The sequence below is a fragment of the Amphibalanus amphitrite genome, unplaced genomic scaffold, assembly GCF_019059575.1.
Source record: "Amphibalanus amphitrite isolate SeventyFive unplaced genomic scaffold, NRLGWU_Aamphi_draft 001899F_arrow, whole genome shotgun sequence".
In the NCBI taxonomy this organism is placed as follows: Eukaryota; Metazoa; Arthropoda; class Thecostraca; order Balanomorpha; family Balanidae; genus Amphibalanus; species Amphibalanus amphitrite.
The window spans coordinates 536-71,496 of record NW_024883392.1 but is presented as its reverse complement, the minus strand read 5'-3'; the positions used below and the strand labels follow the sequence as shown (position 1 = coordinate 71,496).

Below are 70,961 nucleotides of genomic sequence, written 5' to 3'. Positions count from 1 at the left end.
GCCAACAAATCCTCCATGGTTCAAAGCTAGGCCAAATTGTATGCCAAGTATTTAAAGTGGACTGTATCAAACAACTTAGACTACAAAACCAATCCAACCGACTGATAACAACACAGCCGACCGGACAGTGTCAAACAAAACTAGACCGGCAAACCAATTCAGCCGACTGATAACAACACAGCCGAATGAACCGTTTCAAAGAATCAGACCGAAACGTCGATCCAACCGACTGATAACAGCACAGCCGATCGAACCGACCATCCGGCCCCAGGAGGACTATGTTACAATTCCAAGTCAAAGAGTGTATAAATACACCAGGAGGATGTATTTTAGCAACCAGAAAACCAGACAAACCAGTTCACTCACCAGAAAACAGCGCCCACTGTCAGAGACTCTAGAGCCACCAATCGCCAGCGGAGCAACGGCCGCAGTGCCGGCTCTACCCTTAACCTATATGACAAATGAATCCCGAGAAGATATGCTCGAGGACTACCCCAAAAATACCGCCCTTCAAGCCGACATGATGTCGGGTACAAAGTGAAATGGTTCAGTTGGTGCGTTGGGTCCAAATCTGTCACAGAGACCGGCAGATCAAACCGATCCCTTAATTTTGCAGACGCATGTATAAACGAGCCTCCTTACCCCGGTAGACAGCCAGGCAGACCGACTACCGATTTCCAGACAGCCGTTTATACATGAATCTGTGGATCTGAGTTTCTGAAACGGCCGGGCAGACCGATCCTTCCACTGCGATCCAGCGACACACCCGGCCGCGTCCAATGCTAGAGCCCAACTCCCCGCGCACCGCCGCGACCTAACTCGACTACAGCTCGAACCACGTGATTCAACCGGCCAATCCCGAGGCACGCGTGCCCCTGAACGCAGGCTGTGCCGCAGAGCGGCGCGGCGGCTCTGCTCGGCGGCCGGCTGGCGAGCCCAGCGCCGGCACGGGGTACACGATGCACACAATACACATAATAAAAGAAAACACTTCTCAGGCTAAAGTAGCAAAACTTAACTATAAATAAACTATGCTATAAAGTATAAAAACCTACAAGCTGAGTGTTCGCTGGTTCATATCACGATTGGCTGGCACGCTTTCAAACAACCGTTTACCTACAACATTTTTGAGCTATTACGCTTTGGTCTGAGATCACTGTTCGGCCATTTTCTAGCTATTGGTTTCTAGTCGGGTGCCGTGTAGTTATAAATAACCTATCCAGTTTTTCTTCCATTTTTTGAATTACGCTTTAGATGTATTGCGGTCTCCCATCAAAAACCCCTCGTATGAATACCTGGCTTAGTGTATGTCACTCATCCTATACATAGCAGAGTCCGTTTCCGCCCGTCTACATCGGCAGGTATACACAGCTCCAAAGCCGTCTCGGCTCACGCATTAATATAAAACGTGATCGACCAGTGGTATGATCCCGAGCTGGTCACCAGCGTTCCCGGGCAGCCAGGCATGGTTGCCATGACGACCCAGTCGCACAGCCATCGCCGTCATCATAACGTCAATACGATTCGGCGAATTATCCAGACCGGCAAACTTTGCATACATGCGATTAGCATCGGGGAATATCCCAGCATGAAAATGAGCATAATGGAAAATGAATCCCTGCTCTCCAAAGTGGGTGTACAATTTGCATGCATCTTCATATCTGATCAATTTAAAACTTTATGCTGGTACCTATAACTTATCTAAATACTAAGTACACAAAATATATGCCAGATTTATGTGCTAACTGCTGTATAATGTAAGAAAAAAAAACTTATTGAGACGGTATGAAAAATATGATAAGCAATCACTATTCACTAATACTCTTTGCGGTGAGACATTCAGCGTTTCGTCTACCTCCCTCGCTCCCACCTATGTAATCCCCGGCCCCCGCCCAAATTCAACTCATTATCTCCCGTTCACCGCGCAGGATGAGGACACGGACGAATCGTCGAGCGGTGGCGACTACAACCAGGGGCTGGCAATTGACCCGTGCGACTACCTCAGCGATTCCGAGGTCTCCACTGGCAGCGTGGACCTATCGGCCGAGCAGGTCAGAGGCTCCTCTGAATCTGAGAGAGCTCAGGACCGTCAGATGTGTGTAGGTACTGCGTATGCACAGTTGGTTTACTGAAATGTTTCCTCCGTACTTAGTACCAGGCGACCATGCATAATTGTTTTCTCTTACCTTCATGTTGACGATGAAATAATATCGCTGGATTGGAGAGCATCCTTTTGACACATCAAAGCTTGCTTGCATCTGCTCTCGCGCAACATTGTTCTTTGTTCAGTCTTAGTAGCCAGAATATTCTTCAAAGGGAATATTATTATTAGTATACCGACTGTAACTACTGCAACATGCACTTATAAGCTGTGACAGCAGGAAGGGAGGTTCTTAATCACATTCACAAAAGCCTCCGTGTGTCTATCATCAAAAGGCCTTTGTGTTCCTTGTTACCGTGTTATTTTTCCATTGTTCGAAAACCCACGCGGTCCAGCCCCTTCCCAAGACCGACCCTCACACTAATGACCAGCTCCTCCCCTCCGCTCCCCGTCGCTCCCCGTCGCTCCCCACCGCTTCCTGTCGCTCCCCGTCGCTCCCCGTCGCTACCTGTCGCTACTCGTCGCTACCTGTCGCTACTCGTCGCTACTCGTCGCTACCTGTCGCTACCCGTCGCTCCCCATCGCTCTCCGTCACTCCTCGTCGCTACCCTCCGCTCCCCGCCATTTTCAGGTGGTCTGGGAGAAGCGCCTGGTGGAGTGTCCGGCAGCGCTGCTCCGAAACCGACTCCGTCACGCCAGCTACAAGAAGAGTAACTCGTCGCACGAGGTGCGGCGGGGCCGTCGCGGCGGCCGTCCGTTGCGCCGGCGAGCGTCTGATAACCTGCTCTGCTCACGGTCGGCCATGGCCACGCCGCGCACACGACTAGTGGCCGGCACCGTGTGCTGGAACAGCGACACAGGTGGGACACAGAGCACAAGGGTCACAGGGGATGCAGGAACACAGGGAACAGGTAGGAAGCAGGGAGCAGCGACACAGGTGGGACACAGAGCACAGGGTTACAACTCACAGGGGACGCAGGGACACGGGGAACAGGTGGGACGCAGGGAGCAGCGACACAGGTGGGACACAGAGCACAGGGTCACAGGCTGGATACACGATATGTAAATACAGGACAAAGATGGGACTCACTATGGGCTTGTGTGCCACAGGGATGCTAATGATGCTGCATAATCAATCCCTATATAGGTATTCTGGATGTTTCAGTGTTTCCTGCAGTCCTTAATGTACCGATATCTATTCTACCAATGTCTGACTGCTGACCGTTCCCCCTTCCGCAGATATTGTGCTGCCGAACGAGTCGGTTGAACTGGAGATCGGAGAGGACTGCGGCAGCGGCAGCAGTCTGGACAGCCAGACGCTGGGCCGAGCCGCCCAGCACCAGTCCAGTAAGTGCGATAGTCACTCGTAGTAGTGATAAACGCAATAAGAAACAAAGAAAGGAGGGAGGTAATGAGACACGAACAATTATAAATCGAAATATGGTAGGGGAATGAGCGAGATGAAGCCTTGTTTTTACTAGTCACAACCTGCAATAGTGATTTATTATTCATAGGGCTGCGGAGTCGATGGAATTTCGGGTCACTCCGACTCCGACTCCGACTCCGACTCCGACACCGCAGCGCAGATTATTCGTGTGTCAGCTGGTTTGTGTTTTTCTGGACTGGTTCATTACGGTCCAATGTGCGCACCGTGACGACCCCGGTCCTGTGTTCGTTGCAGACGCTCTGCCGCCGGTAGTGACTGACTCGGAGAGGCCGGTGCAGTGCGGTGCCGCCGTCCAGGAGCGCTGCCTGCGCCCTCAGCCGTGTCTGACGCACGCTCTGCTGCTGGCCGGCCTGCCGGGCGGCGCGAGGTCCGGGCGCCAGCACCTGTCCACCGCCCACTCGGCACGCGGGCTGCTGCTGCCCGACCTCGTCCCTCCACCGGAGCGGACCAGCGGTAACGGTGCAGGGCCGAAACGGGAGTCCGGTGACCCGCCAAAGGCAGAGGAGGGCGTGCAAGAAGGAGACAGAGACAAACAGAAGACGGAGAGGGACTCACAGAAGGCGGAGACGGACGGACAGAAGGGGGACTCCCAGAAGAACTCAAGCCGGCGTCGGTCGCGTGCCTCCGCCTCTGAACAGCGCCGGGAGGAGGCGGCGGCGGCCGGTCGGGGCGCCGGCCGGGCCGCGGAGCCGGCGGCGGGTCGCAGTCCGCGCCGACCTCCGACAGAGACGGTCAGCAGCGGCAGCCGTGCCAGCTCTGACACCGACCAGTGGCCGTCGTCGCGGCAGCACAGCCACACCTCGAACGCGTCCCTGTCGTCGCTCTCACACTCGGCCGTGCTGGATGTGGTCGACGAGCCACCGCAGATGACCGCGCTGGAGAGGAAACTCATCATGAAGAAACACCCGATGTTGCGCAACGACACGAACGCTCACATTCTGGCACCGCCCGACTTCCGTATCGGGATGAAGTAAGCAGCACCGAGCTTTGCAGAACGGCTCCTAGTAGTACAAACGACTCAACAAGCTCTCTTCCATGTAAATAAACACATCTTCTCTGTTACTTTGCACTGAATGGTTAATCGTGATAAATTATTATGTTAATTGAAATAACATTAGCCGCAAAACACGCAAGATTATTTTCAAGTCGGCCAACATCGTAGAAATATTTGTTCTTTGTGGGAAAACGAACTGGAAGTTTGAGTTTAGCCAACTTCAGGCAAAGTTCAGAATGCCAAGCTGTATCTGCCAATGCGACTCAGAAGTAGCAACAAGAGTGCACACTGTCCAAAACTCTAACATGACAACAGACGGTAGGCTCGTGACAAATATGGATGGATAGTCAGTTGTGTTCTTTGGCACTTCATACCTACCGCCCTATGAAAAGTGGCCTGTGTTCGCTGCTCTCTACATGTCGAATGGCGTAAACACATTCAGGCTTATCTCAGAGCACCCTTTGTTCAAGCTTATCCCCCGGCCGGGACGTATGTAGAAAACAAATAGGTCCGGCGTGGGTAGGTATTCTAAAGAGCTTGACAAAATCACTTTAACGACACGTTGATTTTGTCATTTGATTTTGTTACTCTTCGAGGTTTCTCGATACACCAATGATTTGGATGATTGGTTAGTCGTAAAAAGCCTATTTTTCTTTTCCTTTGTAGTGTGCTATCATTCCTTGTGATGCAATGCGTGTACTTGAACAACTTTTCGTCATCACAGCATATGCTTTTGAAAATAAATGTTAGCTTTATCGGATATAGGTATACCTACGACGTTTAGGTTGATTGATATACATGTGAATGTCTGTTTAGTGTTTAATGTCATTGATGCGTCTTCGCTGCTTCTGTTTTTAGCACACGCTTGTATTTTGTCTTCGTATGAATGGAAGCGTCACATGCTCCGTTGTCGCCGCTGAGAGGATGGGCGTAATAAATAACACGATGAAACGGTCTCCCTCGCGTGAGAACATGCAGAAACAATTGGAGAGTTGGAGCTGCAACTATAAGAAAAAAAAATGTTTTGCTTATTGAGCACGATAAACAGTGATGCAAAGTCACGGAAAACAAAACACTTAACGGTATATTTTCCTTTTGTCAGATCAGATATGAAAGGAAATTTCCCATATCTCCCAGCTTAGGACCAAAGTGAACAAGTAATATGAAAACTGCCAAAGAAGGTGATGTGGATTGTGCATGAATGGATCCTTTTTCCTCGATAACATGATATTCAGCTCAACCATAATATCCAAAGATACAACACAACCCTTGTGGCGCAGTTGGCAAGTGCGTTCACGTTTGGTGTGGGAGGTCCTTGGATCAAAGCTGACCTCTGGCAGCGTTTTCCTCGGCCGGCTCCTACCCAGGAGATGGCAGTAACTGGGGAGTGTTCGCTCGGTCGTGGGATTACCGCTGTGCCAGCCAGCGCCCCCGGCCGCAGGTACACGGGCCTGATCCGCCTTTAAACAGATCCTTCGGTCCGGTGACATGTCCCGAGGGTACGGCCTCGCTTCATGTCCCGGAGCAGCCCTCTGACCTGCCGGGCCCGAGAAATCGGGATAGCCCCAGCGTGCGCACCAGTGCGGTGCCACCTGGGGTGCGTGACAGGAAGCGTGCGGTCAAGGCTGTCCCGCGTAGCGGGTGCCGAAAACGATTCGTACACTCGGGGGCAGATTGATGTTCCACAACTCTTTATCCACCGGGTTCCTATGGCTCAGCATTGGCAGCAGCCGCCTGGTACCGGTAGACTGTGCCGCTTCACTTACTTGTCAAGCGGCACAGCCTACCCACCCGTATGACACCGGTCTGGGTCGGTGGCTGGAAGGTGATGTGGGCCGCCTGTGACGTCAGCGTAGCGGTGAGGGCCGAGCCCGGAGGCATGGCTCGGGTCGGCGCGGCGCGGCGGCTGGCGAGGGCTGGGGAGTGAGGTGGGGTGGGAGCACGGACATCACGCGGCTGAGCGAGTGTAGTTAACTTTCGCGTCTCAAGGCGCCAATTATTCTACCTAACAATTGTGCTAAAACAGTTGTTAAAATGTCCTATCCCCAAGACAGCGCCTATCATCATACTTGCAATGCACATTACGACACACTTAAGCGTGGCAATAGGACAGCCGATAGAACTTATGTCACTCGTGCATCGAGGTGCGGAGCTATATTTTGTATAGCATATTAGTATTAAGACCTTGATTGAGCAAATTGGTGTCTATTGTTTCGTACGGCAATCGTCCAGAGACGTGGGAACTGAGGGTTATGAGTAGCGCCGCAGTCAACGCCCCAATTTAAAGCGATTATTACTGTTGCTCTTATATGTGGTCGCAGCCCCCAATAGCAAACCTAACTAGGAGCCAAAAAGTCGGCCACTCAGGGGGGTTCGAACCGGGCTTCTCCCACCGGCCAATTCCCGAAACGAGCTTTCATCCACTGAGCTACCGAGAATGGTCCTCGTCTGCACAAAACAAAATGACATTCACCCGCTGACCGCCAATGACAGTATTGTGACATTTGATCGCGTTTGACCGCGGCACGTGGTCGCTGGTTTCGGCAGCTCAGTGGATACACGCTAGCGTCGTAGGGTGACCGGTTGGAGAAACCCGGTTCGAACCGTCCCAGGTGCGTGACTTATTTGTTTTTAGATGGAACGGCTATTGGTGGCTGCGACCACACATTAGAGGAACAGTAAGAGTTGCTTAAAGTTGGGACGCCGCGCTATCCAAAAACCCCAGTTCCCACGTGTCTGGACGATTGCTGTGCGAAATAATAGACACCAAATAGCTCAATCAAGGCCTTAATACTTATCTGTTAAAAAACAATGTAGCTCCGCAACTCGATGCACGTGTGATATAAATTTTATCGGCTGTCCCAATGCTACGTTTAAGTGTGCCGTAATGTGCATGGCAAGTATGATGATAGGCGCTGTCTTGGGGATAGGACATTTTAACAACTGCTTTAGCACAATTGTTAGTTAGAATAATTAGCGCCTTGAGACGCGAAAGTTAGCTACACTCGCTCAGCCGCGCGATGGTCCGTGCTCCCACCCTGCACCTCACTCCCCAGCCCTCGCCAGCCGCCACGCCGCGCCGACCCGAGCCATGCCTCCGGGCTCAGCCCTCACCGCTGCGCTGACGTCACAGGCGGCCCACATCGCCTTCCAGCCACCGACCCAGACCGGTGGCATACGGTGTGGGTAGGCTGTGCCGCTTGACAAGTTAGTGAAGCGGCACAGTCTACCGGTACCAGGCGGCTGCTGCCAATGCTGAGCCATAGGAACCCGGTGGATAAAGAGTTGTAGAACATCAATCTGCCCCCGAGTGTACCACTGCCGTGTATAAAGTGTACTAACCAGGGTTACCGCTGCAAGGGAAATTTCCCTTTTCTATGGAAGTCAGCGAAGATCTAGGGATATATGGATTTCACACGAAATCTAGGGAAATGCCACAAACCCGAAAAATTGTTGTTTTTTCAACAATCGAAATCATTATTGTCATAAATTATTCTTCCGCATGCCATATCAAAAAATATGAGAACATTTTTCACAAAATTAACGTTTGATGCTCTAGTTTTAAAGATATAAAGTGAATTACATATGCATGCATGTAGTTATATATAATTCTTGCTATTATTTCAAAACGAACTGCTGCTTTGTACCATTTCGGGTGCGGCTAATTTTTTACATCAAAGTTTTTGTTTTGGCGTGATTTTTACAATGTCTAGCGCATATCACTTCCTTTCCCGCGCAGTGGCGCGGGAACTTCTTCCAGACTGGGGGGGGGGGGGGGCTGAACCATCATAGAGATCAAGCTAGGGTACCCCCAAATCTAGTTTTCTCATCGGTTTTAGGCCACTTATTTTTCAGACTTTGGCCTTTTCAACGAAAAAAAAGAAGAAAATATTTGCAAAAAAGTGAGGTATTCCGTCTCAGCTGAGTGAAGAAACTACCGTTTTGGCAACCTGGAATAAAGGTTTTAAGCTGCCAAATGAGTTGCCGAGTCAGTAAAATAGGTAGATTTTTCACTCACATGCTTTCTTCCTTTGTGACTCACAACCCCTAATTTGGGGAGGACAAGCTGCCCCAACGGTTCCTGGCCTCATGAAAAGTTGTGAGGCACCGTTCCCACGGCCCCAGAGTTGTGAGGGCAAGCTTCCCTCACTGCCCTCTCCCCCGGTTCCCGCGCCTATGTATGAATCTATGAAATTGTGTTGGTAGATTTCCGATTTCGATTTTTCCAGCTGGGGGGGCTCAAATACATTACGAGCCCCCCCAGCCGAAAAGTTGGAGGGGCTCAGCCCCCCTAGCCCCCCCCGGTTCCCGCGCCACTGAGAATCCCGCGTCTCGAGTCGCAACACACCACAATTTGCGATATACCACTCAATTATATTATACCACGTACAATAATTTGCGTGTGACCAAAAAGAAACGAGTCTGTGTCCGCTAGGGACACGGTTCAATATCTACACACCGATTACCTATACCATAGTGATGCGGAGCATTTCAGCACCATATGAGCGAAGTTTCAATTTTTCTGGCCCATTGTCCTTCCTTCCACGGTCGTTTCTCTAAACTCCTGCAGTGCCCCGTGTCATGTGCTCTTGCATGTCCTCAATCTCTTCAAAAAGTGATCCCTTGAGGACGCCCTTGGTGTTCGGGGATAGCCAGAAGTCACATAGTGTTCAATCTGGCGAGGACGGGTGATGTTTCACTCTGGGTTCCACTGTGGGCTGCCCTCCGGCTGCTCAAAGACTACCGTGTCACTTCCACACAGCGAGCCTTTTGATCATTGGAGAACACTGGGCACCCCCTTCACGCGAATCCTTCCTCGTGCCCAAATCCACCGTCAGGATGGTACTCACCGACTCTGTTCCCATTCATAGCCCCTCAGCCAGCATCCTTACTGTCCATCTGCGATCGCTGTGCGTCAGGCTCGTGGATGTTTTCTTCATTTCTGGATGTTGTGGGGCGTCATGGCTCCGGGACCCGGGTCATCCTCCACATCATCTCGTTCACTCTCAAACCTTTTGTGCCACTCGAACACTCGTGCAGGAGACATTGCTTCGTCTCCATACACATAATTTGACATCGGAAGTGTTTCTGTAGCAGTTTTCCCCAGTTTCACTGAGAACTTGATGTTTGTCCCGTCTGTTCAGAACCCATATTGTGACATGGGGTATTGCAGGGGTTTAGAGAAACGACCGTGGAAAGAAGGACAATGGGCCAGAATAATTGAAACTTCGCTCATATGGTGCTGAAATGCTCCGCATCACTATGGTATAGGTAATCGGTGTGTGCTGAACCGTGTCCTCAGCGGACACAGTCTCGTTTCTTTTTGGTCACACCTCGTATGCCAGCAATTTCATTAGAATCTCTTACGTTAACGTCACAGAATGTAGTAAATTGCTGTTTTGGGAAGCAGCGACTATAACACGAATGGTTAGAATGAGGATCAAGTACAGTACGTCAAATTCCATGAAAATAACCGTATCTAGGGAAATGATTTTTAAAATAGGGAAATTTTCGTGAGAATCTGGGGAAACCGGCGAGACGCCAGCGGTAACGCTGGTACTAACCCAGTATGAATGTGTGCTACTAACGACAAAAGCCCGGGTCGGGCAACAAAAATATTTTTAAAAAATCCAAAGATACAACACTACGAAAGGCTATCAAACACTATTTTCGTATTTTCGTATGTCGTTCGAAAACGTATGTCGTCAGCACAACATACGTTTTTGAAAATAAATGTTAGCTTTATCGAATATAGGTACATACCAATGTCGTTTAGGCTGATTGATATACCTGTGAATGCCTGTAATGTCATTGATGCGTCTGAGTTGCTTCTGTTTTTGGCACCAGCTTGTATTTTGTCTTCGTATGAATGGAAGCATCACGTGCTCCGTTGTCGCCACTGTGAGGATAAGCGTAATAAATAACACGATGAAACGGTCTCCCTCGCGTGAGAACATGCAGAAACAATTGGAGAGTTGGAGCTGCAACTATAAGAAAAAAATGTTTGCTTATTGTACACGGTAAACAGTTACCTACAATAATGCAAAGTCACGGAAAACAAAACACTTAACGGGATATTTTCCTTTTGTCAGATCAGATAGGTATGAAAGGAAATTTCCCATATCTTCCAGCTCAGGACCAAAGTGAACAAGTAATATGAAAATTGCCAAAGAAGGTTAATTGTGGATTGTGGAAGGATGGATCCTTTTTCCTCGATAACATGATATTCAGCTCAACCATAATATCCAAAGTCACAACACTATGAAAGGCTATCAAACACTATTTTGTAACTATTAACTTCAAGTAAATCAAGCACGAACTACGAAAGGGTGACGAATCAAGGGATGATAGAGTTGAAAACGTTCGGTAGCACAAAGTGCAAATAAAGTTCTCAAAAGGAGGTTTTTGCAGTTTGATAAAAAGCACAGGTACCTATATGCAGTAAAGGTACTTATGTAGTTACTAAAAAGTGGATTTAACGCGGCTAACGCGGAAATGCTTGGTGCAAGAAAATTGTCTTACGCCGTTTGACTTTGTACGCCAGCTACGACCTTGTACTTTTACCTATAATGCCCCATTTAGTGCGTTTTTTTTTTTTTTGTAGGTATAAGCTTTCAGCGATTTTTCTCACCCGATGACCACACAAACTGTAAGTTCATTTTTGTTTTGAATGGTCTCTGCTTCTTAGCCACTAGGCTACCACCACCATAGCATAGATAGGCATAGCTTTACGCTATTCTACCCTGTCATGCAGGTGAATTAGGATGCATTGCTCAGGTGGCACCACAGTCGCCGGAGTCCGTAGGTAGGTGGCAAGATGGACCTCGAATGTTGCAAGTACAGTGTTAAAAATATTCTGCCTATATAGGAACTTGTAATTCTGCCACATAAAATGTCATAATATTGGCACAAAGTTGGAAGTATTTAATGGTGTATGTAGGTCATATAGTTAATAGTTAGTTAGGAAACGGGAGATGTTCAAATCGTGGCACTTGTTTGAAGCACCCCGTATTGCCTCCAATCTCCATAATATATCCGATGATATTTCTCCCACAGCTTTCCAGGCAAGTCTTCTCCGAACCACAAATTTGCAATGATCAAAAAAGCGCAAAGTGATTCAAGCTATTAAACTCTATTCTTTTATAGGTTTGCCAGACTATAGGAATCGTTAGTCACCTACCACCGCAAATGACCGAACTCAAACTCAGAAGCATTATCGTGAGCTATGAAGGTCAGCAGCATGTCGCCCATATACTGCAGCCACTTAACCGACCACACTCAGTTCCAACTAATTAGAGCATGACTAACTAATAGAGGTGGCAAAAGATGAAAATTTTGGGAACCAGACTCGAACCAGACCCGGCTGGACATTTCTGGAACCAGTCGGACCCGGTCTTAGTTGGAATCGGAACCAGTTGGACCCGTTACCCAAAAGTCAATTAATACAAACTTCTTGTAGGCATCATTAGTTGCATCATGTAATGCCGGGTTCACACCGGATTCCGGACCGGCAAAATTCCGTCTGCCGGGCCGGAAAAATGGCCAATTCCGTGCCGGAAAATTGAAAACTGGTGTGAACCGGCAAATCTGGCAACTTCTTTTGACCGGTCCGGCAGGCCGGAGAGCCAGATTTTCCGGTCCGGCAAAAAGTTGAAATCATCTCAACTTTTGCCTTGCCGGATAGCCACCGTTTGTGATATGAAATTAAGGCACGAGGGAAATAATGTTATGTTTCAGCGCTACAGGACCAATTTAACCAACGGTGCCCTAATAGTCTCGCGATTTTTCACGAGAATATAAAATTCAAGCGTAAATTTGACGGCGTTTCATTTTTATTTCAAAACATTTGCATCTCAAACGGAGTGATAGCTACATTTCTGTTTTTGTATTTCACATGTCTCATGGCCTTTTCAAATTATAAATTAATTTCATTGGTTGGAAAATATCCATGACTTTATAATAAAAAAGATAAATATTATAAGGAAGCGGTGAAAAGGGCGAATTTGTGGAACAACATTGCGGACGCGCTGGTTGTGGAAGGAGCGGAGCCAGTATCTGCAGAAGAGATTATCAAGCGCTGGAGCCGGCCGCAGGACAGGTAGCACAATTTACGTATTGCTAACTTCCGTCGTCTACGAAGTGGAGCCAGCCGAGCAGATTCTGAAATCTACATTCTACAAGACGCGCTGACAACACTTCTCTGCCCTCGATGCCCTCCTACACAAGCACATAGCAGCTCGGGAGGGTGGAGGCAGTTTTGCCATTCAATCGCAAGTAGAAGATTCAGGAAATACGATGGTACCTACTGAATGCCAAGGATATTATCCCGCGCCCTGCTGGGGGTGGGGGTGGGGGGAATATTTGAACCCTCCCTGTGGTTTTTCGCGAACATCTAAAAAACGGCGGCTGTTTTTGGCACACCTTATCATGCATCTTTTCTGCACATGTAAAAATTGTAGACCAAGGTCACTTAAGGTCAGGTCATCAGGTCACATCAAGTGACCTCACCTCATACAAAGTTTCAACGTCTTCCATATGCTACATCGAGCGACCGACCTCTTTGAAACTCTCAGCGATTGATAAGGGCAACAATATGTACATAATTTAAATAAATAACTATCTCGGAATTTTGATATCGGTGACCTAAGGTCAGGTCAATTTTGTGACCCCCCCCCATTATAAGTCAATGGGAGAAAATTGATGCCAAGTTATGCGTTGGCTTGTTGTAAATCGTCGCCTGTTGTTGTAAAACAGCCTGTTTCCCACTGGGAATACTCATGAGCTACTGTGTGCAAAGAAACTTTCACTTCATTCACTTCATATTTTGGAATAATGTGTATGTAGTGTGCAAGATGTATAGTTTATGGTAGGACCCGGTTGGACCCGTCAGAAAATTTCCAGGAACCGGTCTGGACCCATATGGGTCCAGACTGGTTCTTTGGACCGGGTCCCCGGGTCCACATTTTGCCACCTCTACTAACTAACCGGCGTGACCGCAAACAGCCGGCACCTTCGACTAGTTGTCCGTCTGACCGCTAGGGGCGCCACCTTCTCCGGTGAGCGGTTGAAGGTTCTCTCCGGCTGCGGCGAGATCATACGAGCCGACAGACGGGACGCGTGCGGAGCCGACCGGAGAGTCGGAGTCAGCACCCACCGAGTCAGAGTCAGGCTCACACCAGCGAGCACAGTCCGAGTCAGCAGAGTCGGCAATCACACCGGCAGTATGCAGTACAACATATTCCAGGTGAGAGTTTTAATCGTGTGTGATGAAGGATGTATTGAACACTGTACCGAGTATTTTACCGGTGCCGAGTATTAACCCTCGCCCCCCGTATAGGGGTGGGGGGGGGGGTCGAACGGACCCCCCCCCCTCGGTTTTTCGCGAATAACTCGCGTAAAAAGCGGCCGATCGCGACGAAACTTTCAGTACCCTCGCGTTATTCAATTTTACACCTACCCTGAAATGTTCATGACCCTGACCCTAATGACCTTTGACCTGTGACCTACTTTTCGAGACCATGTTTGGCCGGAATCGCGATTCGGCGTATGTCGGCTCGCATTACCCGCGCGTTTGCAAGCTTTTCGTGGTTTCAAACGCTCAAACATGTGATTTGATGTTGCTCCCATGCATTAGGGTGAATGCCAAGGTCACCTGAAGGTCAGGTCAGGTCATTGACCTTTGGTGACCTCGGTTCACTTTTTCGAGTTTTACATGTTTCTAGGCTAGTTTTTTAGCTGAATTCGAATTTGGCAACCATTTGAACATTTACGAAGTAGTTTTGGTGCCTTCGTAACATGTTACGAAGCTGTCAGAGGCGGATGACAGGTATTACGAATACCCGTCACGACCCCTACCGGTTGACCTGACCTGACCTGACTCGACCTGGTCTAAATGCTTAAAGACATCATCTCTGATCAAAACTAACACGATATTCGTGATCAGCACCCCGGAAAACCCCTTAGCAGCCACGCTTTGCGACTTTCTAACAGGTCCCGACTTTCCCGATTTTCGGGTCATTGACCTGACCTGGAAGGTCACCCGATGACCTAGGACCTTAACCCTATTAGTGGCAGGGGGGTTGTTTTTATCCAAGATTACTTTACTACTCATGTAGTAAAGTTTTTATCCACCCCTCAGGTTTTTCGGGAATATCTCCGAAACCGCTGAAGCTACGATGCTGAAATTTTCTGACTTTTCCTAAAACTAAATTGGACACATTCCCTGAAAATTTCAAGTTCATAACTTTACCAGGGGCGGCTCCAGAGCACTGGGAATTGGGGGGTCCTATTCGTGAAGCGAGTCATTTGGGCGAAGATCACGATGCTGCACCAGTTTTACGAACAGTGAATGAAAGGCATGTGATAACATATACAAAGTTATTGTGCATCCTCTTTTGACACGTTTTTGCTATAATAGGCGGATCCAGACGTCCAAAAAGGGGGGTTATTTTTTTACCTCCCAACATAGGTGCCCTGACACCGCCTATGCATGACCAATACAATTTTAGTCGTTCTCTCATAAGAAAATTGTAACATAACAAGACCATTGCCACCCTTTTTAGAAACAGTACCAACATAAACCTTATTTACTATACTTTTTGTGTACCCCCAATCTCAATGATCTGTATCCGCCTATGATTTTTGAAAATGCATATTTTTAGGATCCATGTGAATTCCTGGTTCATTCTCTATCGATCGGCAAAAGTTGCGTTAAGATTGGTTCAGAAACCTGGCCGTGATAAACAGTCTAAAATGTATCTGCAATTTGCCCGTTTTTACCCCCCTCTACCCCCTATTGACATTTTTTTTTTAGAAATGTAGATCTCGTTGAGCGAAATCGAATACCGTTTGAATTTTGAAAATCGGCCCGTTAGATCTCGAGATATCAAGGGGGGGGCCGTAAACAGCCCCCCCGCCCCCTGCCACTAATAGGGGTAGCCAGGAGCCTGCCACTAATAGGGTTAAAATTGGATATCATCGGCTTCCTCTCGTGACGGGCAACATGCTCGTTTTTCCGCGAAGCTCTAGCTCGATCAGGGGCCAAACGCGAGGGGGGGTTGTACTAGCCCCCCCCCCCTTGTGCCGTCGCCGACGCAAAATGTTCTGTGCCGGCGAGGGTTAATGTGACTTATATGGCGGCGGGCATTACCCGAAGTGTGATCATGCCTAAGTATTGATAGTTTTTACTTAAACATGACCTTTGCATTAATATCATAAAAGCTACGATACCTGCCGCCTGCACTTTTACTTAAATATAGACGCGCTGTTGCCCAAACTGAGTGAAACTATGGAATGGCTTACCGGACGAATCAGCGATGTTTCCGACGAGTCTCGCGACACTTGTATTAACGTGTCACGGTCAATCATCCTTATAGTTAGTTTTTTGATATGAGAGGTAGCGGAGACAACCAACAACAAAGTAACAAGTATATTTTTAAAAATATGTTATTTATATTAACAATTTGGTGAATCGATTCCTTACGATCCAGAGAATCAAAAACAAAAAAAAAGGAACGATTCACGTTTGATTCGGCCAAAAAGTTCTTGAGTGATTCTTTTTTCAATTTCATTAAAAAACTTTAACCATTAACCAATATTTTGGCCATTATTTTTACACAATGCATTTTTACATCTGAAATGCATTTTTACATCTGAATTGTTGCATTGCATAGGTGTATTGTTGATAGTGAACTATAGCCATTTTCACGATGGCCATCTGGTACACATTTGGTGCACATCTGGTGCAGATCAGGTGCAGATTTGGTTAAATCAGGTTCAGTATGTCTCTTAGTAGCTATCAGCTAGGGTTGCACTATTTGCTTATATGCCTGCTTTGTCATATTATCAGAGAGTATCATCGATTAACCCTCGCCGGCCGAGGGGGGGGGGGGGGCGGGTGCCGCCCCCCCCCATAGGGTTTTTTCGCGATAGCTCCGAACACGCTGGCAATAGAGAGCTGAAACTTGACATACCTCACCTTTGATCCAAGCCGGATCTTTTGACACCAACCGCATTTTTGGGTCAGGTCAGGTCACTGACCTATGACGTCATAAGTGAACCTCTGCACGGTCTTCAGATGTCGCAACTTCGCAACGCCCTCACTGCCAGAGGAGATGTCACAGGGAAATGAAACTTGCAGGATCTAGTATCCATTATGAGTCCCACAACTTGTATATCTCGGATTTTTCCTAAAGGTCATATGAGGTCAGGTCATTTTCGTGACCTCACCATTATAAGTCAATGGGGAAAAATGAAAACTGCTATTTTGGCGCCGGGAACGATCTCCAACTATCTCGAGCACACAGAATCGTGATTTGATGCACTCCTTGCAAGGTTAAATGTGCCACTTTTGCAATGTTGACCTTGCGTGACGTCATTTATGACGTCATCAAGGTCATATTAGTTTTTCGTCAATAACTCTTGATCAAATTGAGCTAGCGAGTCGGGAAAGCCACCGTTGGACTCAGGAAGGCCTGCCGAATCGAATGATATGCGACTTGACCTCTTTCGACCAGCTTCGTGACCTGGGGGTGCTGACCTGACCTTGACCTGAGGTCAACACCCAAAGTTGACCTGACCCGGACAAAAAGTATATCATTCGACGCGCCTGGGCGAGGCGAACACGATGCTGCCAAAATCGGCGCTCTGCGGCCGTTTGTTGCGAAGTTATTCACCAAAAACTGAACCGTACCTTGGGGCACTTGACCTGACCTCAGAGGTCACCGGTTGACCTAGGACCTTAAAATCGGGTACCAATCTCTGCGTCTCGTAACGGCGCACACGCTCGTTTTTTCTGCGACGCGCTAGCTCCACCAGGGGCGAAACGGCGAGGGGGGTCGTACCCGCCCCCCCCCCCCTCGGCCGGCGCGTATGTAGAAAACCAATAGGTCCGGCGAGGGTTAAAACACTGAAATAAATTCATAAAATAAAGATGTTTGCTGTAAAAAGATTAGGTTTAGATTTGGTTAATTCGGGTGCACTCGCCGGATAGCCCGTCGTGAAAACGTCTTATGTTCACTATGTTTTATTTTATTTTTCTAAGTTCATGAATCGTTATTTTTTTTATTCAATCAACCCTGGGGTTGATTGAATAAAAGGGATTCGATTCAATCATTGCTTGTGAATCGAACAATCCTGACTGTGAATCAAACGTTTTTAATTCAAGAAATTTTGTTTGATTCCATCTAATCGATTCAATCACGGGTGAATCGAACACCAGTCTGATGAGGTGGCTATAGCTTGAGCAGTGAACACATATACCAAGGCAGACATGTGCATGGATCCGAGCAAATTGGTCTGGGATCTGATCCCACGGATCCTGATCTCGGATCCGAAGGGATCATAGATCTAGCTCTCTACTTTATGGAGAGATCCGTAGGGATAATATATTCGAGTCTAATTCCTTGCTTGAGATCCAGTGAGATAATAAATTCTCACGTATTTTTTTTTTTGTCAACACAGAAATACAAAAAATTGTTGCAACTCACAAACGTTCTGTCTCAATGATATTTTACGTGATTGCACGTCATAATCCATAGTTTTGTGTCACTTATTAACATAGAAACATTTGGAAACCTGGTTTCAAAATTCAAATGCTGTGCAGGTGGGATCCACTCAGGTCATAGATCCATGTTCTTGGTTTATCGTTAGATCCTAGGAGATCATAGATCCAGGAAATTTACGCCAGGTCCAGTGGAATCATAGATCCTAATCTGCAGTTTGCTTTGAGATCCACTGAGATCATAGATCCATCACTCGGATCCATGCACATGTCTGTACCTAAGGCGCTTTGAACCACGCATATTGGTCCCACTTGGCGCAGTGATCAGCGCCGATACACATGTGACCTTATTATGCATGGGTGTGGCCCTATGGCGTTTGCTCAGGGTCGCTGCGGCCATGGCCTGTGCGGACTGGCTCGGACCGCTATTAGGCCCTGTTGTGCCTTATATCGTAAACACTCAAAGTCCAAATAGGAAAACATGATTGATGTGTTATCACAACACAACCATGACCACACCACCATATTCTGCAGGAAGTATTTCTTTGGCGACTTGTGTGTTTAAGTAAAAAAGCAATGTATGTAAATTTAATAATTTTATGAAATGCAGTTACCGGAATCCAGAGCCTATTTTAAGGGAATTTGACTGGGGGGGGGGGGCAACCTGGAAAATTGTCTTTAATAATCCATTAACCCTCGCCCGTATTGGTGTTTCCAGTAGCGAGCGTATAGGGGGGGGGTCCGTTGGACCCTCCCCCTTGCCCTTTCGCCCCTGATCGAGCTAGAGCTTCGCGGAAAAAACGACCGTGTTGCCCGTGATGAAAGGAAGCCGATTATACCCAATTTTAAGGTCCTAGGTCATCGGTTGACCTTCCAGGTCAGGTCATTGACCCAAAAGTCGGGAAAATCGGGACCTGTTAGAGCGTCGTAAAGAGTGGCTGCTATGGTTTTTCGGGGTGCTGATCACGAATATTATGTTAGTTATGATCATAGATGATGTCTTCATGCATTTAGGCCAGGTCAGGTCAGGTCAGGTCAACCAGTAAGGGTTTTGCCGGGTATTCGTAGTAGGTGGCAACCGCCTCTGACAGCTTCGTAACATGTTACGAAGGCACCAAAACTACTTCGTAAATGGTCAAATGGTTGCTTAATTCGAATTCAGCTCCAAAAACTAGCCTAGAAACATATAAAACTCGAAAATGTGAACCGAGGTCATCATAGGTAAATGATCTGACCTGACCTTCCGGTGATCTTGACACCCACCATAATGCATGGGAGCAACATCATATCCCATGTTTGAACGTTTGAAACCACGAAAAGACTGCAAACGCGCGGCTAATGCGAGGCGACATACGCCGAATCGCGACCTCGGCCAAAAATGGTGCCATGTTGCTAGGCCGCCGGTGCATCTGGAAGAACTGTGGTGCCCCTGACAAGCCTGAAGTTCCAACGACAGGCCCGTGGTGCCCCTGACAGGCCCATGATGCCTTTGCGAGGCCGGTGGTGTCCACGTGAGGCCGGTGGTGCCCCTGGGCCCTGACAGGACTGTGGTGCTCCTGACAAGCCTGGAGTGTCCCCGACAGGCACGTGGTGCCACTAACAGGCCCAAGGTGTCCCAGTCCCTGCGAGGCCGGTGGTGTCCCTGCCCGGCATGTGGTGTCCATACTAGGCCTCTGGTGCCCCTGACAGGTCCGTGGCGCCCTTGCTAGGCCTATGGTGCCTCTGGCAGGCCTATGGTGCCCCTGGCGGGCCTGTGGTGGTACCCCTGACAGGCCCAAGGTGGTGCCCCTGCGAGGCCGGTGGGGCCCCTGGCAGGTCTGTGGTGCTCCCAACAGGCCTGTGGTGCCCCTGACAGGCCGGTGGTGCCCCTGGCAGGCCTGTGGTGTCCCCGGGCCCCAAGAGGGTGGGGGGTCATGACCCATATGACCCACCCTTAGATACACCACTGGTCATTACTTACAGACTGACTCATTTGACATCCATTGCAAAACAAGTCACAGTAGTTACGTAGTATGTTTGTTACCCTGTGCCTTTATGCCTATTTTTATAGTGGGCAAATCTCGACGACTAGGGGGGCAATTCTGTTGAGTGCGGGGGCATTTGCCCCCCCAGTTAACATGTTAAAATAGGCCCTGCCGGAATCATAAAGGTTAAGCCTGTGTGTGACAATGTCCAACCTGCACACACACACACACACACACACGTCAGGACCGTTGCATGACTCCCTCGTGTAGCTTCGCAATGGCGTCGAATGCTGGACGTCACGCTACTCCAACATTTCTCAGAAATCGTTCCAGTGCTCAATGCGCTTGTGCATATGCATATGAGAAACATAGAGACTGTTTCTGATTAGCGTAGGTGCGTTGGCCGACTGAACGTGGGACTGTGACACTGTGTACACTGCACAATTCACAGTGGTCTGTGAATTGTGCAAATAATTTCTGCAGCATTGCAGCTATGACGATATGTCAAGTACCGATTTAAAAAGGATTCATTATTAGAGCAAAGTTTTTCAAACATGTAGGACGTAGGTATTTTTATGGCTGCCATAAAAGGCAGTGCTAAAATCTTGCTAATTGAATGTCTCGTCTCTTTTATGGATATTGCTTTTATACACAATGGCGAAACGTACCCCTAAATCATCGAATTACTCAAGTTAAATGCGAGACAAGTACCGTCGCATGTGTTGAGCTACTGTGTGTAAAGACCATGCACAAAGGCATAGAATGACTCATTACATGCAAGACCATTCACTACTATCGGTGCAGTGTGCAATTGCATGCTGAGTTTTATACTTCTGTTATACGAAAGGACCAAATGCCACTGAGGATAATAAGCGATAGACTGTTGTTACGTGTCATTTGACGCCCATGCAATATGTATGCTTTGACCTATAGTTGATGGATGCGGAGGGTAAGAGGAGGCACAAAGGAGGCTGCCATTGCGGCCAGGTGCGGTACGAGGTCATCGCGCCGGCCCAGGTCACTGCCGTCGAGTGTAGGTGAGGTCACCAGTCACAGTCATTTAGCCGAAAATAAACTCATAACTCGTGGACTTGATTGTTCATAATGAAACATCCTGCAACATTATTGCGGAAAAGTCATTTGTTAGCCCTCGTATGTATAGCTTTCTTGTCCTAATTGACCGTAGGCCCACAGCCTCTCATCCATGAGGGTAAAAACCTGCAGAATAGGCGTGCTTTGTGCGAGATCAGTTCTTCCACATAAATTTTAGGATATTCTACAAAATATATTCTCCAGTACAGCTTTTTTATTTCATAGTAGACAAGCAAATTGAGCTTGTACTGCACATGTGTCACCATTCGCCAAAGATTTCCCTTCGAAGTTCAACAAATCCAGCTCGGCTACCAATGCTGCGTATGTCGTTCCCTTCCCTCGGCTCTGCAGCGCCCCCCCCCCCCCTCTGACCTCCCTCCCCCGCCCTGTCGGCAGCTGCGAGTCGTGCTCCAAGCGGCAGGCTCGCTACTTCCCCGTGCCGGCCGATCAGTTTCGGCTGGTGCAGGGTCACGGTCACCTGAGTACATTCGGCGCCGGCACCGCGCGGCACAGCTTCTGCAGCACGTGCGGCGTCCAGAGCTTCTTCATACCGGCCGGAGGAGACAACAACGTGGTCGGTGAGTGGTCCGTTGTCTGTTCGTGGTCCTTGGTCTGTTAGTGACCCGTGGTCGGTCAGTGATCCAATGGGCGCGGTCCGTGGTCTGTCAGTGGTCCGTGACTGGTCTGTGGTCCGTGCTCCGTGGTCGGTGGTCTGTCCGTAGCCTCTCAGTGGTCCGTGAGTGATCCGTGGTCTGTTAGTGATCCGTGGCCAGTCCGTGGTCTGTCAGTGACCCGTGGTCGGTCAGTGGTCCCATGAGCTGTCTAGTTTGAATATCCGTTGGTCCGGTGAGTGTATTTATGTAGTCGTCTGGTGAGCGATGTTGTCTGCAGAAAAAACGCCAACAATGCATTTTCGAATAGAAAGCAATACCACAATGTAAGTTTTATGGAACAGCAGAGCCCCGATGTCGGGTCGGGCTTGTGAGACAGTGGTGGTTGTGACGTCAGGGTTGCGCACGTACCGTGTCCCAATGTCGGGTTAGTGGCACACGTCTCAGCGGCCAGCGCGGTTGGTGAGCGCGGCTTTAGCAAGACGTTATACCTCAAACACGGAGTCCATGCGTTTCCTCATATGCAGGGTCAAGGAGAGTCAGTCAAGCATTTCATGGCCAATCAGGCGAATACCATCGAAACAATAGTCCCATTTGTCATGCCTGCTGGCATTTCGAAGCATTGTTATGCAGTTTAAAAGCGCTAAATAGTATTTCCATTGACCTGTACTTCAATGGTGTTCAAGGCGAGGCCACTGAGTGCAGCTCTGGCCTTCGTGCACTATTCACGTGATATTTATCATGCAATTAACATTGCTGAAAGCGGCACGGATTGATAGTTCTCCCGGTGAAGTGTTGGCTATAGTCCGAGTTTATAACTGAGTGCACTTTTGCTCCCCAGTAACCTTGATTTGCATTGTTAAATGCTGCTGAAGGGCGGAGCCCATCACTCGCCAGCTATTCCATGCAGTTGCTCGAGGGACTGGGGGCAGTGGGTAATCGGCCTGGTGGTCCGCGGGTCACCGACTCGTTAATTGAACTGCATTGCGTCAGGAATCGTGACTGTAAAGGAATGCAAAACTCCGTTCACATTACTGCATAGCGCGAACGGCTTGCGCCGATGCAGACCGGCCTCACGATAACCGCCGCGCGCCGTGCAATATGAAACCATTTGTTCCTGCTTCAAACGACTTTGTTCATGAAAGCGTTTGCGGATACGCGACCGTACAGACGATAATTCGCAACTACGACACCAACGCACGCCATTGCCACGCTACCGGACAAACATTGGCTAGGGCGTTCGGTATGACTCAAACAAAATGTGAAGCCCACTTTCTGAGGCCGTGTCACGCTCAACTTCCAGCCGCCGGGCACGCCCCCTCCCCCCTCCCCTCGGACGACAGACGTGTCACCTCCCGGCTCCAAGGTTTTCTTCCCTGTGACGGGCGTCCCTGTGCTCGGCAGGAGTCATGCCCCACTGCCTCGACCCCGGAACTATGAAGAAGGTGAAAACGGAACGCCGGGACGCCAGCAAGTCGCCGCCGCTGTCCCGCGCCGCCAAATGAAGGCTGCCAGCGAGCTGACTCACGCCCTCGTGCTTTCCGCGCCCTGCTGACCTCTGATGTATCGTAAATCGGGAGCTGGAGTGTATTGTAATGTAATATATTGATATTCGACGAAGGAGCAGTGTTTCTGGATAACCGTCTGTTTACGAACGATGTAGATACGCATGTAAATCAATACTGTTGCACGGCCACGCACGTATAATACCTGGTGAACGACATAAACAAGGCACATTAGATTATATCGCCAAAGGAGGAAACTAAAGTGTTTGCTTTGCATTTCACCGGGTGTATGTACTTAGGGAGGCGGCGAGCCGATCATCGGGCTATGATTATCCGGCCAACTGAGACAGAGTAATGGCCGCCCCACACCGGACCTCGCATGCGGGTTGCGGGTTTGCGGGTTTTGAGTTTGCGGGCATAATACTAATTCATAGAGTGATTAGACCGTTCCCTTATGGTAACTTCATGAATGCAGTGAAGCCGGTACACCTTCAGAAAATTACATATAGTCGCAAAACCAGCGCAACGAACCTAAATTCGACTTCAACGAAAAACCCGCAAACCTCGCAGAGCTCGCAGACCTCGCAGCGAGGAAAATCGAAAGTTGACTCAAAATTAACTTTTGAAATGCGATGCAAGGTGGCTTGCAAGCTAAAAACATGCAGACTCGCTTGTTTGATGGTAGTGTGCGTCACTAAGCTTAGTTTGCATTATTTTATTTTGAGGAAACCCGAAAACCCAAAAACTCGCAGCCCGCATGCGAGGTCCGGTGTGGGGCGGCCTTTACCGAACAGACGTAAGGGTATATGCTCACCACATCAACATATATAGACATCTCGATTTTCAAACAGGGTGACATTCCCTACTAGTTTGTTAATTCTTGCTAGAGGGAATCAATAATTTCAGTTTACCAGTCCTACTCCTAAGCCACTGTCTGGGAAGTGGGGTGGCGCGAGATATCCATGCCAGCCTTTGTAAGCTCCTCAGAAGACCTGGATAAATGCATGCTGAATTTTAAGTCAACATTGTCAAAGACCGTTTACGCCCTCCGCAAGCAGAATACAAATACACCTACACAACTTAAAGCAGACATGTGCATGGATCCGAGAAAATGGATCTGGGATCTAATCCCACGGATCCTGATCTCGGATCCGACGGGATCATAGATCCAGCTCTGTAATTTATCGAGAGATCCGTAGGGATCACAGATCCGAGTCTCATTTTTTGCTTGAGATCCAGTGAGATCATAGATCCTCACTTATTTTTTGTCAACACATATATAAAAAAACACTTGTTTCAACTCACAAACGTTCTGTTTTAGCGATTTTATGTGATCGCACGTCATAATCCATAGGTTTGTGTCACTTACTGGCATAAAAACCCTTTAAAACATGGTTTCAGATGTGGTGCATGGTGGGATCCACTCAGATCATAGATCCATGTTCTTAATTTATCGTCAGATCATATGGGATCATAGATCCAAGCTGTATTTTTCACGCCGGATCCGGTGGGATCATAGATCCTAACTTGTATTTTGCTTCGAGATCCACTGAGATCATAGATCCATCACTCGGATCCATGCACATGTCTGATTTAAAGTGCACATTAATAACGGATGACTTCCAATTTCGTTTTATGTTTACAGCAGGCTGATTTTGAACTGTGACTTTTATCTTAACCCGCGCCCTGGTGAGTGGTGTGGTCTGTTTATAAGGTGGGGGGGGGGGGTTATTTTTTGCCCCCCTCGTATCTCCGAAACTACTGGACGGATCCGGAAAATTCAAACGGCGTTCGAAAGGCCTGTCAAATTTGTCGAGGGATCCAAATTTCATTGACCTCGGGGTCACCGATGACGTCACAGGTCAGGTCAAAGATGAAATGTTTCACCTTTCACGGGTCTCCTAGGGAATGCGCTATAACACCGAAGAAAACGCATTTTGTCGAGAATCAGCGATAGGGCGTCAGTTGCCTAGTACATATATGTCGCTATAAGAGGTCACTGACAATACCAGGTCAGGTCACAGGTCAGGTCACCAAGGGTCACAGGTCAGGTCACATGAACCTAACTTTAGGTACTAATATTGTGCGATGCATGTTTTATGGCCAATTTTTCATTTCCAACTCAATGGTGTTGGTTATAAGACTCAGGTACGGCCTAGGTCATTTTCTGGTGACGGTCAGGTCAAGGTCAGGTCAAAAAAGGTCATATTTTAAAGTTGGTAGTTTTGCATAAAATGGGTAGGTATTGATTCGATGCAGCTCGTCACGGGGAGTCTAATGGTGGTCTTTGTTTTGCGCTACGGGGTCTAGAATTGCTAAAAATTGAGTTTGAAAATTTGACGTCATCAATTTTGAACAGTTTTTCGCTATAATTTCGCCAAAAAAGAGGTATCAATCTCAAATTTGGTATGTGGATAGGAGGCGGTAAGGACTATCACATATGTTCCGGTTTTTGCGAAATTCAAAAAACTTTTTGGATTTTTCGGCTATTATATTCAAAAAATCTATTTTTTATTTTTGGGGGTCAAAATCCGAAAATTTCAAAAATCCGAGATAGCAGTTTTGTAGCCCTGTCAATTCTACAGCTTTCTTGTTTTAACGTTTTTCTGTATTTGCAAAGCTATAGGCCTGACAGCTCGTCCCGCGAAACCCTTTTTTGGGTCGAAAACGGCAGAACATGACGTCACTCTGACGTCATTTCCGGCCAACCTATAATAGCCTTTGGAAAAAATTTTGGTCACAATGTGTAAAATTGATATCCGGGAGGGTACTGAAAGTTTGGTGACGATCGGCACAGCGGTTCTGGAGATATATTGAAAAGTCTGGAGGGGGGCAAAAAATAGCCCCCCCCCCCTCCACCAGGGCGCGGGTTAAATGCAACTAAGATGAGAAATATATACTTTTTCTTAGAAAAGCGCCAATCACAAAACGTGGCGTTCAGGTTCACGTTCAGTGCGATTCTGATCAACCCGCGCCCCGCTGGGGGGGGGGGGCAGAGTCTGCCCCCCTCCCGTTTTTCGCCAATAACTTCTAAACGCGTTACGCCAGCGACGTCAAACTTTAAGTACCCTATCATACATTAATTTGACACGTTCCCTGAAAATTTGAGTGAAATCCGTCGGAAAATGTTTGAGAAATTGATGTTTTAGTGACGTCATGTTCGCCATTTTCGCCTCAAAAACGGCAAAATTTCAAACGCCGCTAACATCTTCATTTCTTAAGGAATCAAGACGTCACAAAAAAAGGTTATACGTGATTCTACTTTGTCTATCAAATGGCTATCTCGGTTTTTTGAAAATGTTGGATTTTGGTCATTTTTTTCTTCAAAAACTGATTTTTTTTGGGAAAATAGATATAAAATCCAAAATTTTGAGTGTATCGAAAAAACCGGAATATATGTCAGAGAAGTGGTCTATGTGCACCTACATACCAATTTGTAGAAGAATCGGTTCAAAAATGTGGGAGTTATTCAAAATTTTATGACGTCACGACACACAAAAAATTTGAAAAATGATTTTTTTTGGAAGTTCTAGACCTCGTACGGAAATAAAAATAAAACTATTCGATTCGCCGTGAAAAACTGCATCAGATAGACACCTTTTTAGGCCTTAACAACCAACTTCAAAATTTGACCTCACTTGACCTGACCTTGACCTGACCTCGACCTGAAATTCATCCAGAGGTGGTCCATATCACTTATTGAGTGTGCCTATTGAATTCTATGAGTAAAATGACCCATAAAACATGTGTCGCACATGCCCTTTTCTATATTTTGTTTTTGGTGACCTGACCTGACCTGACCTGACCTTGACCTTGACCTTTGAATGACATTGTATGCAACGAATATTGTCTTGGTAGTCTAAGAACACGTTTTGGGCAATCAGCCTCAGTCCATTCTTCGGCAACTACGGTGCAAGGCCGATACTGTAGAAACTTGCATTTTGTACCTTTGACCTGACCTCTGACCTACTTAAGCAAAAAAATTTGGGCTTTTGAGATCCGCCTTGTTGAGAGCTTTCGATCGCCGTTTTCCCCGTCTTTCTACGACCATCGGTTCGGAAGTTAGACAGGGGGGGGGCAGAATCTGCCCCCCCCCAGCAGGGCGCGTATGCTGGGTTAAGGTAGTTTCTTTATTTACGGAGTAAGCGAAATACTCATGTTGATGACCTAGCCCAAGACCCCCAAGACTTGTTGATGACCCAGCACTGGCGGATCCGGGGGTGGGGGAATATTTGGGGAAATCCCCCCTCCCCCCACAGAGCCCGAAATCGACCAAGAGTTGCTGTTTTCGAAAACAAAACGAAAACCAAACAACTTTCATGAGAAAAGATTTGGTTTAATCCGCATAGCAGTGCATAAGGAATCGAAATCTGATTATTACTTTTGAAGTTGGGGAAACTTGTTTGGGGGTATGCCCTCCGCAGCGTCCAAGACAGATTTTCTGGATCCACCAGGGCGACCCAGCCAGGTCATGGAAGCACATAACTATCCTTTTATGCTTGCTCGTATTCAACAGACAGAAAAACGGCTTTCATGTGAAATCGAATCTGAACATTTTTAAAAACTTCATAAAATGTCCCATTATAATGAAGTAGGTTATTGCAATTCACGATCACTATCTAGTCCATCCTATAAATATGGCGGACGGCTTGCGTTTTACTTGTGCATGTATTGTGCGCCGTCAAGGCTGACTCACGTCCAAAGCGCCCAAAGCGACAGCTCACCCAGCTTCTCAAGCCTTCTAAGTGAAGAGGTCAACAATTGCTGCTACATGGGAGCTGGTCTTACCGATCGCTGGGTGGGAGTGACCGTCAGACCAGAACAGGGGTTGCAAATCACTAATCAAGGATGAGGATGGCTTGGTAAGTCCTGACTTAAGAAAATGACGGAAGTTGTTGTTGACACACATACACGCGCACACACACACACACCCGTAGTTGACACTGACACAATATAGGTACCATCGGGCAAATATCCTTTTCCGGAATGTGAATCTCTTGAAGTTAGGTATTTATATCATTGATTTTTTTGTTTATTCCTCCGAAAACAACCATAGGCCCAGGTACGGCTACAATCATACCACATACAGCACATACAAATTATGTCCAATGGCTTTGCATGATGCCTGCCATTCCGACTTTGCAGCGTGCTCATTACTCCCTAGGATATGAGACTGCTTCCCTGCAGTTTAGAGCCTCTGCTAAAAAGAATAGTCGCATATTGTCGGCAATCATAAAACAAATCATAAATACAGCAATTCTGACAAGCATAAAAATGTCGTTAACTTAATATTAATAGATCCGTGCGACATATGGCCAGTTTGGGCTAATCATAAGCATGACATATAGCTTTGTTCTGTAGCGGGGCGACGGTGCTGTTTGACCGCGCTGCTGGTTGCTCGGCGACGGTTCGGCGCTGCCTGTGATGCGAGGTCACGCGATATAGCCGCACAGTGTTTGTGTGTCGTGCGGTCGTCCAGTGACTCGGTGGAGGCCAGCTCCAACGTCACCGACGTCTGGCAGTCGGCACCGTCGAGCCAGGCCGCTGGCTGGCTCTGAGTTCGTGACAGGCGGAGGCCGCGGTCCTCAGAGGACAGCTTGCCGTTCACCGAGGGCGGCTTGAGGTTCTCAGACGATGGCTCCGGCGGTAATCAAATCACTCCTTGTCGCCGTATTTCTCTTGGTGGCGTCTCAGGGCGGTGCTGAAGCCAAGTACGCCAGCAATTTGCACCGCACCGGTCGTCGACTCACCAGCGACTCCTCGCCACCACTGGAACAACATCAGGTGACTTCCGTCAACCACTGTCTGCATCTCTGTCAGGGAGCCACCAATTGCGTGGCAATCAACTTCGGCACCATCTCCGCCACCGCCAACTGCCAGCTGCTCGGTCAGCGCGCCTGCGACGGCCTGCCGCTGGTCGCCGACGCCGCCGTCGACTACTATGACGTGTACGACGGGCCTCAGAACCTGACCGCCGAGGCGAAGACGCCGTTCTGGAACGACCCTGGGTGCGAACAGGGCGGGTACTGCGCGGCGGAGTGTGCAGCCGAGGCGGTGGGGCAGTTCTGCACTGTGGACGCGCATTGTACCGCGAAACTGAAGCCCCCAAGTGGACATCAGTGCGTGGAGGGTACTTGCCAGCCCTCTGCCGACTTCTGGGAGCTGCGAACCGGTCTGGCACTCCCCCGCTGGCAGCTCTGGAGAATAGACTGGCACGTCTGGACATGGAAGAAGCTGAAACCGGGCACTTGCACACTTGATTTCACAATCAAACTTGGCGTTGGGGCGAGGGTGCTGATTTCTCCGACTTGGATTGACGAGCACGTCGCCACACGACTGGTTTTTAGTTTCACCACCACTCATATGACTTTGTACTACCACGACGCAACGGGAGCTGCACATACGCTGGTCGATAACGCCAGCTTCCTGAATCTGGTCAGCACCGACACCTTCAATCGACTGAAGATATCCTGGTGTGGAGGAACGCTGGCGGTTGGACCCGAAGACAACCCCACCATGATCACAGGTCAAGCAACAGTTACGCAGCCAATCGACTTCGTCATGGTTCACAGCACCAACAATGTCCCCTCCTGGATGTACGTCGACTCTGGTGTGGCAGACAGGTGGCTGTTTGAGGACTCGGGGGTAGCCGAAGATGCCGTCCTTGAAGTTGGGCCTTCCACCTATGCCTTCCGCAACATCACACCCTCAAATGATGTTACCGTGAAGTACGACTGTATGGCTGAGACAGACTGCCTTGTAATGCTACAGGGGTCCACCGCGGCGGGTCCACGATATGTTGGCGTCTGTGTTGGCTGCTATGGCAATCAAGAATCCTGTCTGGCTTATTTTGGCGATGTGACCGGAAACGTGTTACGTTTTGTCACTGGTCCCGTGCTGAGCACCACGCAGTACAACACCTTCACCGTCCGCTTCAACAACGGTCATGTTACCATCCACCGGAACAGCAATGCCATCCCGATCTACGAGGTGGACGCACCGCATCCTGTACAGAATATCGACGCCGTCGGCATCGGCGGCTGCTGCGGGCGCAAGTACATCCGCGCCGCCCGCTACGACCCGACCTGGAGGACCGATACCTGGCTGACCGAGGGACGTGGCTTCAGCGCCAGTGGCGCGCTGCCCTAAACACAGTGCGGACAAATCGAGCAGCGGTTTGGGAACAGAGAAAAACAAAAGGGGACGACATCAGCCTGGAAAATATAAAAAGGTGTCCCTTTATTTTGAAGAAGGAAATTTGTGTTGCACGGTGACGCAAGCATCTTTGAAGATGCGCAATGGTTAAGGCACACAAGCGTCGTCACGGCTCCATAGATAAAATGATTCAGTGTCACTCCTTTCAATGATTTTGCTCATCTCGGCATTTTTTTAAATTAGTTCGTCTGTAATCAATAAAAACGTGCATTGATCATGAAATGAATTATGCGCTGTACACCATTTCTAAACCACCACTGTGCTCCTAACGCGTCTGGTGCCCGGCTACGTAAGTGCATATGTACAGCCCTCTGCAAACTGCGTGGTAGGTATTCTTTTCTCGACAAAACCGATAATAACGCGGATACTATGCTATCGGCCACTCGAAAATCGTAACAGAAAGACGCGCGAGACTGCGCACCTTAGATTGGCATTACCATCGTATTTATTTTCCATCCAATTTGGCAATAAAACCCAAAAGTTTATTATTGCCCCCAAAACAAACTATTGCATTTTGTTGCAACACAAGGCATATACTTATAATTAGTGATAGACCCAATCGAAGGAGTGGAGCATGGCACCTCTATTTGCAGTGAGTTCCGACCGACTGATAACATAGTCTTTGAGTTATTGCCGGTTTTGTCGAAAATAGAATACCTACCACGCAGTCCCAGTAAACATGACGACGTCGGCCTAACGTCGGTTCAACCTCGGCCCGACATCGGCTGGACGTCGGATATGCCCGCATGTTCCGACGTCCAGCCGAAGTCCAGCCGACGTCGAGCCGACGTCGGGCCGAGATCGTTTGCCGAGGTTGACGAGATCGTTTGTCGTTCGACCGACGGGGCCGACGTCGGCATGTTTATTGGGACAACGCGCCAAAAATATCAACCGGCGGCGGGATTCGAGCCCCCCAGTCGCCGACGTCGGCATGTTTACTGGGACAACACGCCAAAAGCATCACCCGGCGATGGGATTCGAACCCCGTGTCATTCGAACGCGAGGTTAGTGGGCTAACCACTACACCACGCAGCCAGCTAACGAATTTGGTTTGTTTTGTTGGTTTATGCCTTTTCGGTCTGACAAGACCATTTCAGAGCCGGAAGGATCATAGGATGGAGACATTGCACAGTGATGCAAATGGGGTTCACGAGTGGCCATAAATACCCAAAAGTCAAGTTTACCAAATTGAGTTAATTGCGATATGGCCGAGTAGACAAATGTTTGGGGCATCTGAAATCACATGGTTTTCATGTTTTTGTCAAAACCTGCCTCGTGTACCTATAATCGTCAGAAGTTGTGACATTTTCTAGGTCGTAAAATGACGGTCAGACACTCACAAGTTCAAACGCCGCTGGTTTGCGTTCATTTCGTACAAATTGAAAAAATTATGCATGAGAATGATCCCCAAAGCCTTCTGCTTCTAATGCCGGGTCACAAAAAGCCGTATCTCATTCGCTTTGGCGGTAATCTGACTATTTATCATCATGTTGCAATCGCAGTTTTTTACTAAGAAAAAAATGCTTTCGTTTCACCTACAACACTTAACACAGTGTGTGCCCGTTAGTCCACCATAACATAGCCTTCCCTAATCATTTCTGAGTCGCATCGTGAAAGAATTAAGGTGCTAGCACAGGGCTGACCGGCGCTACAGAGGTTTTTATCCGGGCGGTCGGGCGCCGCAGTGGGCGCGCAGTGGGCGGGTGGGTGCCGCCGCGCGGCGTCCGGGCGGCGCGGCGGCGCGGCCGATCGGGCTGCCCGCTGCGCCGCGGCACCCGACTGTGCCGGACGAAAACTTCTGTAGCGCCGGTCAGCCCTGTGCTAGCGCCTTAATTCTTTCACGATGCGACTCAGAAATGATTAGGGAATGCTATGATATGGTGCACTAACGGGCACACACTGTGTGAAGTGCTGTAGGTGAATTGAAAGCAAATATTTTTGGTAAAAAACTGCGGTTGCAACATGATTACAAATAGTTAGCTCACCGTCTAACCAAAATAGATACGGCTTTTCATGACGTGGCATTAGAAGCAGCAGGTTTCGGGGATCATTTTCATGTATAATTTTTGCAGTTTGTATGACATGCACGCACGCTAGCGGCACTTGAATTTCAAGTACCTGACAGTCATTTTTACGACATCGAAAATGTCTCGACTTCTGACAATCCTACACGAGGCCGGTTTTGACAAAAACATTAAAATCATACTTTTTCAGACACCCCAAACATTTGCCTGACTAACCATATTACGATTTATTCGATTAAGTGAACCTGAATTTTGGGCCTTTTTCGTATTTATGGCCACTCGTGAACCCCATTTGCATCACTGTGCATTGGTCTTCTTGGCGAGCACCCTGGGTCCAGTTCATATAGAGTCCCTGGTCCCATTGCTGTTACGTGACACTTATTGGAAAGGGCGACCCCACATGGATTCATATAGCCACTCTTACACACCTGCACCAACGTTTCCCAAAGTGTCCCTTTGATAAGTGGCACTTTGGCAAAGTGACACTTGCCGACTGGAATTTCTATATGAACTGGGCCCGGCCCTGGCGAGTTGCCGGGGCTGAGCCTGACCAAAGGATAGGCCGAGCAGCCCCCAAGCACTCACCGCACCCGGCTACGGGCGAGCTCGGCTTACGGGCAATCCCAAATGGGATAAAGTTTCCCGTCCAGTCCGGATCAGGGGGTTGCGGCGTGGAGGAAGATTTGAGTTTCCTGATGATATTTTGAATACAGAAGCTCTTTATGAAACATGAAACATGTATTTTATATTATTTTAACGGTCAAAACAGCGGCCGATGTCGGTCCGACGTCGCCCCGACGTCGGACCGACGTCGGCTGGACCTCAGCAATTGATCTCGGTCCGACGTCGGCCCGACGTCGGCTGGACCTCGGCTGGACGTCGGAACATGCGGGCATATCCGACATCCAGCCGACGTCGTGCCGAGGTTGGACCGACGTCGGGCCGACGTCAGCATGCCGATGCCGAGTTGCCGACGTCACCCCGACGTCGGCCGACGTCGGGCCGACGTCGGCATGTTTACTGGGGTCTGCTGAGGGCTGTACTTACCAAACAGCAGCCACCTTCCGATTTATGGCACAATCAAATGCATTGTTTGGTCCACCGACTGCATTGCCTTATATGTAGGTTATTATACTTTGATGCGATACTTCTGCATGCATTTCTTGGCTCCCCGACTTGATCTCTACCTGCGTCACCGGAATGAAAATAAATTAACTCTATGTTCGACAGTACCTTTGCGTGCTTTTGTCTAACCCGCGACCCTCGGGGAACGGAACACCCAAACGTGGTCCATAATTGAGTATGCCCATTGAGTTTATTCAGTAAAATTACCCATTAGACGCGTCGCGCACACATCCTACTATGAACGTCAAACCCCTTGAGACCCCACTTTTTTGCGATAATTTTTAAATGCGTCAACTTTCGTTGACAATATTCTGGCAATGTATGTTTCAGAACCTGCCGAAACTTTTATTACTAAGGTATTTTGACGCCAAACGATTGTGGAAGGTACTTCTCATTCACTCGTAATGCTAAGGTCAATTCAGGCCCGGGCAGAGGCTTGCGCTCGGCCACACTCGAGCACCGCCACCAGCGCCATCTGCTCTAAATGCCATCTACCAGCGCCCGCTACCGCTACCAACTACCGCCCACCATCAAGCCTGAATGGAGCGAGAGACGCGAGTGACCGGTCGCCGGGCAAGGAGCGCCGGAGGGGTAGGGCGGAGCTTAGCGCTGACGTCATTACGTGGCTCCGCCCCGTGAGCGCGTAGCCTCTACCCAAACAGCAGATTCGTTCCGTGAAATTTAACATTACGAGTGAATGAGAAGTGCCTTTCATAATCGTTTGGCGTCAAAATACCTTAGTAATAAAAGTTTCGGCAGGTTCTGAAACACACATTGCCAGAATATTGTCAACGAGAGTTGACGCATTTAAAAATTATCGCAAAAAAGTGGGGTCTCAAGGGGTTTGACGTCCATAGTAGGTACTCTTGATACCTATACTCAGACAAGTCTAACGGTCTGTTCCAGTCGCACTTCCTAACACCTCTAAACTCCTCCAAGATTGCTGTCCTGTTCCAGTGGCAGCTCTAGCCCGGGAGCCCATACAAAGCCAAGGAGGGCCCTGCTCTAACCTCCTCTATTCTAGCTCTTGGAGGAGTTTAGAGGTGTTAGGAAGTGCGACTGGAACAGATCCTGGACCTATGTTTTCAAGAAATGAGTGTTAGGTACCTGCTGATAATTTCGAGTCGAAATTCTCAGCCATTTCTGAGCTATCAGCGAAAAACAACAGGGGACCTTTGCCCCCCCCCCCCCAAGGTCGCGGCTTTAATCCAGTGAGGACTCGTCCTCACCACCGATTGTCTGGTGAGGGCTGACCGCCAGCCCGGGAAGGGAAGTGTGAGGAGGATGCGGAGGGGTTTGTTCTGAGGAATAAAGACAGACGTGATGACGAGCGAGTGGCGACTCATAATGACCGAAATGAGGACGACAGGGCCAGGGATTGAGACAGTAAATGTCTTTGTTTTGAAATAACCAAACGCAGGAAAGTGCTCCGAAGCCTATGGTCTGTGTGACGGAGTCCGGGATCGTACATACCTTCCACCCGAGTGCAAACCAGGAACCACCAAACTCTCAGACACCAGCCAGCCAAAAAGCGCCACCTATGTATGTGGCTCCTCCGATACCGGCCGCCGGCCGGTCATCAGCGTCATCACAGACGTTCAGATGTGCAGAGGCTAAGGTCGCAAATTTCAGTCTTAGAGAGGAGATCTGAATCACATAGGAGACTTTTTTTAGCTTACGAGTGCTTTAATGCCGGCATGTTTCTGCACATTTTCATTGCTGCATAAATTCCTGCTATTTTCTGTGAGTTTGCCTCTACAGTAATGCCCTAAAAGTCGATCAAATCTTGGTTTAACCCGCGCGGGGCTGGGGTCTCCAGCCGAACGCGCGGGGCTGGGGGGGGGGGGGTAAATTTTACCCCCTGTTATCTCCCGAACTAATGGTCCGATTTGGAAAATTCAAACGCCAATCGAAAGCTCTCATCACGAACTACTAAAAACATGTACTTAATTTAAAGTTTGAGGTCAAGGTCAAGGTCAGGTCAAGGGTACAAATTGCAAGTTTCTACAGTATCGGCCTTGCACCGTAGTTGCCGAAGAATGGAGTCATGGACTGAGACTGATCGCCCAAAACGTGTTCTTAGGCTACCAAGACAATATTCGTTGCATACAATATCATTCAGAGGTCAAGGTCAAGGTCAGGTCAGGTCAGGTCAGGTCACCAAAAAACAAAATATAGAAAAGGGCATGTGCGACACATGTTTTATGGGTCATTTTACTCATAGAATTCAATAGGCACACTCAATAAGTGATATGGAACACCTCTGGATGAATTTCAGGTCGAGGTCAGGTCAAGGTCAGGTCAAGTGAGGTCAAATTTTGAAGTTGGTTGTTAAGGCCTAAAAAGGTGTCTATCTGATGCAGTTTTTCACGGCGAATCGAATGGTGCTATTTTTGTTTCCATACGAGGTCTAGAACTTCCAAAAAAGTCATTTTTCAAAAATTTTGTGTGTCGTGACGTCATAAAATTTTGAATAACTCCCACATTTTTGAACCGATTCTTCTAAAATTTGGTATGTAGGTGCACATAGACCACTTCTCTGACATATATTCCGGTTTTTTCGATAGACTCAAAATTATTAGAAGGATGAATAACCTGTTGCTCATTTCTATCAGAAATAGAAAAAATAAACCATTATTGGTTTATTGGTTTATTTGTTCTATTTCTGATAGAAATGAGCAACAGGTTATTCATCCTTCTAATAATCTTATTAACAATGCTCAGCTCAACGTTCAAATACCTGAAATCATAGACTCAAAATTTTGGATTTTATGATTTTCCCAAAAAAATCAGTTTTTTGAAAAAATTTAGGCCAAAATCCAAAATTTTCAAAAAACCGAGATAGCCATTTGATAGACAAAGTAAAATTACGTATAACCTTTTTTTGTTACGTCTTGATTCCTTTAAAAATGAAGATGTTAGCGGCGTTTAAACTTTTGCCGTTTTTGAGGCGAAAATGGCGAACATGACGTCATTAAAACGTCAATTTCTCAAAAATTTTCCGACGGATTTCGCTCAAATTTTCAGGGAACGTGTCAAATTGATATAAGAAAAGGTACTGAAAGTTTGGCGGCGCTGCGCGCCGCCGTTTTTGAGATATCGCAAAAATTCGCGAGGGGGGGTAAAATTTACCCCCCCCAGCCCCGCGCGGGTTAAATTGTTGCACTGCTGTCGTTCCGCCAAACACCACCAAACATAACAATGGGATAAAAACACCGCGTTGTACAATGAACGTTGGGATGTAGTTTGGCAGCGAGCCGTCCCATTACCGACTGTCACAGAGTCTCAGAGACGTGACAACACATCCGCCGCACACCAAAACTGAGTGCGATGTGACCAACGACCATGCTTTAAATCGGCGCAGTGCGGTACCAAGACTGAACACTGGGCGCTCTGGACAATACATACACACATCTGGGGTTCTCGCTCGCCGCAGAGTCGTAAATACCGTCCCAGACCAGCGTAACATCACTAAAACACCGCCGCACCATCGCCACGAGTCCGCCCAAAATGCCTCAACAGGGTGCAGCTCTCAACACGGAGCGCTGGCACGTCTCCTTCGCAAGATGTCGTCCGAACAAATATCGCATAACAAGATACACAACCATACACTGAGCTCGAGCCACGCAGCAGCACGCCTGCTCTCTCACAGATCCGATCAACAGCCACAACCGCGAATACACAATCCGTCATATTCGTTAACATCTAAACGGTACAATTCACAACCAGCGAATTTGTGTGTGCTCGTTTTACGGAGCACCGAATGGACGGTTGACAGGAAAGACACACGTTATGGTGTATACGACGAGCTGCCCTATATGGCACAGCTCGGCACATGAAAACATTGTGACAGGGCCACGTCCTGTAAAGCAACAGCGGCCAGGACGGCTGACAGCACATCACGAAACAATCCATTCAGAAGCAACGTACAAAATCGGGTCGTGGTCCGTACGACATCGTGACGTGAGCGGCTACAGTCTGCTAGACATCGCGAAAACCGGCATCGACCCAGCCGGCCGACCGTCCACAATACCTAGCTGCCAGGCTCCACTTCGCCCAACTCCCGTCAGGTGGCACTGGTGTAGCGCCGCTCACAGCGATATAACACAACGGCAGCGATGTGCGACAGGCACGACCACGAAACACTGTGTTCGGCCAGACAGCTACGCATCGACAGCTGGGTGACAAACATAGCAGCTCACGCCGGTGAGGCGTCTCAGTCCACAGGACGATGCATTCAACAACGAATGTCACCGTCCTCGAAATATTGCTCCATTCGCTGTTGGCGGCATACTGTTTTCACCAATCGTGGCTGTAAAACCCCACAAAACCTACAAAGTTTCCGACAATACTCGTTATTCGTTACAACAAGTATTGCTCGGATTCATCAATATCACGAGCCCACTCACGTGCTGTGATTGAAGCTCACAGCACGGGTGGTCGAGGATAACATGGAATGTTGAACGACCTCGATGGGTGTTAGTTGTGCCGTATTAAGCTGCACAAACTGGATCGAACACACCGGTTATGCGCTAAGAATGCCGTCTCAAAAGACCTCAGCTGCCCTTAGTTTGACCAGCTAGCTGCCATCAGTGGACCTGTCAAGTTTCAACAGCCTTCAGGGTTCGACCACATCAGCCTCACCAGCTACAGAAGACCTCAGGTTGCAAAAAGATCAAAGATCTCATTTGAGCCTGCTGACGTGGTCTTTTTCATCACCCCTCCCTCTGAGATGGCGGTGTCTCACATCACCCCTCTGAGCTCGTTGGTTGACTTCACATCCCTATTTACCCCAACTCGTCTCTCAGAAGGCCTCGACTGTGGTCGCCGGTGACATATCTGTGATGTCCACCTCCCGCGGCCGGCGGCCACTCTCCGTTCGTCCCGAGCTGGGCACAGAGCCGGGTGGACGGAACGAGTCTCGCGACTGGAGCGAGGTGCCGCCGACCGACAGCGGGCGGCCCCCGGCGGCGGCGGCGGCGGCGGCGCCCCCCGTCGGCGGCGGTGTGGCCACCAGCGCGGGGTTGTCGTAGACGGCGCTGTAGTCGCCCGGACACGTGTCCTCGGAGGGGTGGCGGCTGCGGCGCTTCACCTCCTCGCCGGGCTTTGCCGAGAAGCTGAGACTGGGCCGGCCGCCGACGGCGTACTGCGGCACTGTACTCGACTTGGGGCTGATGACGGGAGGGCCGGCCGGCGCCTGCAGACGGAGATAGACACAGGTGAGTTAGAGGTGCACATCAGGTGACTGGTAAGAGGTGACCAGTGATCAAAGGCTACAATAATGCAGGCCACCAGGCCACAAGGCACAAGGCCACCACTGACCACAGGTCACCGCACATCACAACTCACAAGTCAACAGCTCACAATTCATAAGTCGCCAAAAGTCGCCTCAAGTTTTATAAGCGTCATACATAGGGCATATCAGTGATCGTAAGTCGGGCCGGCGCCAGCAACCACAACCACAACCACAGCGTCTGAGCAAAACCACATGCTCAGCAAAAGTCGAAGTTATACCAAAGCTAAATTATGGGGCAGTTTTATATTAACGCAAAAGTTGGTGAAAAATGAACATAAACGCTAGAAAATACCATGATTTGTTGACGGATTTATGTATGAACAGGAGCGCGCATAACATGCCTTCTGAATCGTCGAGATCAGGAAAGAAACATTTCTTACGGCCAGGCCGTTGGCGAGCTTGGCGCCGACCTTCTTGAGCTCGATGCTGTTGCTCTCGATGTCTGCCGTCTTCCTGCGGCGGCAGGCCTTGCGGTAGCTGGAGCAGGCGTAGAAGGCCAGGCCGACGAAGCAGACGATGAAGAGGACGAACATGACGGACACCATGATGGTGAGCCGGTGAACGTCGCCCTCCACCCGGGCCATCACTGAAGGAAGGGAGGACGGCAATGTCAAAGTTGAGTCATGAAGGACTGATAACAATTATATAAAAAAGAAATAGGCATCTATCGGAAAATGCGATAGGTATACGCCGAATGGTAGGTACGCTCCAAGCATATGTATATGTTCCAAGCTTGCTTACCATCTGTGACGTCTATGGAGTCGTTCTTCCCCTGATACTTGAGGTCGTGCAGGTAGTCTGGAAAAGAAGACGCGAATTATGTTAGAGCACGATGAGCCATGCACGCCTGGAACGTCATAGTTACAAGTTTATACCTACATTTCGGACACTAGAAGTTCAACCTTTTTCATTGGCGATGCACTGTAGTCTGCACGCTCATTTATCAAACATAAGAAGCCGACAATAAACACTCACAAGACCAAGGAAACTTGAAACGAGCAGTGTGGAAACAAAGATAAATACCTACTCGAAGGATTTAGTCAGATAAATTTTCACACCAGTTTTGAAAGAAGACAGGCATCCTTGTGGCGACTCAGTCATGCTTAGTAACGACGCTGACCCTCAACAGTGACCAACAATAGTTCCGTGTCACCACTCAGTTCGTGGCAGCCAGCCCGACCTGATATGGACTAATACTCCATTATGATGATTCACACGTAGTCCTGCCGGTGGCTCCTTTAGAAACAACGAACACATGCAACTTGGCCGTCGCCGATTTGATCAAACAAACAGCTCCCCACATATTCCTAAATCGTCGGCATTTTCCGAGTAAATAAGATTCACTTGCCGCCCACTGCGGGGTAATTCGCCGTCTTCTACACCATCTAAGGGGCCCATTTTTCAGCATGTGATCCAGCCTCGGCTATCACGGCCACCATCCCACCCGGCTGGTAGATGTGACTGATTGAGCCGTGCCCAGCACTCTGACCGGACGTGCGGCGCTCCGGGCCGACCGCGGCGGCGGCGCTCGCGGCCAGTGCCGCCTGCCATCCGCGGCGGCGGCGGCGCGGTGACCGTCTGACTCATCCCCCCGCGGCGGCGGGCAACGGGCGACGGAGCGGCACGGTACCGAGCGGGGTTGGGGCGGGCGCAGCGGGCCAACAGGTGCGAGGTGGCTCAAACGGCACCGCGGCCTGACGAGCGGGAGAGAACTGGTTTGGGATGGGAGGCGGCAGGGACACTAGCCAAACCAGCCCGCTGGAGAGACTCCTGCATGGAAGAGCTTGGTTGAGATTAGCTGTCTAGCCACCGTAATCGGGCATTACGAGGTGTTTTAGCTCATAATACTGAAATAAATAACTCTTCTGTACCTGCTTATACCGCTACTTTGTCAGCTTTCTTCATGGCATGAGCGTCGGTTTACCTTTCATGCAGCGCTAGAACTCATGTAAGCGACGTCGTGTGCCACTTTTTCGTCACGAGTTTTACGTCTCGTCATGAGGTGGATGACTCATGAGCGGGCTCCTGAATCGGGGCTCATATCGCTCTGCGTGCCTCCACGCGGCAGAAGGCCCGCCGCACGCCAAGCAGGGCACAGAGGGCTCGGCACAGTGTTTGGGGCGTGTATCGGACTGTCCCCCTCCTGACCCTCCCGGACACAGCGTGATTCATAAACCATGGTCAGCGGTAGCGACTGGTGGCAGGTACGGCGGCCGTGCCCGTGTCGGGTAGATGGAAGCAAGTGGATGGCGGTCGCGGACATGCAGATCGATCTCATGACTCGCGTCTCGCCCGGAACTCGAGAATAGCACCCAACCTCTCCGGTCGGTAACGCAGCGGCACGAGCAGAATAGTCCCCAGCCCGGCCTTGACGGCTGTCGTGGTCGGTCCAACGGTGAAGCAGGAAACTCGGTCGGCCCATGGAACGCCGCGTCGTGCCGACTTTACGAACCATAGTCGGACGTCGTCTGAGCAGAGACGTGCTGAGCGCTGAGGCGGTCTCTCCCCTCCCCCTCTAGCCAATGGCCATTAACTATAGGTTAAAGGTTCCAATGCCTACCTAATCGTTATGCATAAACCATTTGCTTGACACGTAGGTACGGATGCTATCCGCCGCCATGGCTGATCGGCATTTCCAACACAATGTTCATTCAGTGTCACGTTTCTGAATAAGGTCATGCACCACAGGCAAGGGTTTGCACATGTGCAGACCGTTTGCATTCATGTGCACCGTGTAGGTGTGTCACCGATCTGCATCCGTTCGACTCTCGAGGGAGGCTGGGGAGGCCGGCAGGTATCCCGGCATGACACCAAAGGGATGAGCAGGCGTGAGGATTGTCAACGTCGCTCGTCGCACTGCATGGAGGGAACGCGATGTAAAGGAGACGCACAGATAGCCCATGGGAAGAGAAACCAGCAGGCAGTGCCCAGTGCCCACCCCTCGCGTCCATCACACAGGAAGGGTGGACACGGAAAGGGAGTCCATCGCCCGTGCGGTGGGCGGCCCGCCCCCGTCCCCATCCGGAAATTCCAGCGCATCGCTCAACCACGGCGGTGTAGCTGTAGACAAGCTCCAATCACACCGCACCTTTTCTGCACTCGGGCGAGCGGGTTCCATGAGGGGTAGTTTGTAACATTCGGATCGTTGCTAAGCCTTGCACCACAATCAGATACCATAACCGCGATTGTACGGACGGTTGAATTCGTCTCACTTTCCCGAATCGGTGATCGCGAACATCTAGATCTCTATCACAGAAGGACAGCTACACAACCAAAGTGCCCGCTATATCCGAAGATAACGACTCAGGCGGTGCAGAAAACAACGTAACAGCTACCCACAGATAACAGGAACACTTATTACACAGATAACATAGCACAGAGGTTCGTGAGAAGGGAGCGGAACATCAACAGAGTAACAGACGGCTCATGGATCTGACAGTGGCGGCGCCACGAATTTTCGCCAGTGGGGGCAAGCTTGAGACTGACCCGACTGTTGTCTGATAACGCCGATCTGCAAAATCCATGAGCACCTTGTCCCTAGATGTTGTCATTCAAAATTATTTTGGTTTCAGGTTTCAAGGTTTCATGCATAGGCGTATTGAGTTTAACCATTAACCCTCGCGGGCCCGGAGGGGGGCGTTTTTCGCCTCCCCCTGGCGAATATTTGCGATACCTCACAAACGCTTAGGGATAGAAAGACGAAACTTGCTGTACCTTATCCCCCATTAATTTGACATCTTTTGAAGCATAAAATTTGGACCTAGCCTCCTTGATAATGTCTCAGGGCCGATCTTTCTAGACTCCTGCACGGCAAACTTCGCCGTCACAGACGTGAACTTCAACCAGCTGCCAAAAATTGAGTTTTAGAGATAAAGACAAATTACGAGCACGGTTGTGTAGCATTTGACTAGAAAAAAATACTTAAGTAACTTTGGTGACCTGAGGTCAGAGGTCAGGGCAACGACCCCGAGCTGGGGCTTTAGTTTCTTTTTTTTTCGCAAATAACTTCAACAAAAATGGTCCTGGAGCTACGGCAGTGGTACCTTCGCATTAGTCTTGTCGAGACGCGTCGAATGACATATATATTGTTTGGAAAAGGTTAAGTTTTATGTTGACCTCATGCGACCTCGAATGACATTTGGTTGATTTTTTACACATGGAAGGTCATTTGTCATGATTTCGTAGCCGCTGATCACGATTCTGGGCCTCTGGCATCCATTTTGCTGTAAGCATTCATTTAGAGCCTCAGTATGGAGCATTCATTTAGAGCCTCAGTATGGCAAAACATGTCTTAATTATTATGCCTGACTTGAATAGTGAAATAGCCTCTAGCAAGGATACTCTCTTGTGACTTTGACCTTGTAGCAGCCTTGAATCGTAAGCTAAAGCACAAATAAGGGTCCGCTAAGCTTGAAAACATATCAAAATATCTCGGAATTTAGTATACAAGATATAAGAAAAAGTGCAAAGTTTGTGGTCAATTTTGAGCATGATCGTGACCTTGAATTTGAATGTTATGCACATCATCGGAATCCACGGATTCTCTTCTTTTGTTCAACATCCCTTTTAGCCGATTTTATGCACCATGCCGTCCTCTGGAACACGTACTTTGAGACCACTACATAAATGCCGGTTTTTGCCTTTGACCTTGAATTCTGACCTTGAAAACTCACTTGTGGTCAAAAAGTTTAGGAGCTTTAGAATCTTCTCATAGATACTTTTCGTTTGGTACCATTTTTGTTTCCGTAGTTGCCTTATTAACGGAGTTAAACAGGGGGAGGGCTACCCCGGGCTGCGGCGGTTAGGATTACCCACGGGCCCGGCCGAAATAAAACTATAAAACTAGATTGCGAGACCCAAACCTGTGAAAACGTTATGTTGTTCGTTGAGATGTAATGATGTTGAGATGAGATGAGATGTGTGTTCCTCAAAACTATAGTCAGTACCTATTTCTCCTTTTCCCCGTAGTACGTACCTATATATGTGAGATTCTCTCACATACGATTGATATAGGTACGAGAATAAGCTCCATTAGGGCGATTCAATTCCAATAAAATATTTAATTTTCCAACATTCGACATTTCAACAATTCCAGATAACCCGGGATATACATACCTATCACATTTTGTCATACCTCTCTGAGCTCAGTCTCAGTCTAAGGGTTCCCAAAAGAGGGTGATCTCTTCTCTGGCCGACTTTTGATAAATTGCTTCTCAACCTCCTCGAGATCAAGCTCGAGGGCAGCCTTCTGGTGAATGAAAATGATTAGGAGAATGAGTGGGAGTAGGAGATATGCGACAGACGGTCCGAGAACGAACGTTCTGCTGACGCACTTGATACGAGGACCGTCAAAAACAGGCGTACAATTATAACCGCCTATAATGAATGTTCCACCGGTCTTCTGTTCTCCTACATCAGCCAAATTTTGTGGGGGCAAAACATAGTCTTGCCCCCACGGCCTCCTGCCAGTGGGGTCAGTCTGCCCCCACTGCCCCCACGGTGGCGCCGCCCTTGGGATCTGACCGGGGGAGAAGTCCGAGCCAGCTTGGGCTCTCCACACAATAAAAGTTTTCACCCATGCCCTCGCTGGGAGAGCTTGAAAAATCTCTGGACGGTGCATGCGTCTTAAATTTCACACCGGTTCCCCTGGCGACTGCCTCTGTCCTTCCCATGTCTGTCCTCATTCTTGGTAGATACTACATGGCTAACAAATGCAATCGCTGTTCCCTGGCACCAGGGTTGTGCTCGACTCAAAAAAAATTTGCCGACTCGACTCATCATTCAACTTCAGAAAGCCCTGACTCAACTCTGACTCAAACAAGGAGCTGATTTTTTCCCTTGACTCGACTCATGACTCAAGCGGCTCAATGAAAATATGAGTCGACTCAAACTTGACTCAAATTTTTTGTTGAGTCAAGTGAGTTGACTCAAAATTGACTCAGATAAAAAAGTTGTTGAGCGGGGCGGGGGTGAAAAAAAAATCCGGCAACAGGGCCAGGACAAAGTTGTTAAGCGGGGGGGGGGGATGAAAAGCTTGTTTCTAGAAAGTTGAGTCAGCTGACTCATGTTCCTAAATGTTTGACTCAACTCAATGTCAAAATTATTTTACTGACTCAACTCTGACTCAACTCGACAGCTCAACATTTTATCCGACTCGACTCAAATCTGACTCATTTGAGTCAGAGTTGAGTCAAATTTCTGACTCGACTCATGAGTCAAGCACAACCCTGCCTGGCACCGCATGGACTGATCCACGCACCCCCTGGTCAGCGCGCAGTGCCCCGGTCACGTGCTGTCCCGCGCGCAGTGCCAAAATCACAATCCCTGTGGGGCTGTGTTGAGTGTGTATTACGACAGCGACTAATCGTTTATGCGCACTCGACCATGGCCCATGCCATGCCGTTTTCCGACCTGTAGCGCTCGACCTAAACTGCTGACTGCTGTCGGTTCACCGTAATCGGTTGAGCTCAGTGCGCCCATCCATGCAGTCGATTCTCACAGTCGGTGCACTGGTCTGCCTTCACGTCCGTCCACCCCTATCCCGGACCGTGACGCTGGCACAAAGGCAGCGGTCGTGAACGCGTGCACAACCCCAGCTGTGCCTCACATGTGAGTTGTGGTCGTGGCGGACCCCAATAGCGCCCAGTAGGTACCAGTCAGTTACGTGATAGGTTGGCTGGCAGAGACAGGCATTGATCTGTTCGAGTAAAATCGTGTGGTGCGATGCGTTCACTCACGGAGCCACGGGACGTGGGTGTCGCCCGCCCGGCGCTGGCCACCAGGCTGCATTAGAACACGTCATATGCAGGGTTATTATCGAGTGAGAGGGGCGGCCGCTGGCCAGTCACGCCCCGTGGCGGCAGGTGCACTGAACCGCCCTCCCTCACATCATACGGACAGGGCCACCCACTCCGCCCTGATGACCTCCGTGCCTGACCTCCGGCCCGCAGAGCGTGCTGAACCCACACAGACAGCAGAGGCCCAGCTACAGTCCTAAATAGGAAAGGGCCAAGCACCGTGCCCACAAGAGACAGAACAATCGCCTACAAAATAGGGAGCGATGGCCACCATCATTCCACAGACGGCTCAAGTACCGACACACGAACGTGTCATAACTATGTCGGCAATTCCGGAATTATCGTCCCTTTCAACAAGCGTTAGGCATAGCAACAAGTGCAGAAGCCTCACAGCAGCCCACCGATTCCCATCGATTCGCTACCCACCGTGCAGGCTCAGCCCGTTTCAGCTGCCCTGGCTAGAGTAGGCAGCTGATCGGCACGTCCGCAGACCGTATAAAACTGCCGAACGGGATCCCCGCAGCCTCTGTCATCGAAACACGAATATTTATGGCACAACGTCAGTCATTGTTTCTTCGTGTCCGGTTTGTAACTCGGGTAAATTAGAACGAAACCAGCTTTATTCAGGCAATATCCGGGACAAACGCAATTTCAAACAGCATTGTATTATCAGTAACAACTGCGATCATATACAGGGTGTTCCAAAAAAGTGAGCCCCCTAACTTATATTGCTTTTATCTCCGAAACCGTATTTCCTACGATAATGAGAGACCCCTTGTTGGAAAGAACGGTCAATTTCGGTTCTAGTAGGCTACCTAGTGTGGTTCTGAATGATCACGTATTACACCGAGAACGACCAGAACAAAATGTGTTGCGAGATCGAGTGAAACTTGGCGACGGCGGTATGCCCCCTAACTATTATTGCTTTTATCTCCAAAACCGTATGTCCTACGATAATGAAAGACCCCTTGTTGGAAAGAACGGTCAATTTCGGTTCTAGTAGGCTACCTACTACCTAGTGTGGCTCTGAATGATTACGTATTACACCGAGAACGACCAGAACAAAATGTGTTGCGAGATCGGGTGAAACACGGCGACGGCGGTAAACGTGTATTGCTGACGGCAACGCACGACCGATATTGGAGTGGTCAAAATACTGGTTGAACTAGGTCATCCATTCCGTCTTCATTTTTTATGATAAAAGTTCACGCGCGAAGAATGAATAAAAGCACGTGAACTGAAATATGCAGATGTGAAGAAATTTTAACCATATCCATTACCGCTAAATATTTCACTAAGAATTTGGCATTGAATTGTGCTTTTCACAATGCTGGTCGTGTTGTGCAAGCTATGTAACAGAATTAGGGGAGAGCGGGGTCAAATGTAACACGGGGCAATTGTAACAGTGTTAATAATTCATAAACTTACCAATAGAATGCGCTAATGTCAAGACCGAAAATGCGTAATTCTATACTGCCTTTCCCAACGGAGTTTGAAGCGAAAGTGCCGGGTATGTCGATGGCTGTGCACAGTAATGTGTTTTAGAGTGCATTTTATAAATTTTTATTTGATTAGCTCATTCCCGCCATTGAAAAGATATCGACTTCAGACTTTGTGTAAGCGTTGGCAGGCTTGTTGTCCATAAATTGAAAGAATTAAATGCTGTACATGCAACATCTTTGTGCGCCAGTTTCGTCTAAAATATGTCAAGGCGCGACGGGGACAATTGTAACATTTTTGCAGGGGTCAAATGTAACAGGTTATCGGCCAGTGGCCATTATGTCAAAGTCGTCAAATTTTCAAGGGAGATGAAACATTGCTAGAATTAAGAGAGCTGTAAGTTTTGTCGCAATCGGCAGCTTTTTACGCGATTTATTTGCGAAAAACCGAGGGAGAGGAGGTCCATCCAACCCCTGTATAGGTGCGAGGTTTTAAGCCTTTTTTCCTGAGAAGAACCGTCTCTACCAAGTCTGGGAAGATGAACAAGTGTTCAATACTTTTGTTAAATCAAAGTTTTGGGGAAAATTGTGTTGCTGTAGCCTGTAAATTAGCATGTTACAATTGTCCCCGGGTGGTGTTACTTTTGACCCCGTATCTGGGGTGAATTGTAACAGATGAATTGACTTTTTCGGACTACAATTTTGACCCAAAAAATAAGTTATTTCGGAAATGTTTTAACAGCATTTTAAAGACAAAACATCATAGTTTCTGAAAATAAAAGAAAGAGTTTTATAACTGCAAATGTGTTTGCACCAGATGATAAAATGCAAAAAATGTTACAATTAACCCCGTTCTCCCCTACGACCTATCTGGATGGAATTCGATTGCTCTTTCTAATGAGCGGCTTTCCAAAGCTGTAGGATACACGGTTGCGGAGATACAGTCGATCTTAGTTAGGGGGCTCACTTTTTTAAAAACACCCTGTATAAGGTAGATATATCATAAAGACTTAAATTACGCCTCAATTCCCGGTGTGGGTATGCTTTAATAGGCAACTTTAAAGCATAGTCAATGCAACGGTTGTAGCAGGGCACGCATTCGATGATGCAGGAGCCTAACATATTTGATGATATTTCGAGCTGATGAGGAAGTGCGTGGCTTCGGCATGATCACATATGACTGAACAGAATCTAAATTGACGGCGAATTACCAGAACAACGAAGGCGGTGCACACGTTCACCCCTGCCCTGATGACTTCCGAGGCTGATCCATCACCGGCTGTCAGATGTCACCTAGCTGTCACACTGTCACCGTTCACACGGGCTGTCACTAACGTCAGCTGTGCAGCAGGGGACCGTCTGTCACGCTGTCATTCGTCAGCCCCCTGGGCGGACCCTCCTAAGCGGCTTCACTAGCCACCCAGCATATGCACTTTTCCTTTTTGCGACCCTCCTGTGGGTCTTGCCCAGCCCCGCCCCTCCAGTTCCCTTCCGCCCCGCCCACGCGCCTAACACCTCCGGAGACTCGATCTCACCACAGGCCACTAACACCAGACCTCTCCGCTCCCCCAGCCCCTCCCCTCCCCCTCCGACGGCCCTGCTGCAGCCACCACGCGCGAACATGTGTTCAATCGCACAGTGCACACCGGGTGCTGATGATTCACGCCAAGGGAATCCGCGGCACAGGCCGTCCGCAGGTAAATTGGCAGGCTGCTGGCGACCGGTCGCGGCGGTGTTAGAGGGCTGAGAGGCCCGACGGGAGCCTCGCAAATATGTGGACGAGTAGCGAGGTTAGAAGAGTGGTCAGACAAGTAGCGTTGTCCAGGAGACGGGATATTGACAAGAGCAGAGTCTTATTCTCGGCTTATAGGTAGGTATCGATTCGACGTATCGATCCGACTCCTTAGTGTGTATGTGTTTGTGTGTGTGGGGGGGGGGAGAGGGGGAAACAGGGCATCGCTGATGGCCAGTGCCCGGTTCGTCTGGACAGTTGGTGTTGTTGGTGGTGGTGGCTGGTGCCCGCTGCTGGTATCGGTGATCGGCGCCCGTTTGTCGGGGACTGCGCAGAGTGCCGCCACCGGCCTCCATCGACCGGTTCGTCCGGCGCTGAGTCATCCGATGGTGGCCGCGGACACATCGATAAAACACAGCGCCGCGGCCACATTCCGCCCCCGCAGTCCATAATGCAGTCCACAGCGCACTCCGCCGGACTGACCAAATTCTGTTCCCGTAGTCCGCATGGCGTAGTCCGCCGGACTGGTCACATTCTGCCCCTGCAGTCCACAGCGCAGTCCCGCCGGACTGGTCACCAGTCGCGTAACCACGAGTCTGAAGTTACTGGGGACCACATGGAAGGCCGCGAAGACCAAATATAATATTTCAGGATCAGCCTTCGCCCGAGTGTGTGGGGGGAGATGGTGGGGGGGGGGGCGTTTTTGGCCACACCTGCCATTTTTTTTTGCGCGTGTAAGCACAACCGCGGCGCGCACCGACACAGGTAAACATGACACACTGAACCGGAAAATTGCACCTGTGACCCCTTCTATGCCTCTGAGATCATCTCAGGTCATGAAACATCTCCAACAGTTTTTTTACCATTACTTTAGGTAGAAACATGTTAGAGCGCAAACACCATGGATGTGTTCAACTCAACAATACCAATCGCATGACATGCAACATGACCTTTTCCTTCCATGCGTCTCGACGAGACCAACGCGATGCCGGTAAAATCAGCGCCATGCTATTTTTGAGTCAAAAGTTATGATACAAAAACCTTTCCCGCAAAACGCCAACCTGGAAGCTAAGTCATTGACCTTAGGTCAAAACTGAGAACATTGCTCAGAAAGGTCTTTGAAAAAGCTATCGAATGCGCTTTCCCGCAGCACTGCAGCTCTATTGGTTCCTGACGTATGCGCCAATTTGTGAAAAGTTGTCAAAATTGGGAATAAAAGTTTGTGAAAATTTTACCTTTGGTGACCTCCAGTGACCTGAGCGATGACGTGATCAAAAATGACATAGGGGAAAGTGGGTGTATTGCGCCCTCCTAACCAATTGCGCCCACCAACATTCCCACGGATTCAATGGCATGTTTAGAATTTTGTGTTCGAAAACATTATTTTCCCCACTGGATAGTTCCTTTTATGGCCCAAGCTCCCCGATGAAGCCAATCAGCACGGCTCATTACGTCATCAAAGATGTTACGACGTTTTCTTAGCTTTTTTGCAGTATTTTGAACCGTTGGCTATAAAAATGTGTGATATTTGTGTGATTTTCAGAGTGATATTTAGAACGAAAAACCCTTTTTTCATTATATTTCACTAAAACAGTTAACTTCCTTCAACATCTTTATGATAACTTCCACGCTTTTATTAAAAAGTACCTCAATTTTAATTGCGCCCATGGCAATTGCGCCAGGGGGCGCAAATAGAATAATGGTGTAGCTATTGTATCACGACAGCATGAATGCATCATAAACCCGCGCCCCGCTGGGGGGGGGGGGCAGAATCTGCCCCCCCCCCCTCCCGTTTTTCGCCAATAACTTCTAAACGCGTTACGCCAGCGGCGTCAAACTTTCAGTACCTTATCATACATCAATTTGACACGTTCCCTGAAAATTTGAGCGAAACCCGTCGGAAAATTTTTGAGAAATTGACGTTTTAGTGACGTCATGTTCGCCATTTTCGCCTCAAAAACGGCAAAATTTCAAACGCCGCTAACATCTTCATTTTTAAAGGAATCAAGACGTAACAAAAAAGGTTATACGTGATTCTACTTTGTCTATCAAATGGCTATCTCGGTTTTTTGAAAATTTTGGATTTTGGCCAAAATTTTTCCAAAAAACTGACTTTTTTGGGAAAATATTTATAAAATCCAAAATTTTGAGTTTGTCGAAAAAACCGAAATATATGTCAAAGAAGTGGTCTATGTGCACCTACATACCAATTTTTAGAAGAATCGGTTCAAAAATGTGGGAGTTATTCAAAATTGTATGACGTCACGACACACAAATTTTTTGAAAATTGATTTTTTTTTTGGAAGTTCTAGACCTCGTACGGAAACAAAAATAGCACCATTCGATTCGCCGTGAAAACTGCATCGGATAGACACCTTTTTAGGCCTTAACAACCAACTTCAAAATTTGACCTCACTTGACCTGACCTTGACCTGACCTCGACCTGAAACTCATGCAGAGGTGGTCCATATCACTAATTGAGTGTGCCTATTGAATTCCATGAGTAAAATGACCCATAAAACATGTGTCGCACATGCCCTTTTCTATATTTTGTTTTTGGTGACCTGACCTGACCTGACCTGACCTTGACCTTGACCTTTGAATGACATTGTGTGCAACGAATATTGTCTTGGTAGTCTAAGAACACGTTTTGGGCAATCAGTCTCAGTCCATTCTTCGGCAACTACGGTGCAAGGCCGATACTGTAGAAACTTGCATTTTGTACCCTTGACCTGACCTTGACCTGACCTCTGACCTACTTAACCCGCGCCGTGCTGGGGGGGGGGCGTTTTTACGCCCCCCCCCCCTCAGGTTTTTCGCGAATATCTCAAAAACGGCGGCGCGCAGCGCCGCCGTTTTTGGTACACGTGTTCCTACATCATTTCCGCACATGTTCTGAAAATTTCAGACCTAGGCCGTTCAAGGTCAGGTCACCAGGTCACGTCAAGTGACCTTACCTCAGAAAAAGTTCAAAGGCTCGCTATAGCTACACCGACTGAACGATCACTTTGAAACTTTCAGCGATTGATATGAGTAACAGTATGTATAAAATGTATATCTCGGATTTTTGATATCTGTGACCTAAGGTCAGGTCAATTTTGCGACCTCTCCATTATAAGTCAATGGGAGAAAATTGAAATGCGCCTCTTTTGGACGAATATCGTTCAAAACGCTCTCAAACATCGGTTCATAGGTAAACATGACACACTGAATAGGAAAAATGCACCTGTGACCCCTCTGTGTGCCCCTGAGGTCATCTCAGGTCATGAACGGTCGCCAGCAGTTTTTTGGCTATAACTTTTGATAGAGACGTGCTAGAGCGGTGAAAACACGTCAGATGTGTTCAGCTCGACGATACGGATCGACTGATATGCAACATGACCCTTTTCGGTCAGGTCATGACCTTGACCTGAGGTCAAATTTTCAAAATGACCTTTCAAGGTCAACAAATAGTTCATTCGACGCGTCTCGACGAGAGGAACACGATGCTGGCAAAAGTAATGTCATGGCGCTTATGAGTCAAAAGTTATTGACGAAAAAACGTTTTTCGTAAAAACGGCTATTTTTGGAGTTTTTGCCCTCTGGAGGCTAAACCGTTGACCTGAGGTCAAATCTGAGAACATTACTCAGAAAGGTCTGTAAAAGGGCTATCGAATGCGCTTTTCCGCGGCGCTGTAGCTCTATCGGTTCCCGAGATAGCCGTTGGCAGTTTCCAAAATGTTGAAATAGTCAACATTTTACCTTTGGTGACCTCTGGTGACCTGACCTTTGACCTGACCCAAAAAATGACCGAAGTGTTTTCGTCCTTATTTTTGACGCTCTTTCGATTGCCGCTTACCGCGTGTCGCTACGTGGCCCAGGAGCCGAGTTAGACGGGGGGGCGTGAAAACGCCCCCCCCCCCCAGCACTCGGCGGAAAGTTCAGGCCACCAGCACGGCGCGGGTTAAGCAAAAAAATTTGGGCTCTTAAGATCCGCCTTGTTGAGAGCTTTCGATTGCCGTTTTCCCCGTCTTTCTACGACCATCGGTTCGGAAGTTAGACAGGGGGGGGGGCAGAATCTGCCCCCCCCCCCCAGCAGGGCGCGTATGGCTGAATAGCCCAGCGGGGCGCGGGTTAACTGATTGCAATAAAGAAGGAGTTTAATGTCAGGCAGGGGAGCAACCCGCTGTCGTCAGTCCGCAAATTATTTCTCTCGTCAAACTTATAATGCAGCCAGCTGCCATTTAGGCTACGAACTTGTGGTGTAATTGACAAAATACGACATTTTCAACATGGACTCAGGCGTGAGAGGTGACAGCTATGATAAAAAAGTAGAAACTGATGTCATAAAGCTGTCGAAACAATAGAAATTATTAATTTTGAGAGAAACGATTGAAAATATAACCGTATAGGCGCATACGTTCACATATATCTCGTCGGTTACAGTAAACGTTTTCGTTGCACTTTTACTAGTGTACGAACAGATGTAAAGTTATCTACCTGGGCAAAAAAAACATCGCGATTTACACCTGCATTTATTATTTAACCAGCGTGAATAACATTATGAATGTTAAAGTGAGCCGCAATGACATTAGACTGCCGGGGTGTATGCATTCCGTCTCATTCGCTTAGCCATGTTAAAGTATAGGGCGCAATTGGCCGTTCTAATTGCGCCATCCCCCTGGCGCAATTTACAGCAGTTGTTGGCAAATGCGCCCTTTTACATGTTTCTGAAAAAGCAGCTGTCAGAAGCAAACGAAACATTCTTAATTGATCGGGAGGCTCTTAAATCGTAGCCAATGAGTTCCTCTTTGAAATGGTCACCAATGCATGCTTATATCTCTAGCGGTTTTCTTACAATTAGCGTTTTTCCTTAAGGTGGCGCAATTCACCCTCCTTCCCCTAGGTAATTCTGAAAGATACTGTAGCGAGCTATCTGCTGCTTCTTGCCGCGTCTTTCTAGCTTGCTTAGGTAATCTGGTGTGGCCAAAAAGCCCCCTCCCCCACCATGGCTAAGTTGGTTGAGAGGCCCACCCGGGCGTTGGCTAAACAAAACATCCAGTTTTGTTTTCCGTTGACTACATATTACTCTTCACGTCGATTTAGAGACAATATTTGGCTATTCAAGCAAATTGAGGTCGTCGGTTTTACTGGGGACGGTCCCCAGTAACCCAAAAGTTACTGGGGACCGGTCCCCAGTGTCCCCAGTGGTGGTTACGCGCCTGCTGGTCACTTCACATCTTGAACTGAGGCCGCACTTCCCCTGCCCTGAACAGCGCGCTTCTCCCCTCGTACTGCGCCGGTGACTGGTCGATGAGGTGGTGGCTCAGTGACAGTTGTCAGTGACCCCTGACTCTTGAGTTGATCAATCACTTCTAGCGATCTTATCATACGGTCATTTCCCCCTCCTCGCCACCCAACAAACTTGCTTGGAGCGTCCACCCATCGAAACGCTCCTACAGGCTCGCCAGCGACTGCGGTCTCTGACCAGTGACCAGTGCCCAGCAGACAGTCCCGAATTCGTCTGCAGTCACTGAGGGCTGCAGACCAGTCTGTCAAACTACCCATTTACAGCGCCGCCCCAGCTGGGTAAATACCATAGCCCACTCTATGTTTGAACATGATGTAAGCTTGGGTAATCCTATTTCACTCGAAATGGCTCGCTTTAAACAGAATAAGAGCAGCGGCTTAGCTGGTTTTTAACCAGAGCGATATCAGTACAAACCTACCAGGACAGCTGATTTATGTAATTTGTAAGGAAACAACACGACGAGACCTAAACCGTCCTTAGTTTTTAACGCGTAATATGCAAAATTGATGCATAACATGTTGCTTCACACAATTTTTACGACCTTTTTCTTACATCAACAAATCATTTTTTATCTTCGCAGCGTCAGTCAAGCAAAAGTAGTTGTAAGCTGGTTGTAACAGTGTGAATGTCGCGCCTTTTCAGGGTCTCATACAAAATTTAAATTTATGCAAGTGATGTCCATGAAGCTATAAATCCAGGATGGAACTTGAAGGTGCGCCTCGCATTACATCGCCAATTCCGCGTGGGCGATAGTTGAGAAGCGGGCGATATAAACACTTAGCATCCATGTCCCAGGACCATGTAAGCCTTCGACATAAACACGCAGGAATCAGTATGACTCACAGACGGAAGGCGTCTGTATAGCCCTACTTTCCTACGTTTTTGCAAGCCGTTTAGTACAGGTAAGTAGATGCCGACATATAAGTCGGGAGCTGAGCCGCGGAGGTCGGGAGTCGCGGGGCAGCACGGAGCGATAACTGTATATGTGTGGCGGCATGTCGGGTGAGTCATAATACCCGCTGACGGCTCCCTTCTAAAGCCGCGACAGCACGTGATGGCTGACCTTTGGCCTCGGCCGGGCCGGGAGCGCCACAGGTGGCATGTGACCGTGCCGGCAGAGCTGACCATGACAGCGGCAGTGACACCATGCGATAAACATGGAATGGACCATGTCCAACGAATGACATTTACCACCTTCTATTCTTACTCTTTCATGGGATCTGCAACGTATATTGGTCCTACGACCTCTGAGACTCCCATGGGCATTGACACATATGACCCTTTGGGGTCGTGCATGGAAGTTTCACCGTCCATCTGGGCATGGCCGACTGAGGACTCCGAGAGTCGTGAAAATGCACGTGCTGGGTCGAGAGAATAGCCAGCGCACTGCTCGTATACCCGTCATATATGTACTAACCGTCACGTGTGCGCACATGCTGAACAGGACACTGACCAAACGTTCATCAGTCCCGTATGCGTCAGCAATCGTCGAGAAAATCGCACGTGACCCGACCGCTGTCCACCGACCAGACAAAATGGACGAGAAAGAGCGGTTGCAGAGAAAAGGGGCTGGGTCACCATGAACTTCAACCGTAAACGTGCCAGGTGCCTTACATTGCAGGGGTCTGCAGGGTCACAGAGTTCAGCACCCCTGACCCGGACCCACCTCAGGGGTCACAGCCCTACGTCCCCGCAGGCTCTCAGGCGCTCGAAAATGGCGGACAACAAACGAGGTAGGTGGACCGTTGCAGGATGAGACGTTGTAAACGGGGCATGCAACATTATTGCAGCAAAACGTCATTCCCCCTCACAAGTCTAACAAAATTCTTGCTTACAAAGTAGGCTACACTGTAAAAAATATTGACTAGCCCCTCGTCAAATGATTCTCAACGCTAAATGTCGGGGGTACAGACTAGTTTTGCATCCTACTTTTGACACACGCTGCGAGCCCCTGGCTTGTTTTGTGTTCGTCAGATGACAGTTACCAGGTGTCGGTTAGTTTTTACCACGTCCCAAAAATAGCTGGAGCGTTTCTGCCTTGTTTTGGAAGCAGGTCCTCGTTAATGCTGTGTATGATAACAAAGTACCTAGTAACAATAATAACGAAAAACAATGTCAAAACGAGGGTGGCTTGTTTAGTGACGATGCTCAAAAGAGGCATCGTCTTGTTCCTACTTAACGAATGCAGCTCAAACTAGGTCAAAACTAACGTATTGCTCAACCCATAGTCAGATGACCAGCAGATCCTACGCCGCCCAATCCAGTCATCGAATTTGCCAGCGAATTCGTTTGAAGACCATCATATTATTAAATATCGGTGGTCTTCAAACGAAATCCCTTACCAGTTTGATGACGAATTCATCCGGCCCATTCCAAAAACGCTCAAGATAAAATGAAAGTGTATTTCTGAAATAATGTGCTTTCTTGCAATGCACCTTTCGTATATCAAGCGAACCTTTCACTTCCAGCGCCCGTTTACAGTTATCAATCGAATCAGAAGCATGCACATACCTATCGATACATCTGAACCTAAGAACACAGAAGACATTTTGTAGAGTACCTGTCTGAGCCTATGCAGTGGAGCCCGTGAGCCGCCCAACCGCAGCTGCCTCATGAACTTGATGATAGGTCTGAACCTCAGATTGGCCAGAGCTTGGCCGTCAATAACCAGCTTATTTATATCCACAGTTGTAGTGACTTAGGGTTTGGAATTTGCCAAACCTAAGTTTTGATTACCAAGAGAAGTTTTGCTTCTTGCACTTGCCTTTTCTTCATAACTTTGGCGGAAATCGTCGTAGTGAAACTTCAGTGTTCCGTTAGCTGTCGGTTCTTGAGAGAGTTGGCCAGGCCGGACACCGCGGGGGCGGCTCCACAACTTTCGAAAAATTAAACCTAAGTCCTATTGCACTGCATGGAGAGCAATTCATTTAAAATCGCTCTTGTTCCCCCCCCCCCTCGACAACTTTGCAAACGTCTCTGCGCAATTTGGTTGAGAATAATGGCTTATGGCAAGTTATTGAACCAGAACGTCGATCACTGCAGGTCATATATCGGCAAGCAATTCTTCATAACTAGACACTGCTCAAATGGAAACGATACAGGTTTGCCCAGTGATAAACACTCGCACTGCACAGACGCGCACACCCCCGACCGAACGCGGCACGGCACAGCGCAACTGGCGCCGGGAAGCCGGGAACGCATTAAGTGAAGGATTCACAGGTGCGCAACTTTATTGCGAACAATAAAAAACCTACCGCAAACGATTAAAAAAAAGCTTTAGGGCAATCGGAAATACAAATGTATTGACTTATAGAAATAAAATTGTCATTCACCTTCCAAATAGCCTAACAATTTATTTGCCGTAAAAAGTGTCTGGAAATGGAAAGGTGCAAACATGATTCAGCAAGTAGGGAAACGCAGCAGCTACCTGGCGAATAATCTCAGGCTGGTTTAGTGACGAGTGCATTGCTACGGCTTGTTCCTCACCCTTCACAGATTACTATGACAAAACTACCCCTAGTATTTTGATCATCCTGAGCCTGGCTTTCACCTAATAATTTGATGAGGGTCTTCCTCGTTTCGGATTGAGGCGAAAACAAACGTCAGACAACCTTGATAGTTAATTCAGCACTTCAAAACAAAGGTACACCTAGGGTATCATTACAATACCGGATCATAACGATCTGGATAGTTCTCAGCCTGTAAGCTAACTAAGCGGTAACTAGTCAAGTGGTAGGTACCGGAAGCATTGACAACCTGGTGACTGTTTCGAGACCCTTGTTTTGACACATAGCTCGTCAATATTTTTTACAGTGTATCAATCACCATAATGAGACGGTGAACGCCTCCACACCTTAATGAAGTGTGTTCGCTTTATGAAAGATCCATCGAACATCTCAAAACCCATGTCACGACCAAATAAGAGTCTGCCTCACCCATGAATAACAAGTTCACATTTGTTTGTGAACTTATGTGTACCAATGGCTCACGACACAGCATGTTTAGCTGCGATTGAGGATGCCTGGTCAGCATCTCAAACTGGAGAGCGCCTCGTCAGGCCCCGTGTCCGTGACGGCGCATACCAACAGAGACACTCCCAGACGTGTTGGTCCCCTCCCTCTCCCCCAGCGACCTCGAGCCGACGGCACGGAGCGGCGGCACACCTCTGGGCTGGCCAGGATGCAGCTGGGCAGAGACCGTGACCTCAGCTGACCTGAGTGACGAGAGAAACAGGTGTGTGGCGCTGAGCTGAATACCAAAGCGGAACCGATCACCAGCAAAGTGATAAGTACCGACCAATACCTAGACGGTACCGATTAATTCCAGGACGGTCCCCAACGATATCGAGGTGACATGAACACCGGACTGACTGATAGGTATACCCTGACGTTTTGCTAGTTGGGCTGGTAAACAGTATCTACTGACGTCTGGCATCACTCAAAATCCAGAAAACAGGATCCCACTGCAGAAGTGGATTACCTAGGTGTAAACACAAGTACGATCACACAAATACTGTAAAAGGTTAGCCCCATATTCAAAAGGGTGGAGAGGGCTAGTAAAATTGAGGGGTAGGGCTAGTAAAATTGAGTTTATATGACTCGACTAGTCTGACGTCGACTTGCCGACAACCGATGCCTGCAGGTACCGGTCGTCGGCAAGTCGACCAGTAGCGACAGCCAGTACCTACAGACTGAGCCTTTCTACAGAAAGGCTGACTTCATCTAGATCTCGTTCAATTACTCATGCCCATAAAATTACGTCAGCTTTCTGAGCCTTCATTTGACCTCATGACTGCGTCAAAAGTAATGCGACTTTCACCATCCTTCGCGCTGTGATTCCGTGTAAGTCAAATTGAATGGCGCTGTGTGGGAAGGGAAGCCCGACCAGCGTCGCCCGGCTGCACCCGTTGAGGCCCCTCAGCGTGTCGGAACTGTGACTCACCGGCCGCACTACCCAACCAGGTGAGATTCTTACGTGAGGTGAAGTGAGATCCGTCTGCGACATCGTCTGAGCGCTATGGTCGGCCAGGAGTATAAAAGGTGGAACGGCTTATCACGGCTCGGCCGGGCTGCCGTGAAGTGGCGGTGCAGTGGCACTCGGACGGGTCAACAAAGGTCGCAGGGAGGTCACAGGCTGGCCTATCTGGCCGAGGAAATGGAAGTGCTACGGCCCGCCCAGCGTGTGGTGCCACAGAAGCCTGTAGGCTACCAAAGTTCTCCGTCTATAGGCACAGCTGTCCATAGTCGCGTCGCCTATCCGTCCCGACGAAACCGTCCCTGTTCATCCGTCCGCCTCGCCTCCGTGCGGACAGTTCGGGCCGTCCAGTGTCCGCCGTCTCCAGCCGGGACAGTCTCCGTCCCGGTGCGCCGCTGTCTGACCTTGACTGCGCGGCGTGAGGTGCGGCACCTCCCGGCTCAGGCTCCGTCGGCGCCGGTACAGGACACGCGCGACGACTGAGGTGCGGCCGATAGCACATCGCGGCGGAAACCAGCGACAGAGTTCGGACTTCGGAGTGAGATGGGCGGCTCCAGCATCACTGCCGGTGCAAGCTACCAGGTAAGATAGAGGTTGATCGTTAATCATTCACGGCAATGTGAAGTCGTGAGCTGCCCTGCAGAGTGCAGTGTCATCAATTTTCTTCTTATCTTCATCCATATGCATCAGCATAGCTGTCTTATGCATAGAGACCGACGGACGAAGACCTTGAACGACGTCTCTCGAACACGCAGCCTTGACCGGTACAGCTTTGAGCTTTGCCGCTGTAGTTTTAGGGCCTTGGGTGCAGCAAACATCGCACTTCAAGCGCTGCGCAGCTGGTTCGGCCGTCTGTCCGACATCCGGCCCTTTACATGGACGTGCAAGTCGTACTGTCGGGGCACGGCCCGGTCCGGCGGACGTGCATATCTGAGGACGTAAGTTCAAATACCGAGTTATGTTTGGCGTTATAGCTCAGAAAGGGTAGCTCGCCACCGCCGAGAGACTGTGTGTATACTTATCGAATCACCACTGGTGGTGCCAAGGGTCGGAGCCGTCCGCCCGTCCGCACCCTCTTCACCAGAAGCAAGACCCTATATACCAGAAGGGAAGGTGTTTGCCTGTCGACAGCGACACAGTCAACGCACGTGGTCGAGGATCGATATGCACCTGTGGTGGCGTGCGGGGAGGGTGGCACGTGCCCTTACAGCTCGGCGCTACTCATCCAGTATCGAGCGGGCCGTTAAAAATTCACCTGTCGTAAAGGTCTAAGCCGTTCGATGGAGGTGGGAGGGAGGGGGAGGCATATTGAGGACAGGTCGGGGCGGAAGCACCGAGCAGAGCTCGGGCGTATCAAGAGTTAGCCAGGAGACAGGAGAGTATGAGAAACTGTAAACAGGCCAGCACACCGTTTGTGGACGTATCAGGCGCCCAGACTCGATAATCGTCCCTCGGTAAAGCATTTCAATGGCCTCGCTGCAGTGAGTAGTCCCGTCACGAAATCACGGTCGAAAGGGGTCAGTGACCCAGCCAGTAGTTCAGCAACTCATGTCAGAGGCCGCCCCCGGTCCATTCGACGTTATGACACCGACGGAGCGAACCGCCATCACACTCCCGCGGCAGTGAATCATACATGGGACGGTTACACGAAATGCCGCCGTAACACATACTAACAGTTCTCCCTGTCATCACACTGCGGGGTCTTTGTGCGCTAGATTGTATGTGTGTATGTTCGCTTCGCTTGCAGCACCGGCAACCCATTAGCGGATTTCTAGAATGGAAGGGACAACAGACATCGGTGACTTGGCATGCGTCGATAACTCGGTGACCCCAAACCTGAAAGTGCGCGTCCAATGGATACATCTGGCCTCTGGGTCACACTCACACTAACACTACGACAGTGCATACATCGAAACACGTGACAGCACCAAATCGAGTGCCAGGTGACACAAAAAGGCAAAGGAAGTAGCAAACAGGTGCGGGGGGACAGCCATGGGGCAGGAGTGGGCGCGAGTCGTGCAAGTAGACGGTGGCAGGTGATTCAACGGACAAGTGAGAGGACAGTAATGCATAAGAATGAAGACATGGAATAACAGCAGGAAGGGCTAAGACACAGGGTAGCAGAGGCACGAGCATTGAAAGATAATGGACAGCCAGGCTGCAGGATATCACAGTCGTCAGAAGCCTACCTTGGCAGCTGGTCTCACACCGGTCCCGGCCGTAGTTTTTCGTGCCCGGGTGGCAGATATCGTAGCACGCCTCGCACGTGCCCGTGGCGGGCGAACAGTACTGGTGCAGGCTGCACGTGTGGTCGGTGCCACAGCGCAGCGGCTCGGCCCGCAGACCGGCCAGCGCCGGCGCGGCCGCCGTCGCCGCCGCCACCACCGCACGCACAGGCCGGCCCATAGGCATCACGGGGCACTCACAGCTTCACGGACACAGGTCAGGTCACTGGCGCCGACCTCGGCACCACAGCGTCAGGTCAGGTCACAGGCGCCGACCTCCGCGTCAGGTCAGGTCACAGGCGCCGACCTCGGCGTCCGGTCAGGACAATGACGATCCCAGGTCACCGGTCAGGTCACTGGCGGTACCAGGTCGGCCGTTCGGGTCGCTGGCGGTACCAGGTCACCGTTCAGCTCAGTGACGATGCAAGGTCGGCCGTTCGGGTCGCTGGCGCCTGGAGGTACCAGGTCACCGTTCAGCTCAGTGACGATCCCAGGTCACCACTCGCCACTCGCCGTTCCGACTCGCCGGCGCTCCCCCGTCCACCCACTACCTCGCTCTGTCTCAGTCTGCGCCGCCACCGCCGCTTTCCCATACCGGAATGTGCGGCCGCCGACGGCAATTCCCGGAACCGGCGTGACGTAGCGGCCCGGCCAGGTAGCTCCGCCCACCAGGTGAGCCGCGTGCAACAAGGACACCTGGGTGGTGACCCACGCCGCGGCGCAGGCCCTTCTGACCGCCGACCGGCTGCTCTACCTGAATGGCGTACCTGCGTGAAGGTACTGAGATTCGAGGAAGCTCACCCGCTGAGGGAACGAGAAGAGAGGAAGCAGACTGAATGGGCAAGTTCCAGTCCAGTCTGGTCTTGGAAAGTCGATGACGCCAGTGTAATATGTAAGGGGGAGAGGGTAAAACAGCGTCCGCGTCATCGACTCGCAGGGGGCGAGTAATCTTGCGTGCCATCAGTGGAGAAGAGATCCACGCATAATGCTCGTTCAAGGGCAGCGAGGGCGTTTGAACTACACCAGTTTACATACCAGGGTCGTTTGGTGACAAGGACGGCGCGGGCGGACCAACTAAACATCCAGATAACGGTGTCTCGTTGAGCGGTGCCACGCTACCGCTCAGTTACCAGCATAAACACAGAAGAGCCGAAATACTACGTCGTCACAACGCCTGCAGAGTGCCGAGAGCCGCAATTCGGGACGGACTCATACGACCGTGGAATAGTTCTTTTCGCGAGTGTTGACCACCATTGAGCAGTGTCACTGCCAGTGAGCACGATTTGTTGAATTTCTGCTCAGGTAGTTTAGTGACATCAGTGTCAATTACGGTGTGATATCGAATGCCACGACCGCCAACTCGCTCTTTCACGGCACACAGCGAACAACACGGCGCATTATATTTACCCGTGAACATCCCAAGTTCAGCCCGGCGAGACGCTAGTAAGACTTCTAAAAAGGAAACTCGGTTCCGCACGGCGCGGCGCGTGTCAGTTCGTTAGTGCAATCACCGCAGTCCAGAGCCACCTATGAGCGGGGTGCCACACCACAGAGCACAGACACCTGGCGGCCAGCGCCGCACCTGTCGGTGGTAGCGGTACCACTCCCATCCACCCTCTGCACAGCGTCACCAGACACCCAGCGCCCTCCGACAGACCCCATCCCACCGCCCACACGCCCGTCACCCACTCAGACCGACACACGCACACACAGACACGTCCCTCGTTCACGCGCCGGCTCAGCCCGGTCAGCGTCACTCGCGTCCGTCTCACTGGCCCGCCGCGGCCGGCGCCGTCCGTCACTCGCAGCCGTGGCCACACACGCAGTCGGAATCAGTCGTGTATTCGCCGTCCAGTCACAGTGTGTCGAGTTGCACCGGGGACGCCGGTCCGGCCGCCCAGGGAATGTCACTGCACGCACGGCCCACTGTCCGTCCGCCCGCTCCGCTCCTCCGCCGCTCTGCCTCCTGCCGCAGTCCTCTGCTGGTCTTCAGCTCAGCTGCGAACGCATGGCCCCCTGGTTAGCTGGCGAAGGGTGGGATACTGCTAGCAGGGCCGATTTTGGGTAGGGTTCACACCAAATGCAGACTTAACAAGGTCAGGAATCAGGCCGAGTTCACAACTAGCTGCAGTAGAAGGGACACACAGGTTTTACTATAATGCAGCTCACAACCGAGACAAAACGTTGAAACAGTTTCATGCCCGTTGTAAACTAGGGGGTACCACAGTCCTTCATTAATCTAAGCACAGGACAGCACGTGTCTATGTATGTCCAATCGAGACTTCTGCAAGTGTTGGCAGGACGGGTAGCCACCCGTTGAGAAATAAGCATTATGTGTCCTTGTAAAAGTTTCCACATAGAAACGCCGCCCAACATAGACAAATGACAATTACCTTTTTTATAGACTGGTAGAAACATAGTCCGAGCCTATCTACAATGGTGTCTCGCTTCTGAAAGTTGAAAGTTATTGTACGCCAAAAAATAAAACTGGACATTTCTAAGTTCTAGAAGCAGCATCGTACTATCTCAGCAGTATGAAGTACAGTCCAGTGCTGCACCCCTCGCCGCTGCAAGAGGAGTGTGGATCGCAGTCTGTGTGGTGGCGTCACCACCAACACCCCGACACCTGAGCCCCAACAGCAACAACAACCGGCATCAAAATGGAATCCTGTATTAACTGCCAACTGCACAAAGCAAAACATGATTTCAGAATTTCAGCCACCACGTCATAATCGCGTGTTGGGGTCGAACTTGTGTCAGGTTTGAATCAGATCCATGAGCGCGCGGGCGCGACGCCGGACCCGGGACCGTGGCAAACTCAGTCAGACCAGGCGGCGCCAATAACCCTATAAAAATCACACGCCAATAAAACTACAATGGAACGACCCAACTGTACACAGGGCGTAAAAAATAATTTTTTCAGGGAGCTGGGTCCTGGGCCGTCTGCGCGCGGGCCGGAGCCGGCCGGCCCCTACTGGAGGGGCGCACAGGACGTGTCGCCTAGGTCGGAATCGTCGGTCGGCGGTGGCCAGCGCGCTGCTCTAACCGGCTGGAGCCGCGCCGTCCCACACAACAACTAACAGGCCGGCCGCGGGCCAGGAATGAGAGAGAGAGAGAGAGAGAGAGGAGAGAGAAGCGCTGTCCACGGCGCCGCGCGCGCGGGCGGCCGCGCGGCAGCTCCCGACCGCCGGCAAGGCACATGGACCGCCGCACCCGCATAGGCTCGCCACCGGTCATCACAGCGTCCCTGGCCGGCCGGCCGTCTGCCCGTCTGTGGCTGTGACTCGCTCCCCGGGTGTCAGTCTGTGTCTGTGTCTGTGAGTCGATGTCAGAGCGACCAGAGCCCCGCTCCGCTGGCACCACCCAGCCGCGCACACCTTAAGCGTTGGTGTTGACTTTGCTGGCGATAATAACCTCTTCGGAGCAGGCCTTCAATACGGTACACTGTGAACAGACAAAAGGCGGGCTGTCAGTCATCAGCGAAACTCCACAGGCCGACACGCTCAGTACGCTCACCAGAAAACTTAACTAAAAAATGTCCGATTAATGAGCCACAATGAATTTAGATACGGTTAATCATCATGGACCATAACGTTGCAAAACTACACAAAGCTCACATACTAGTACATATTCTGCACATATCAGTGTTTGCGAAAATACACTTTAGGTGGAGACTTCCACTGGCGTCCAACTGGCGTCCAACTGAGCAGACGTCCAAGTTGGCGTCTAACTTGGCGCCTAGCTTGGAAGTTTCCGTCCAACGGTTATACGCCAAGCTAGACGCCAACTTGGACGTCCGCTCAGTCAGACGCCAGCTGGACGCCAGTGGAAGTCTCCACCCAATGGGTTGATGATAATTGTCAATGCAGTGCAGTCTCTAAGCACTGAGACATTGCCACGTGAACTGGTCTTTACGCCACCGGCAGCATACTGACCAGCATCTCTTTGCCGTCGTCGAAGTCCTTCTGGATCTGCTGTCCGAGGGTGCCCTCGGGCAGGCGCAGGTCACCGCGTGTCTCACCCTTGTCGTCCATCAGAGTGCAGAAGCCGTCATCGATATCGATCAGCTGTGGAGAAGGGGGACACGGTCAGACGGCTCGGGGCGGCAGAGCTGGTCATGGAGCGAGGGTGCAGCGGAGCACTCCATCAAGTGTCACTCTAAAACGCAGTGATCATTCTAGGAAGTAAACAATGCCGATTTTAAGGTTAAACAAGCCACCTGACTATCCAGAAGAGCGGCACTTCCTAAAATCTTCATGACAACTTCATGACAATGGCCGATATTTGCAAGACATGCTAGCAAAATGTTTCAAACTATTTCGTTCATTCATTGCGGCTGGAAGTGCAATCAATATAGGTAAAATCAATATAGGATGATCACTGACCACTTATGACAAGGTCATGACCGTCAACTAAACATGAGCAGTTTGTATTTCGTTTTTCTAAACATCCCTTTCTGCAGGATTTCGGAGTCGTAGCAACGAGCCAGGAGTCGACCGTCCAAGCTGCCTGGACTCCGACTCCGGGAATGTGTATTAGAATAGTGTGGCTTGCCCATGAGACTGGTTGGTACAAACTTAAACAAATAGCATAGCTAGAGTTAATCAATTTCAAGTATATTTTGCACCAGATTGGTGTGGTAGGTCGAAGATAGACTTCGACCTTATGTCATAATTTGGTCCCCGTCCTAGGGGACTGAGCACAATTTGGACCCCTCGAACCGATCCACTGAGAAAGTATTGCATGGCTTCCTCCTCCACACCGGCGTAGGTTAGGATCACGTCCAATAGGTCATGACAGTGCATTGACCCGGAGTGGAGTCGGAGTCTGAGCCGGTCAAAAGCCCGGAATCGGAGTCGCAACAGGAATCTTACCACGCGACAGGAGCCTAAACACTGCCTTTCCGTCCCATTTCGCATGGCTAGAACCAAAGACCGAAAATGGGGAACAAAGACACGGCGTTAAGGCACCGACCTAAGTCTTGAGAGCACGATTTGACCTCTAACAATTTTTACAGCTGAACAAGGCAGCAACCAACCGGCACAGCCTTCTCCGCTCAGATGGATTTGCTCCCGGCTACATCTATCGCCGGCAACTTAGGACACGTCCATGCTGTCCACATGTATAGCACCAGGTATTTCAGGCCGTACCTGCTACCACAATCTATCACCAATGCAGCCAATCCGTTCCTGGACCACCCCCGGATGTGCGCGAGGAGCAGTACGGCTACCTCGACCAGTCCGCAAGCCTCCCACCACTGAATCCAGTCTACATTCACATTATCGGCGGCCGGCGCATACAGAATGCAAATCGGCTCAGCACGGACACTGACAGCAAGCCGTCCACCCGGGTACCGCTACGGGGCACGTGACGAAGAACCTGCGGCACCGCTCTGGCTGCGATCAGAGATGCACTTTGTCCCAGTACCTAGCTAGTGAAGACTCGTGTCTTTTGTTAAACCACCGCGACACAGTTATCGATTGATTACAAAGATGGCCAGAGTCAATGTGGTGACCAGCCATCAGCACCAACCACCCACTCGTGCCTGAGTATCGTATGCACGGCAATATAATGCTGTCCTTTTAGGAATTGCTGTAGGGCGCCCTTGAAATCTATCCCATTACTTGGTCTATGGGTCAAGCCACATGCTGAAACTATAGGTATTTACCAGCTAACTGACGAAAAATGTCTTAAAAATAGCACCTCTCAGTTCACACTTAAAAATTTAAGCATTCCATATTACATTAGGCAGAGCCTTTCACTGGGCCACCCAAAACTAAAATCTGCAATTTCAGATAGGTGAGCTTATCAGCAGCCAGTCACTTGCCTGCAGGTCAGTACGCTTGACGACCGGCACGTCCATGTTGTGGGTGGAAGGACAGATATCCTCGTTCTTCTTGCCGGTGAAGATGTCCAGTCCGACCATGTGGACCTTGGCGTGGCCGTGCTTGCCCGTCTTGGAGGTGGACATCTCGACGATCTTGCACGGGCGGCCCTTCAGCATGACGAAGCCGTTCTTGCGCAGCGCAGAGCACTGCATGGGGTACGTCGTGGACGCACCCGAGTCTCCCTGGCCCTCAAACTCATTATCAAGCTCAATTTCGGCCATTTTGGCGGGAGATTCTGAAAAGAAAATATCGTTCATGTCACAAACAACGATACACGCTAATAAAAGGAGGACAATTACTTTGTCGGTTGCAAGTGAGCACTAAGCATCTTTTCGACACAACAGAAACATCTTCGTAAGAGGGACCTGCCCCAGCCTGAAAGCTGAATTTCTTTTGAGAGGCTTATCGCTAGTTTCACCACATATCTGTGGGAAGTATCATTTTCTTATAAGTAGCTTCATCCCATCTTATCCATTATTTACTAGATTTGATGCATCAAAGGTATGGTCATATAAGGTTGGGACTTGGGTCAGGTGATCAGTTCTGCTTTCAGTGGATTATCATGCTATTTGCTGCACTAACAGGTACAATTTTATAAGAAATTTTGGCACTGCATTGTAGCATTCAATAAACCTTCACTGAAAAAAAAAAAAACAAGTCAGATTTGGTACCAGAAACTAAACCAACAACCCTGGCCTAGTGCTAACCAGAACACTAGCACTGTTCAAAGCAACCAGGGAGGGACAGGGACAGATTTCAAAGCTTTAACTACCTTCTGCACCCTCTACAAACTTAAGAAATTCACAAAAAAACAAAAGGGAAGGACACATCCCTTTAAGCTTAAAAAGTGATGCCACGCTTTCATAATTACATTCTACTTTTTAAACAAAAATGTTTATAAGTTACACCAGACCACCCATTGAGTCATTCTTGCTTGTAAACTACCTGTCCTTTTTAGGAGCAAAAGATTGTAGGTATGAACAATGTTCTTGGTTGATATATGGCTTGAGACAACATGGTGTGGGTTTTACTCAGTTTTGAGCTCATCCCAAGGTGCAAAAGGCAACTTTCACCAATTTCAAAGTACACATGCATTCCTGACATTCTGCTTTAGCTGCAAGGGCTCCAATACTGGACATAGCAGCATCACAGAAGCTGAGGTCCACACAGTTATTGAGGGATACATTTTGTTGCTTTCCACATTTTTCAATATCCTGAATCCAAAAATGATGCTCATAATTGCACTAACTATCATGATACTCCATTGAGGAGGTCACCCAACCCAACCATATCTGACCCAACCCACACTTGGCTTCTGCCAGTGGTAGGTATTGGGTGTTATGTAGGTGTAGGCTCAGGTAAGGTCAGGTTAGGTTGGGCTGAGTTTAGTCAGATTAGGTAAGATCAGGTGACCTCACCTCAAGGAATTGTATATTTGCTGCGCTAATCAACATTGTATTTGGATTCAGGATGTTTAAAAACATATAAAGGTAGCTTTATTCCCTGAAAAATTGTTTGGACCTCTTCTTCAGTAGGTATGATAGGTACCTAGGATCAATATTCCCGGGTCAAACTGAACACCATTCATAAATGAAATTAGCATGTCAATTGATAAAGTAACAAAAAGGGTAACCAGTATTTTCCAAGTGTTCAAACAAAAACCTTAACTGAAGATGACCACCTACAAGGGATATAATTGTTATTACTTCTAACCTTAGGGTTGTAAGTAATGTTATACCAAGTTAAGTGTCAACCAAAGAATTTCAAGACAACAAATTGATACAATTTTTAATTTTAAGGTTGAAGGTATTGTTATGTCAAGTCAAGCAATAAGTACTTTCAAGAGAACAAATTACAAAACAGATATAAAAGAGTAGCTAGGCATGGCCTAAAACTCATGAACATATGAAAAGTTTTAATCTTCACATCAGCTGAGCATTGCCAAATTACCCTAAGTCCATACCATATGACCCAATCTACCATTTTTCTTACATTTAACACATTAAGGGAGCCAGACTTCAATCACTTATGAGTGAGACAATTTCAGGTACATGTGTAGCTGAAGTCTGGTTGGTAAGTTGATAGGTTGTAGCACGGTGACTATAAATACGGTGATCTCATCTGGATTTGGTCACGTGATCATTTTCGAGCGCATCGCACGTGCAGTTGTGGCGAGGGCACTTCCAGAAATTCTGGATCCATGCGATTTTGGAGCCAATGTAAAGTCTATGGGGAAATGGTTCATTTTTATTTGTTTTTCTTATCACACCTAAACTTTCAAGTTTTTCTCAAAGATACACCCTGATTCATGTGTAGAATTGATTGGTCTTTCATATGGTATCAATTTTAGATTTTTATCGGATAATTTCAAAAACTACTTACCATTTAAACTACAAAAAGGTGATTGCGGCTAAGCATTGCGACAGCCATGTCATGTCATTGGGAAATTACGATTTCTTGTGCATCTTCATTTTAACTGTTCTCGAAGCCAGTACCTACTGGATGATTCAAGCGTAGAATTTGTTGAACTTTTGTCTTTTGTCACTGTTAATGCCTTTATGAAATAATGCATCAAATCATTTCGCCCCGGCCGACATGAACGCCGCTGTGAGCCGGTTTTGGCGTCGGGAGAGAGAGAGAGAGAGAGAGAGAGAGAGAGAGAGAGAGAGAGAGAGAGAGAGAGGGGGGGGACGGGGACGGGGACGGGGACGGGGACGGGACGGGGACGGGGACGGGGACGGGGACGGGAGGGAGAGAGAGGAGAGGGAGGAGAGAGAGAGAGAGAGAGAGATAGAGAGAGAGGAGAGAGAGAGAGAGAAGAGAGAGAGAGAGAGATAGAGAGAGAGAGAGAGAGAGAGAGAGAGAGAGAGAGAGAGAGATAGAGAGAGAGAGATAGAGAGAGAGAAACCAGGGCCATCGGTGAGGCGGCGTACCCGCGCGGGAGCTCCACGCCAGTACTGGGAGCGGCTCGCCTTTTCCTCGTAGTGACCCATCAAGGCTGGCGGCGGCGGTACTAGTTTCGCAAGGGACAGACATGGAGCGACTCGGGACTCGTCTCAGTCCGGCCGCTACCCAGCCGCCCGCCGCGCCTGGCCGGGCTGCTGCTTTCGCCGCCGGGTGCGCAGGCGGCCCTCCCGGCTCCCGCCCGTCTGGGATGCGCTCCCCAACCGCAGGGCGTCGGCTGGCGCCCAAGAGGCACAAGAATAACGGCGGTGCTGCGGGCGGCTTGTGGGGTGACGGTACCGCGCTCCTTCCCCGGCTCCTCGCCGTCCGTCCCCTCTCCCCGATGCCGTTTTCTTCCAGGGGGCGCCCCGGCCGCCGTGCCGGGGCGTAGCGCAGTCTGTGCTTTAAGTACAGCAAGATATTCACCCAGGCTAGATTAAGGTCACAACACCTAGGATTAAGGGTGGCTACAGACTTTAGACTTAATGCAGACTTAACATGAAGGTATTATATAGCAACTAAATGACACACATGGTATTTGTTCTAACCTTCTCAACAGAAAGTGAACATGTCAGGACAGCACCCCTCGATGACCATTATACTCAAGGGGTGTAGGCACTGATTCCCCAGGTGTGAAGTGATAGGAGCACAAACATGATCACTAGTTGGCTCTGTGTCTTTCCTCCTGCAGAAAAAATATATGTGTGATGCCCATGTGAGGTAACTGCATATTTAAAGCTGGAAATATTTACAAAGTTATGACAACACAAGCAAACTATGCATGTTACTGTGCCTTGT

General features: G+C 49.3%; 4 protein-coding genes across 6 annotated transcripts in view; 2 read left to right on the top strand and 2 right to left on the bottom strand.

Moving 5' to 3' along the window:
- The window catches only part of LOC122375703, a 9,446-nt gene extending 3,971 nt beyond the window's left edge, over positions 1 to 5,475 (top strand). Inside the window, exons 2-5 of the mRNA XM_043355195.1 lie at positions 1,929 to 2,051; positions 2,733 to 2,961; positions 3,341 to 3,448; positions 3,783 to 5,475. Coding sequence (XP_043211130.1) covers positions 1,929 to 2,051; positions 2,733 to 2,961; positions 3,341 to 3,448; positions 3,783 to 4,522 — 1,200 coding nt within the window. The 3' untranslated portion in view covers positions 4,523 to 5,475. The remainder of the gene's footprint in view (positions 1 to 1,928; positions 2,052 to 2,732; positions 2,962 to 3,340; positions 3,449 to 3,782) is intronic.
- Positions 5,476 to 12,030: 6,555 nt separating this feature from the next.
- LOC122375699 (centromere protein V-like) lies at positions 12,031 to 23,331 on the top strand. 3 transcript variants are annotated; one of them, XM_043355192.1, is made up of 5 exons: positions 12,031 to 12,640; positions 13,582 to 13,786; positions 20,941 to 21,044; positions 21,496 to 21,677; positions 23,115 to 23,331. In XM_043355192.1, exons 2-5 carry the CDS (start codon positions 13,766 to 13,768, stop codon positions 23,213 to 23,215), a joined length of 408 nt encoding a protein of 135 aa, XP_043211127.1. In that variant the 5' UTR covers positions 12,031 to 12,640; positions 13,582 to 13,765; the 3' UTR covers positions 23,216 to 23,331. The 3 variants fall into 3 exon arrangements, with proteins under 3 accessions (XP_043211127.1, XP_043211125.1, XP_043211126.1); XM_043355190.1 differs by having other exon boundaries at positions 12,031 to 12,840; XM_043355191.1 differs by lacking the exon at positions 12,031 to 12,640 and having other exon boundaries at positions 13,552 to 13,786.
- Positions 23,332 to 36,799: 13,468 nt separating this feature from the next.
- Positions 36,800 to 62,581, bottom strand: LOC122375700. The gene is made up of 4 exons (XM_043355193.1): positions 61,297 to 62,581; positions 39,617 to 39,673; positions 39,256 to 39,461; positions 36,800 to 38,776 (listed from the first exon to the last, which is right to left on the bottom strand). Exons 1-4 carry the CDS (start codon positions 61,517 to 61,519, stop codon positions 38,384 to 38,386), a joined length of 879 nt encoding a protein of 292 aa, XP_043211128.1. The 5' UTR covers positions 61,520 to 62,581; the 3' UTR covers positions 36,800 to 38,383.
- A 136-nt stretch (positions 62,582 to 62,717) lies between these two features.
- LOC122375702 (eukaryotic translation initiation factor 5A-like) lies at positions 62,718 to 67,483 on the bottom strand. The gene is made up of 4 exons (XM_043355194.1): positions 67,160 to 67,483; positions 65,268 to 65,399; positions 64,710 to 64,776; positions 62,718 to 63,330 (listed from the first exon to the last, which is right to left on the bottom strand). Exons 1-3 carry the CDS (start codon positions 67,475 to 67,477, stop codon positions 64,711 to 64,713), a joined length of 516 nt encoding a protein of 171 aa, XP_043211129.1. The 5' UTR covers positions 67,478 to 67,483; the 3' UTR covers positions 62,718 to 63,330; position 64,710.
- Between the last annotated feature and the right edge of the window lie 3,478 nt (positions 67,484 to 70,961).

What these genes read in the sequence shown, in the direction of transcription:
- LOC122375699 (XM_043355192.1), top strand. Translation starts at nt 13,766, where the DNA reads ATGCAGTACAACATATTCCAG. An exon ending in GTCACTGCCGTCGAGTGTAG is followed by an intron (nt 21,045 to 21,495) that starts GTGAGGTCACCA and finishes CCCTGTCGGCAG; the next exon opens with CTGCGAGTCGTGCTCCAAGC. An exon ending in AGGAGACAACAACGTGGTCG is followed by an intron (nt 21,678 to 23,114) that starts GTGAGTGGTCCG and finishes TGTGCTCGGCAG; the next exon opens with GAGTCATGCCCCACTGCCTC.
- LOC122375700 (XM_043355193.1), bottom strand. Translation starts at nt 61,519, where the DNA reads ATGCCTATGGGCCGGCCTGTGCGTGCGGTGGTGGCGGCGGCGACGGCG. An exon ending in CTCCATAGACGTCACAGATG is followed by an intron (nt 39,462 to 39,616) that starts GTAAGCAAGCTT and finishes CCCTTCCTTCAG; the next exon opens with TGATGGCCCGGGTGGAGGGC. An exon ending in AGCTCGCCAACGGCCTGGCC is followed by an intron (nt 38,777 to 39,255) that starts GTAAGAAATGTT and finishes CTCCGTCTGCAG; the next exon opens with GCGCCGGCCGGCCCTCCCGT.
- LOC122375702 (XM_043355194.1), bottom strand. Translation starts at nt 67,477, where the DNA reads ATGAACGATATTTTCTTTTCAGAATCTCCCGCCAAAATGGCCGAAATT. An exon ending in TCAAGCGTACTGACCTGCAG is followed by an intron (nt 65,400 to 67,159) that starts GCAAGTGACTGG and finishes CCTTCTCCACAG; the next exon opens with CTGATCGATATCGATGACGG. An exon ending in ACGACGGCAAAGAGATGCTG is followed by an intron (nt 64,777 to 65,267) that starts GTCAGTATGCTG and finishes GTCTGTTCACAG; the next exon opens with TGTACCGTATTGAAGGCCTG.